This window comes from Vigna unguiculata, chromosome 3 (assembly GCF_004118075.2).
Source record: "Vigna unguiculata cultivar IT97K-499-35 chromosome 3, ASM411807v1, whole genome shotgun sequence".
In the NCBI taxonomy this organism is placed as follows: domain Eukaryota; kingdom Viridiplantae; phylum Streptophyta; class Magnoliopsida; order Fabales; family Fabaceae; genus Vigna; species Vigna unguiculata.
Genome location: NC_040281.1, coordinates 28,139,823 through 28,194,527, shown reverse-complemented (window position 1 = coordinate 28,194,527; position 54,705 = coordinate 28,139,823). Strand labels below are relative to the sequence as shown.

The following is a 54,705-nucleotide window of genomic DNA, read 5'->3' as shown; positions in this document are numbered from 1 at the left end:
TGTCATAGAATACCATTTATGATCACCATAAGCCACAACCCATCAACTAGATAAAAATTTGAGCAATTATAAATAATAAGTTTCCCTTACGATTTTTATAATTTTGTAGAAAATAATTACACATAAAGAAATTATCTACCAATTAAGATTTAAAAGAAATAACAGGAAAAAGTCTTTTCTTGTAAATTTTCTTGACAAATTTGCAAGAAAAATTTCATATAATATAATAAGTTTTAGTAGTGAATTTGTTGATAAATTATGTTTTATCGTTTTTTCGATAAAATCTATCACTAAATTCTATTTTACCGAAGAATTTGTTCCATTGATAAGTTACTCGATAATATGATATTTTTTTTAGTATGTAATTATTTTGAATCTCATGGAATGCTAACTTAAATAATCAACCAATGGTAAAATTTTGACCATTAGTAATATTTTTTCAAAGTAAAGTTCAACACATATTTAACAGACAAAAAACATATTATACCCCAAAGTAAAAGGAGTGATAAAAATAGACCTTCTAACATTTTTGTTTTAGCACTCTCTCTAATTGAAACTACAAAATCAAGAAAGATCAATGTTAAATATTGTAACAAAATTTTGTAATTTCAAATAAAAATTCAACTTGTGAGAGAGAATGCATTTAAAGGAGTGTGTAATTGATACATTGGATCTCACTTTGGTCTCATATAAAAACCTGGTTGATTACTAATTAAGCATAATTAAAATGCAATTATTGTAGTTTTTCAATGTTATCTTGATGAGTTGTGAAACATTAATCTTTTTTATTTTTATTTGGTGAAGTTTTAATAATTTTATTTGAAAAATTAATATTTCATAAATGTTTAGAAAATAATAATATTAATAGTCTCTATAGTAACTTCCAATTATCATTAATTGATGCTAGTCTGTCAAGTTAGGAATAATACGTTTTCTTTTAAATGAATAGCATTTTGTTTGATAGTACAATAAATATTTGTTTAAGTCTGCATTTTAATAGGGAGAGTTTGATGCCATCTTAATTGAGATGTATGTGAATTTATGAAATTTTAAGAGTCATATAATCACCATATGAAATATTAGGAGCCATACAATTGTAGTATGAAATATTGTGGGTGTTGAGAATTTTTAGAGATTATAAAACTATGAGATATATGACAGATCAAATTAGAGCTGTCAAAATGGGTTGGAACCCGCGAGCCAACCCAGCTCACCACGGGCTTGGGTCGGGTTGGGTTGAAATTTTTTTATAAATTTTAATACGGATTGATTTTTGACCCGGCTCATCCGGGTTGAACCCATTGTGAGCTGGGTTGGCTCACCAACCCGCAGATAGAAGGGTAACACAAGTGTTTTTTTATTAAATTGAGTTTTAAATTTGGATCATGTTAGGTTGTTTTTTTTAGCCAACACTAAATAATTTGTATTTTGTTGATTTTGGTTTGTATTTGGATTGTATTAAAGTTTATTTAGATTTTAATTAGAATTATAATTTAGTTTTGACTGAAAAATAATTAAAAAATTGTATTTTTTTTAATTAAGTGAACTCGTGAGTCAACCCGTAGTGGGTCGGACCGGGTTCGAATTTTTTTGGCTCGCTAAAAAGTGAGCCGTGATGGGTTGAGCTGGGTCGGATTACCCATTTTGACAGCTCTAGATAAAATAGATATGTTATATGAAGAAACTTATTATTTTATTTTATTCATATACTATATATATATATATATATATATATATATATATATATATATATATATATATATATATATATATATATATATATATATATATAATAAGATGTAACTGCATATAAAATATAAAATATTTTCTAAAATTGAAATATATTTCTAAAAACATAAATATTTCCTAAAAATAAGTTAAATAAAAAATATATTAAGTAAATATTTTCAATAATGAGTCATATAATAAATCCTATATTTTTTAAAAAAACAATTGAAAAAATAATTTCTCTTATTTCATAAGATGAGTTGTTTCAAGAAGATACGAAACGCAAATTCCAAGGTCTATGTCTGAATCATAGTCAATGCTTAAGGATCATTGTTTTGTCGTGGTCTATGTGAAATTGCTCATCGGATATCAGTTAGATCAAACTAAGAATGCGGTTTTCTCCCTTCGTTGCATCTTATAAAAATGATCAATCAACAATCACACTTGAAGAAATCGAAAATAGTCATTAAATGACTTTACATGATTTTTTTTTTGAAAATAAAGTTACAAAATTATTGATCCGATAATTTTCCCTTCCCAAATACAAATTTAGGTGGGATACTGATTTTAATGAATGCGGTCTTAAGCGAATGTTTATCGTACTATATTACTTATTTTAAATTTTAAAATCTAAAAAAAAAAACATCTTAAATACATAAATAATTAATGAGGGTAATATTTTTATTATTAAAGTAATAAATGATTATAGTTATAGAATATTTATTTATTTTTATAACAACTGATGATCTTTGAATATAAACACGATATACGTTAAAAAATTCATACTAATTATTGCAAAGACTTACAATTTTGTAATAATTCAATTCAAATATTTTAAAAAAAAAGTATATTACAAAGGAAGATAAATTTTTTCAAAGACAACTCTGTAAAAGTTTCAAGACAGAAAATGCATGCTGATTTTTTTCTTCACGTCTATTCTGATCTAAGATAAATTTCACTTTATTCTTATAGTAAGAGAGACATTGTCTTCATCCTAAAAAAATTATGTAACAAAAGAATTATTTTAATTACATTTTTCCATACTTTCTCCCTTTTATTGTTCAATGTAAAAGCCATAATATATATATATATATATATATATATATATATATATATATATATATATATATATATATATATATATATATATATATTTATTAAAATTATCTCATAATTTACCTTTTTATTCATTTTTCTTTGTACATCTAAATATAGGATGTATCCACTAAACAAGATTATAAACTAGCTAAACAAATGATTAGATATCAGTTAAGAAATGATTAAATCATTAAATTCATTATAGTTGTATTTTATTGTGTGTTTAAACTTTTTATTTATTTAAATTTTTACTTGAATCAAACAATATATCATGCAATACACAAAATAGTTTACAGTATTTTTAGAGAAAAAAAACTCATAAAAATTGCACGGGAAATAAAGAGGATATGGAGAAGAAATAAATAATATGTACTTTAGAATGAAGTCAAAACTAACTCATTTAATCGACTAAAACACTGCCATAATAATATATTATTACATAATAGTTTAACAAATATTTAAACCATAACCACTTATAAATATTTTTAACCATTTTTAAATAATAATTCATTGTGTTATTAGCACTATTATCAACAAATAATTATTTTATATTATCAGTGAAATATTCCATATTCAATAAAAACAGTACATTTTTACTATTAATATATTAAATATTTTTACCTTTTTAATTACGTTTTTTATTTCAATTAAAACTTCTTTAATTCTCATGAAAAATTGTGTTCATCGTCTACTAATTCAAACCAAAATTGGAATGAGAGATCAAAATCAGAATATATATACCGAGTGGGTCAATTAAAAGCAACTTACTATATTTTTTGTCAATTTTATTTTAAAAAATTTTTGATAGAAAATTATTATAAATTTTGTCATGAAAAATTTTCAGAATCTACTATTAATTTTTTTACAAAATATTTTTTATAAAAATATATTTTTCTAAAAATTATAAAAACTATTTGTGCATTTTATAATTTTATAAAAAATAATTATTTATAAAGAAATTATTTGTCAATTAAAATTTTTAAGAAAAATTACAGGAAAAATGTTTATTTTTTTATAAATTTTTTAATAAATTTGTAAAATTTTTCTAATAAAATATGAAAAATTCTAGTTGTTGTGTATTAAAAAAATTATTATGTGTTGGATATTATTGATAAAAGGCTTAAAAAAATTGAGATGATTTATTAAAGAAGGTCCACAATTTTTCTTCAATTAAATGCATGGTTCAATTTTATTATGTTTATTTATTTATATTTATTTATATTTCAGTTACATTAAAGTTCTTCATTCACTTGTCAAACCTAATTAATATATGTCTAACCTTTATGAGCTTTAAAAAGCTCATTTTTTTTTTTTCACATTCAAGTTATCACACTTCTTCTTTCTTCTTCTCTCTTTCTCTGTGTTTGTTTCATCACTGTGAATGGGTCCAATTTCCACAGATGAACTTCACCTATTTCACAGAACTCACCGTGAGGTTTTCTGTTTTCTGATCTTCAAACTGCGACGTGACTTGACACAATCCCTTCTGGTCATGGCATTGTGGATTTGGCTTGAACACAATGGATACCCCAATATCAGTCACAAAGTGATGGCTTTATCTCATGCTTCTGCAATCGATGATCTCGTTGATGAAGCTGCATCGTGTTTAAAATGCTTAGAGAGAGAAAACTGTGCCACCCCAAACAATGGTGGTTTGCCCTCAACACAAAACTTAACACAAAAGCGCATATCTCTTAAAATATTTAAGGAAAAAAGGTACACCATAATCGCTGGTATAAAAAGTGTACTAAAAAATATCTGTGCTCGAATTTTTGCTGATGTTTTGCAGATAATCATAAGAAGCAAGAACACAAGCAGAGCTCGGACATCACGAGGTAACAACACATCAGACAGTCCTGTCACCATCCCAGGTTTTCCACACCCTTTGTTTGGTTCCTTCAACATTAATCCACCAGACAGTTATACGAACATGGACTTGTTTGATTTGAGAATTTGGTTGAAGGGACCCTGTGATGATGTCACCGCTGATGATAAATCCATGTTTCTGACATTTTCTAGAGGCTTCCCTGTGTCAGAAGGTGAGGTGATCAAACTGTTTAAACGTTCGTTTGGAGACTGTGTGGAGAATTTGTCTATGGGAAACACTGGTGTGCAAGATCAATCTTTGTTTGCAATAATGATTTTGAAGAGTGTAAGAACAGTTGATCAAATTTTGAAAGGGAAACATGTCGCGAAGCTTCAAATAAACAGAAAACATATATGGGCTCGCAAGTATGAGCGTCGTGATTAAACCTATATATATATCATCTACTAAACCCTACTTGATAAATTTAGAAGACAAAGAGTATAACCAAGTAGACATCATGCGTTTTCTTGTTTTTGTTTTGGAAAATAATTTTTTGACTACTAAATTTTAACTACTTTTTTTTATAATATGATGTGATATTTTTTGAGTGGTTTTGAAATATTGAATGAAAAAATGGAGAACCACTCAAAATATGCCACCTAAAATTGTAAGAGAAAGTTGTTAAAATTTAATAGTCAAAATATCATTGTCCGTTGTGTTTTGCTTTTGTTTTTGTCCTAAACCTTATCTTTACCTGAGTGAAACCTTCTTCCAGATGCTCACGAGTAATAATGACAAATATTGTTTTTTCTTTCATCATTTTGTATTTTTTTATAAACTTCTTAATTTATATGATTTATGTTAATAATGGATGTGCCATAATATAATACTATGTTTATTATAGTGAAGCTTGGATTATAAATCCTAAGTGTGTACGTGTTTTATTTTTAATTTAAGTGGGTATATTATATATGCAACCCTTACTAAAACTTCAAAACATGACTTTGCCATTTAATAAAATTGGGTATAGTTGAAAAAAACTATTATTTATATTTGATAAGACTAAAAAAAGTCTAATTAACAACTAATCTGTGACTAAAAGTTGTTAATCACTACAATGACTAATTTAAATACCAATTTACAAAATAAAAAATTATTAGTTACTAAAATAGTCACTATTATAAATAAAAAATTATAATTGGTCGCTAAATTGATCACTAATTAATTGGATACTTATTTAGAAACCAATACTTTAGTAGCAAAAACTTTGGTAGTTAATGTTTAGTGACCAATTACCTTTGGTAGCTAAATTTTTAAAACTAATTTAGAGATCAATTATAATTTTCTATTCATAATAGTGACTATTTTAATAATTAATCATTTTTTTATTTTGTAATTTGGTATTTAAATTTCACTACAGAGACCACTAACTTTTGATTACTAAAATTGATTATTGATGAGACATTTTGTTGTAATGTAATCACCAATAAATGACATTTTCATAAGAAATTGGCTTATGATATATACATATACTTAGATTGGGAAATGAAGTATTTTAATTATAATATTAACGAGGGTTAATTAATTACTTTTGCAATGACATTAATACATCACTAATTTTATTAGTGATGACAAAATTAATTCAACCGTTTTTTTTTATAACAATTGTTTTCTTTGGCCACCGAGTTTTTAACTTACAAACACCAACCGCATTTTATCCTTATTATCATCTCTATTTGTTTAAAAACAATACTAGATAAACATTTTTATGAATCTTCTTGATATTTTATAAATCTTGAAATAAATAGAAAAATAATTGTGACCATAATGAATTAAGTTATATATGTAAATTTCTTCTAAAAATAAGTTGTATAGCACCATTACTTACAAATTATTAAATAGATGTGCCCATACAAATCATACAAATCATATTAGTGTGTATATTTTAAGAAATAAGTTTTTAAATCATTCTCACTACAAGAAATGCTTAATTAGTAACTAATTTTAGTCACCAAAAGTTGTTAGTTACTATAATTACTAATTTAGATACAAGTTTACAAAGTAAAAAAATTATTGGTTGCTAAAATAGTTACTATTATGAATAAAAAATTATAATTGGTCACTAAATTGGTTTTTAAAATTAGCTACCATAGTTTTGGCTACCAAAGAAAATTGGTCACTAAAAATTAGCTACCTAAGTTTTGGCTACCAAAATAACTTAGTTACTAAATTGGTCTCTAATTAATTAGTGACAAATTTAGTAACCAATTATAATTTTTTATTTATATAACTAACTATTTTAGTAACCAATAAATTTTAATTTTGTAAAATGGTATCTAAATTGGTCACTACAATGAGTAATAACTTTTAGTCACTAAAATTGGTGACTAATAAGACATTTTCTTGTAGTGTCTCTCAAATATTTATTTAAAATTAAATGTTTCACCACTTTTTATTTCTTGCTTTTTCATCTTTCAATTTTTAAAACAATATAATTAAATTTTGTAAATAGTTTATATTGCCGACAAGCAAAATATTCGTCAGTAAAATAGTTTATATTATCGATAAGTTGTTTTAGTTGCATCAAATATTTGTCTGTCATTATGTTGGTAATGTTATGTCATTTACTGATGGAAAAAAATCCTTCGATAATATTTTGTGATTTTATCGACTGAAGATTCATGGTAATGTCTTATAATGAGAGTTGATTGAAGTTCGTTATTATCAATGAAGATATCTTTTGATAATTACCACGAATATATTCATCAGTAATTATCGACAAATGTCATGTTTTATTGAAAAAAATTACCAATTGTGTTCATACCGACAAATTTTTGTCCGTTGAAATTTCGTTTGAAAAATCATTTATGAACGGATTTTTGAAGTTAATGGATAATGGATGTCGATAATACTTGTTTTTTGCAATATGTTTCGGTTTGTATTGTGCAAAATAAGTCTAAGACTTTATTTAACCCTTCTCTTCTAAATCCAATTGTAGCAACATTAATAACAAATCCAAAAGAAAAGAAAGAAAATAAATAATCATTAAAGTAAACAAACACCTACTTTGATTGAAAACTGATTAATTGAAAATAATTCTTAGTTCTCCGACTAAATGAATGATGATTATGAAAGAAATGAAGCTTAGAAGAATTATATTAGAGAGAAGTTAAAGCAAATCCAGCGAGGGAGAAGAAGAAATTTTCGCATAAGTGAAAAGAAAAAGTAAACAGAATTAAATAAAATTTTTACAATATACAACTTTCACAATAAATAAATAAACAAGACTACTAAAACTAACTAAATTATTATCTTTTAAATATAAAATTATAATTACAAGACAATAAAAAAACACAAATTTATTTTTGTAATAAAACTTATGTATGGTAACGTTTATTTCCATTACCAACCAGTTTTTATCAATTAATTATATTAAACAATTCTAATTGAATAAGTCCTTACTAACGGAATTTCCAAGTTTAAGTTAGAAACTTATAAACAAGCAATCAACTTTAGCCACTTAAACCTTACAAGGCAAAATATGAGTAATAAGCTACTTACGGATCTTTAATTAATATTTTGGGAGTGTCAAAATTTTGGTTGAATTATTTTTTGTCTTTGTTTTCATATAAAAATGTTAAGTTAGTCCTTCAATTTTTGTAGTCTTAATTGAGTCTCGAATTTTTAAAAATTGATGCAATTTAATCATTTTTGTTAAATTTTTTAGAGTGGATCAAGAATTTTTCATCATAATTGACATTATGATTATGTTAATTACACAAACAAAGCAAATCATTCTAATTCACAACTTCAATTTTAATGACAAAACATTGATCCATTTCAAGAAATTTAATAAAAATAAATAAATTGTATCAAATTTTAAAAAATCGGGACCAAATTAAAACTAAAAAACAAACTAGAGGACCAACTTGATATTTTTAAGAAAAAAAAAGTAATTAAACCCAAAATAATTTTTATATAAACAAGTAAAAATATTGTATTTAATTTATTTATGATAATAAAAATAGACAAGTATTATTATTGTCATTCTTATAATTATAAAATTAAATATAAATAATTTTTATAATTTGACTGTAATTAATTTTTTATTTATTATGTTTATGTGTAAAAAAAACTAGTCAAATTGAAAAAAAAAATAGTTAAATTAACAAATGATTACTTAAAAGATTAATAAAATAATTAGTTTAATTAAAAAAATTATTTAAAAGGTAAAAATAGAAAAATAAACGCAGACAAAAATAGAGAAACTGGTGTAGTATATTTTTTTTGTTGTCCGAGAAACTGGTGTAGTATATTTTTTTTGTTGTCCGACCTTATTGGGATAACTGCTTACAATAATGGAAGAAGATTCAGTTAGTAAACCCGTTAGTGAACTTGTTGGGAATGTCCATGACAAGGACAACAATTTTAAAGCTAATGATGTTGAAGATATGCTTGATAAGGAAAATGTTGAAGTGAATAAGAAAAAGGAAAAGACAACAACTTTTGACTGTTGGAAGTTTTTTACAAAGAGAGGGCATGGTGAGGATGGGAAAGACATGGCATAATGTAATGGTTGTAATAAAAAAAAATTAGTTGGGAGTAAAAAGTATGAGACCTCTCATTTAAAGTGTCATATTGAAAAATGTAGCAAAACCAAGTTTGAAGATATGAGTCAGATGATGATGATGGATGTGTAGGGAAAATTAAAATCCAAAAAAATAGATCAAATTGTGTCATGTGATTTGTGTGCTAATCTTACTATCTGATATGGTTTATCGTTCAAATTTGTTGAGTATGAAGAACTTAGGACTTGGATAACATATTTGAATCCCGATGCTACTTTGGTTTCTAGAAATACCATTAAGAGTGATGTTTTGAGAATATTTATGAGAGGAAAAAACTTGTTGAAGGAAGAGTTGACAAGCATTCCATCTAGGATTTGTTTAACTTCGAATTTATGGACATCTTGTACTATAGAGGGTTACATATGTTTGACAACCCATTATGTTGGTAGTAATTGGAAGTTGTGTAGAAAAATTCTAAACTTTTGCCGTTTGCCTCTACCTCACACTAGATTAGAATTGTGTAAAAAGATAAATGAGTTTTTACACGAGTGGGGCTTGAAAAAAAAATTCCATCACTTTGGATAATGCTTCTAGTAACAATGTTTTGGTCAAAACCTTGAATGAGAAGCTTGTTTTTACTTTGTGATGGTGTCTTCTCTCATGTGTGTTGTTGTGCACACATTTTAAACCTCACTGTGCAAGAAGGATTGAGGTGATTTGTGACGGTGTTGATCAAATAAGCGAGAACATCAAGTATATTAGGAGATCAGATAGTAGAATAATAAAATTTAAGCAATGCATTGAGCAAGTTGGGAACATTGATTGAAAAAGTGCTTTGTGTTTAAATGTTTCCAACAAGGTGGAATTCAACTTTCTTCATGCTTCAAAGTGCACCTAAATACCAATGAGTGTTTGCAAGTTTACACTTGCTTGATGAGAATTACAAGTTTTGTCCATCTCCAGAGAAATGGAAAAGAGCAGAAAAAAATTGTACTTTCTTGATGCCATTTTATGATATCACAAGTCTTATTTCTACCTCAAGTTATCCCACATTGATGAAGGATTATCTTGTTTTCTTTTAGATTTATGAATATGGTGAAGTTGTTTAAGAAAGCTTTTTGAAAATTCTCACTGGACATTAAGATAGCATGCTATCTAGATGTGAAGGTTCATTTCTCAAGCTTATGAAAGGAAGAAGAGAGTTGGATTCAAGCTTAAAAAACACAAGACAATAACAACACTTAAAGAGCAAAATGAAAGAAGAAACAATAAAAATGGAAAACATAGAAGATGAACAATGGAAGAAGCACGCCACTCATAGGGGGATCTAAGCCAACCAAACCCTAGAGATGAGTGATGTTGCAGCCACTTGCAAGCAAGATAAGGCAAATGTGAGTTCACTTCTAGGAAGGAGAGCTCACGGAAAATGGTGGTTGAATGCACAAAGTTTATAACAAAATGATCAACCCTTTTACAAGACAAGGAGCACCCTTTAAATAGGAGTTCATAGGGGTCCTTTAGCAAATACAAAAACATGAAAAGGATTAACTGGCAAACCCTAACCTAATGCTAGAGTGATTCTCGGCCAAGTGAAGGGATGTGATTGGTAAATGCATTCCCATGAGGATTCTAGGCCAAAATAGGAAGGAGACCAACTAGCCTTCTAAGGAATAAACCAAAAAGGCAAAATGAGACAAGGTACATGTTTACTTTTGCTTTTACTTTATGCTTTTTGCTTTCCTCTCTCTTCTACATCATCCATGTGCTCCAATCACAATGTGCCACCTAGCCATGCTCTACTTTCTCTTAATTACCTACAAAACAAGACAAATAAGGATTAGCATGTTGGTTTAAGTTAATATAATCTTGGTCAAAGGTCAACTTTGTGTCAAAGTCAACAAGTCAACCAAAATAAGTCAACTAGAAACCAACTTAGGGAATTCAAACTAAAGTGATGTAAAACAAAGATAAAGGTGATGGAATAGAAGACTCCCCTCTAGATATGCTTCTAGTGATCCTTCTTGAGGGAGCTTCTAAGGAGGTGGTATGGTTGGTCACGCCTTCATCATCCTCCCCTTCTTGGAGAGAATTCGACCACGAATTCTTAAACCCTACATCAAAAAGAGAAAGGTCACAAACATTGAATGAGTTACTTATGTTGTAGCTTGGGGATAAGTCTAACTCATAAGCATTGTTGTTAATCCTCCTAATGACTTGAAAGGGGTCATCCCCTCTAGGGAGAAGTTTAGACTTCCTTTAAGTAGGGAATCTCTCCTTTCTCAAGTGAAGCCATACCCAATCTCCCTCTTGGAAGATGAGTTCCTTTCTTCCCTTATTACCATCCTCTTGTTGTTTCTTAACTCTCCTCTCAATGGTTTTCTTGACTTGCGAATGCAAGTCTTGGATGTACTTGGCTTTAGCCTCACCATCTTGGCAAGTTCGTGCCTCATGAGTGGGTAGGGGAAGGAGGTCTAAAGGAGTTAGGGGATTGAACCCATACACAACCTCAAAAGGGGAATGAGAAGTAGTGGAATGCACAACCCTATTATAGGCAAACTCTATGTGGGGAAGAAGTTCCTCCCACTCTCTAATGTTTTGCATTATCATACACCTCAACATTTGCCCTAACGTTCTATTAACCACCTCGATTTGGCCATCATTTTGGGGATGACAAATGGTGGAAAAAAGAAGCTTGGTGCCAAGTTTACCCCACAAATATGTTTGATCATGTTGAGTGATAATATAATCATAGAATTATATTAAATATCACGAAACATGAATTGGCTTGATGGTTTATGATGAGATGCCTCGAGCCAAAGGACCTACAACAAGAGCCATGGCTTAGAGAATACAAGAGGAATTGGCTTTAAATGCGCATGCAAGGCCCAAAATGAACTTCACATGGGCCAAGGAAGATGTGAAGACCTAGCCTAGGACATTTTGCTTGTAAATACTAGATTAGGATTTTATTTTGGGCTTTGTATTTTGGACCCAATAGAATAGGGTTTTCTTTGGGTCATGTATTAGGCCTTAGAGGAAATTGGGTTTTAGAAGTAATTTTGGACCAAAAAGGGGAATTGGGCCAAATGGGCCAAGAGTAGTGTGTCTACTCTAGAAAAGCCTAGAAGCTTCTCAAACTTGCTCTCCAAGGATGAGAGTTAGCTTCCCATGGCAAGACAAGTGTTACTTGCTTAGGTGGCAAGTCACACCTCTCACATGCTCATTTTTGGCTTCAAAATTCAACTTTCTAGACTCCTTTTTCCCTCCACTGTTTGGAGACTCCTTGGTCTCATTTTAGCCTATAAATAGAAGGCTTAGGAGACGTATTTTGCAGCTTGAAATTGAGTAATGAATTGCTGCCCAAATTTGTGCACAAATATCTTTTGAGCTTACCTTAGAGTAAACTCTTCTCTAGTTTACTCTAGTCTTCTTCCTTAGGAGTTGGCCTCACCTCTCTGAAGAATCCTTTCACCTACACCAAACCAAACACCTTAAGCTTCTTTCCTTCATGCTTTCGCATCCAACACCATCCATGGAGCCTCCATTCTTCATGCAAGCTTCAATGGAGACAAGAAGAAGCCATCAGTTTAGCATTGACTTGGTATTGACATGGTTGTGGGTTCAAGTCTTGGAGAACCCAAATTAAACTTTATTTTTGCCAAACTTAGTTTTGGCTTGAATGTGAAGAGTTGAAGGAAAACCTAGATGCATGGGCAACTAAGGTTGGCTGAAAAACAGACCATAAAGGAGTAATGAATGATAATAAACATTACCATTAAAAACTTAAATTTCGTTTTTGGTAATTACCTATTGGTAAGGAACCTTTAAAAGGCAAGAAATTAGGTTAGGAGAAGGGTTTTGCAAAGCTAAAATTGCACTCAAAAAATAGGACACGAATTTTGTTAGAGTGGCGAGGTTTGAACGAGGTTTTTTGGAGTTGTATTGAGAAGAACCAAGGAAAGCTTTTAGTGATCAAGGGAAGAGCTTGCAATTTTCAAATTTGGCAAAGGAATTCAGTTTAGGGGAGCTTTACGCGTTAACTTTATTTTTAATTTGATTGGCATGCTAAATAGGGTAATTTCATGCGTCGATTAATTTAATTCTGATTGGTATGTTGAATTTGGTATGAACATGATTGATATTTTATTCCTTTTAATTTATTGTTATTGGGAATTTCCAAAAATTGTCTGGTTGGCAATGAATTGCCGCCAGACGATTCTTTCCTCTTTTAGGCAATTTAATGTTCCTATAGAGGAACCACTTGCCAGATATAATGTAAAATAGCCTGTTGGACCACTGTTGACCGCTCTTGCCCAGAGTTAACCAGTGTTGACTCTTTGATTATTCAGTGAGAGGTTGCCACGTGTCAGAGCAGTCTCTCCTAAATTAGTTTCCCTTCCGAAATTAGGGTTTCCCATGTGTGTTTCTTCCATGGTTGACGCCCGCTGAGAGAAGGACTGATCGGATTGTCGCAGACAATTCGCAATGACTGTGAATGCACTTCCGACATTGCGCACGACGACGAGGTGGTGGGGTTCAGTCTTGTTCGAACTGGTGCAGATCTGTGACGAATAGAACTCGCGTGCAGATGCGAGAATGACTTCGTCTCTTCGTATGCGTGATGGCAGCGTGAGAGGGAAGAGAGGTTTGTGTTGGTGAAGTACTGCCACTATGCTGGTGCGAACTCGTGGTGGCTTCCATGGCGAGCTCATGGTGGCTTCCATGGCTTCGATGGTGGCACAAAAACGACGCAGCGGAGCTCGCGTTGGCTGCTGCAGGTCTCGCTAGGGCCGCAACAATAGTGGTTTCTGGTGCACGCAATCCTGACGCGAGGCAGCGGGATGGTGGAGGAAGAAGGAGGCGCGAGTGCGACGTGGTGGCTGCCATGGAAGCGATGCACTTCGACGACAACGCGGGACTGGCTAGCGACGAGGCTGGTTCAAGCCCGAGTGGTGTTGGTGGCAGCAGGAGACGTTGGAGAAGATGGTGGCGGTGCAGATGGAGCGACGACGTTCGTCTTGGACAACGGAGGAATCACTGTTGCGCAGGAGTGGAAGGTCGAACGGATGGCAACGTGACGGGTGGTTGGGGTTTCCGACGAGGGCGCGACGGACGACGACTTTCCGACGTGTACAGTGGTGGCCGGACGTGGTCGTGGTGGCTGCGGAGTGTGGCGGCTACGAAGTGGATTGGTGCGAAAGAGAGAGAAGAAGGAAATTAGAGTTAGGGTTTTAGTTGTGTGAAGGAGAGAGAGAGAGTGATGAGGTGACATGTTTTGATTGGTGATTTGAGTTAGTGGAGGATTGATGATGTGACAGACTATGAGTGGTTATTTTAGTGAGTGGGGGATTGAGGACGTGGCAAGTTGTAATTGGTTAATTTTATAAGTGGAGGATTGCCACGTGGCGAAATTTGGAGGACGAGAGTTTAAGTGACATTAAGGGTGCAACTTAGTAAAAAAGAGGGGTGCAAAGCAGAAATTGAAAATTAAATTACAGAAGGGGGTGTAAACCTGAAAACAGGGGGTGCAGTTAGCTCCAGAAATGTTTTTTTTCAGAAATAGATAATCCAATTGGAAAAAGGGGGTGTAAACATGAGAATTGGGGGTACATTTAGTACCAGAACTATTTCTCTCCAAAATCCCTATTTTGGGACTTAATTTATGAATTAAAATATTCATTATTTACACTCTTAAGGACCTAAATTAAATTATAGTTGCATTATTAAACTCAATAATACCCAATAATATAGTATGCAACTAAATACAATTTTTAAGCACAAAAATAATATTAAATTCCCAAAATTTAAATATTGAATGTGAGCCAAGGTTCGACTCATCATATCTTTCAAGCGATTTTACTGTAGTAGTATTGGTGTGATTGTGTGATATATATATATATATATATATATATATATATATATATATATATATATATATATATATATATAACTTTGCAATATTTATATATATGTGTAATTTGTTAGCTCACCCTATCTGCTTGTGTTTGGCGATGGTCGTATACGCGGTACACGGAAGCAGATGTTATTGCAGGTGGATCTGGTGAGGCCTAGAGGCGGAGCGAGACTAGTTTTGGGAGAAGATTTTATCAGAACTTTTATGAAGTTTTTATGCTTTCAAATAATTTGTAATTATGAATATTCTGGACTTTTGGATAATTACAATCTTATTTATACTTATGAATTTTGGTTTATTGTGAAAGTAATAAAAGTTTTTAATTTTCCCACGTTTTGGGAATATCAGTTATAATAAATGAATTTTTATTATTTACTTCATTATTTTATTATTTAAATCCTCTGGTCGGGATGTTAGAACGCGTGCTGTTCAACCCAATTTTCTAGGTTTCTAGATGAAGGGCCTAGCGGTGATGAACACCCGCTAGGCGATGCGAGCCAATCTGGTTCGATTTTTATGTTTTGGGATTTCTGGGCGATTTTTGGTCGGTGGAAAGGGTGTTAAACTCATTAAATGATTAAATGGAAGGGAATTGTTGCGAAATTATGATGTAATGAAGGGAAATTGGATGATTATGGCACCATTCTCGTTTTAGGGTTGAACATTGGGGATCTTGGGTTTTGATTAAATTACGTGAGAAAATGTAAAATGAATTGGTGTAGCCAGAGTATGATGTATTAATAGTGCTCATAAGCGTATGAAAATAGTGTATTTGGGTGGAAAATTAGAGAGGCTGGTGGCAGGCTAGGTGCTGCCAAGCGCCAGTGCAGAGCAAGTGGTTGCGTGGCTCTTGGATACAATTCTGAGTCTAGGTCTCAGTTGGGGGCCGAATTAGTTAAGAAACCAATTATGGTTATTGGACTGAGGTGTAGAATAGTGATTGGGAGTTAGTAGCATGATTTAATTGGGTATAAATTATGAGTTTTGAGATGAAGGAATTAAGCGTAAGAACTGCACTAATTGTTGTAGTATTTGGAGGCATAAGAATGATGCAGTGAGAGTCTAGGTTCATTATGACAGTGTATGGTCGTTCTTAGTATAAATTCCTAAGTAAATGGTTTCATATCAATGTACGAATAAGTAAGTGGCATAGTAAGGGATGGTAGCGAGAAGGTGCATAGGTTGGGAACAAGAAGCATAATAAAGGCCATAACAGAATGTAATTAAGGACAATCGCATAAGTGTTGTATGTAGGCTATATTAAATCAGATTTATGGTATTGTCAAGGTTGATTGGGTGTAAATTTAGTGATAAGAAATTGAGGTGAGGTGCATGTGGAATGACCTTAAGCTTGCACATGATTCCAACATGTTGTGGTGCTTTGAATCAAGGAGAAGGATGCTTGGTATAGGACGAATCATGACTAGACCAGTTAACAACCATTACAACTCGTTGTATTGGTGTAGCGCCTAACAGAAGGTTTGGAGCTGTCAAACGATAGCTACAAAAACAGTGGCTACTAGAACGTGTGGCGCCTGGCGGTTAAGGTCTTCCCGTCAGGCAACACCTGCAGACAGTGGCACCAGAGGCATTTGGTGCCTAGTGGTACGTGTCCCCCGCTAGGCGATCTAGAAGCGTGGTGCGCCTGTCGACTCGTGAGCAGCGCCAGACGATTCTGCTGAGGCAAAGTGATGAAGGATCATCTCAGATTTGAGGATGGAAAGCGTCTTGGACATAAATGGGTACAAAAACCCTAGAATGAAAATCGACGAAGGTGAAGATGGAGGACGTCGAATCAATGTAGTTGCGGAACAGGAAGAATTCACACCACTTGGAGGAGATTCCAAGATAAGTGAGGAAGATCCGCCACTTTGAATCAGAAATTCAAAGATAAGGATCAGTGATTCTGAGGAGAACCTCGAGACTTGAGAGAAAACTCAAATTTTCAGATAACTCAAATCTAAATACAAATGTGTCTCACATGGGCTTATATACTATGGGCCGAAACATCGAAAGGCCTAACACAACTAAATGTTCGATAAAGCCCAAACAAAAACATTACAAAAATTATAAAAGAGTTCCTATTATACGATCTGAAGATAATCTGAGATCTCTTTGAATGGCTTGGGCATGATTCCATCAACTGCTCTGAAATCCCTGTGACAATCCCGAACCACGCCTACATCATTGCCTCGGGGTTGGAGAAAATTCGACCTCGAATTTTAACGCTTTATTACCTACAATCAAACATGCAAACATAAGTGCTGAAAGCACACAAAACCATAATAGTCTAAAGACAGAAATAAAATGCTATAAAAAAATGAGATTGGAATCATGGAAGAGGCCAATCTCTTATTATTAAGGTGCTTGGAGATTGTCCTCCAGGATCAAAGATAAACATGCAAAACACATCAAAGAGTTTCAACACAACTATACTATCCACATTGAAATAAGAAGGAAAACAACCCATAGTAATTATAACAGAAAAAGAGTGTCCTTGAAATCCCTTAGGATTTTCATGATAGGACAAACACACAAGCAGATGATTAAAGTCAGGTTCATGTTTTGCCCATTTTTTTGCTGCCTTTTCTATCATCTTTTCTTCACCCCACTACTTATGTCATTGCTCCTTAATATATAAGTCTTCCCTGGGCATTAAGACAAAAGGGGAAGGGTTAGTAAGTGTTCCTAATGAAAATTCAAAATCATGATGTGAATGGGAATAACAATTTAACGCATTATCATCCCCCTTTAAGGATTTCATCTCAACCATGCATGTTAAGGGTATGAGGAGAGACTCCTTCTCATGTTTCTCTCTTTGTTCTTCTTCCTCCTTTTCTCGTCGCTCTTTCTTCTTTTTCTCTCTTAGCTTGTTCACTTTTATTTCTATTAGCGCTTTCTTCCTTTGTTCCCTCTCCAAATTTTCCACTTGTCTTTCTTTTTCCAACATCTCAAATCGTTATAGTCTCATTTGTACTCTCACCTCTCTTTCTCTATCTCTTTTTTTGAGCTCTTCCTTTTGTTGTTCTATTTCTCTCATCTCTAGCTCTTTTCTCCCTTTTAACTCTCTCTCTTGTCTTTCCTTTTCCCACATTTCCTTTAGTGTTCTTTTCGCCTTTTCACGCTCCCTTTTTTCTTGTTGCTCGCGCCTGACTTCGAGCTTTTGCCTAACACTCCTCTTCACCTCTTTCAAGTATACAATGTAATCCTGGAGTTCTTGAAGAGTCATGTACTTTGTGTTCCAATTACGACATTGATAATTTTTGTTTCCATATCCTTCACACTTGGTGCACCTAATAGCACTTGTTTTGTCGCTTGGCAATGATCTTCTATCATGTTTGTGCTCCCTTCAAAGTTCCCCAAGTTTGCTATTAAGCTTGATAATTTTGGACACAAGGAAGTTGATATCCTTTATCAAGGTCGAACGTGTATGGAATATTATGGAGTGCTCAAAATTGCTAATTCCTGCAATGAAAAAGAGGAAACAAGAACTAATACAAAACACAATAAGTGGTTAACACAAGTAGTATGGATAAAATTATCAAATGGGTCTCACCACTCCTTACGTGTTTACACTCAATTTCACTTGTGTTTCACTCTTTAAGTGTATTCACTCGCTCTCAAGTTCATGTTCAGTTCTTCAAAGAACCTTCAATCAACCCATCAAGAATTCAACATCAAAGTGAAAGATGTAACGGATCTAAGCTCAACTCAGGAGGCCAAGGAAAGGAAAACTCCAAGACAAAACTAAGGAAATTTAAAGACAAACTAAAAAGCACCAAAAGCAAGAAAAGGTTAAACCAAAGAGAGTGAATATGTGACAAACTAAGACACTGACAACGAGAAAAGCACTTTAAAAGACAAGAGTAATCTAAACAAAGTATTTAGAATTACTACTGGAAATGTGAAACAAAATACTCAAGCTAAACTGTGATGATTAATTCAAACTCCCACAAGCAGTACTTCCAACAATTTAGCTCTAGGTACATTGTCCCACAACACAAGAATCCAAGGAAAATTAAACTCAAAGAGAAATGATGGACAAGAGACTCAAGCAAAGTAATAATGAACAATTAATGACTATAAATGGAAAGAACTAGACAAAGCAAAATGCAAAAAGTGCATCCAAAATTGACCTAGAGAAGTGACCGAAGCACCATAATTTGTAGCCCAAAAAAAAAAAAAAAAAATCACTCCAAGATAGCATCCATGGTGGTAAGTCAAAACAACAGTAAAAGACGAATAACACTACATTAAATGGCCACTGTTTCAAGCTTCAAATCAGCACCAAAAACAGTCAGGACAGCCACCTAACACAACAACGCAAACTGTTCCAGCCACTCAAGTCACACGGTCTAGCCAAAATAACGTGCCAAACCAAGGTCACTAAGTGAAATAAAGAAAGGGTTGTCGTTCAATCCAATTCTGCGTGGTTGCCACGTTCACTGCACCAAGTTATGATAAAAGAATGCTACCGTGAAAGGTCTGCATCAAGCACCAAATGGCTTGGGCAAGTTTCGGTCATGAACGCGTGGCTATAGGGGCTAGTTTTGGATTAGACTACACTTGGCAACGCCTAAACATGAATGAGTTGCTGCCACCCTTCCAAAACTTGCAGCAACATTTCAACTACACATGCACCGAATGAGGCTGTGATAATTTCACTTTGTGGCACCGCTTGAGGCAAAAATAGAATGTTGCAGCTTCTAACTCTCACCAAACACACAACTATCACCATGAAATGCAACACGTAAAAATATATTTGGTTGCTCCAAAAATGAGCCAACTGTTGCCAAAATGCTTAAATCAAATATGGCTGCCATCAATTACATAAATCCAATTGGTTGTAGTGAGAGTTACAAACACCGCTCCAAATATTTTTCTACACCAATTGAACATTCTATGATGGTTCCAACCTCAACCTCTTCCAACTCTGATTTCACGTTGCTTGTTGGCTACACATTCATGGCTGGATTTGTTGTTTCAACAATTGGACCAAAACAGACTTGGAATGATGGCTGCACATTCACTTTGCACTGCTTTACTACACCAAAGGGACAAATTAATTGCTGCCACAAAATTACCACTGAGAATACTAAAGAGACCTCGTGGTGAGGACACGTACTTGGCGATTGCCACTGCACCAAATCAAATTCCACTTCCCAATCTGCACACTGCTTGGATCTAATAAATATTGTGCACTAAATGTAGTCCAAGCTGCTTCACCAATTGATGACGTTGCTCGAATCAATTTACACTTGATTACGCACCAAAAATCTTACCTCCACCGCTTGAAAATCTGCTCGATTTAGTGTCCTGCACTGATTGGACCACATAAAGAAACGTTGTTGTAGCAGTCAAATTAGTTGCACCACATACGAATGAAGTTGTTGCACCAAATTAGAACTAAATGAACCCGTACAAGTCTTAGGTGGTCTACTATTGAATAAACCACATTGCTTCCAAGATTGCCATCACATGAACCCGCAAACAAAAATCAGCACGAACTGCACTTTCTCCAATTGCTCCAAACAAATTCTATTCACTACACCAAGGAATCTAGAAAGTGTTGGCACCGCTTGGATTAAAATTTATTGTTGTCATTTGCTAGAATTATCAAAAACTTGGTGCACCAAATTTTTTCGCTTAAGCGAGGGGCTGATGTCGTGCACCAAAGTGACTAGACCAGCTGTTGGTCAATTGCAGAAGTTAGATGAGCCACATCTGGAGTTTCTTGTGCAATAGATTTTCCTGAACTAGCTTAAATTTTCCCAAGTTGCACTGCTTGATCAAGAACACCCTCAAAGCACCAATTCAGAACAACCTCTCAGCACCTCCAAGGTGAAACTTATCTTGGCTTTGCACACCACAAACCCTTCTATTTAGGCTATTGGACAAATTTGTCTCATACATTAGGAGTCAAAGAATACACCAAACTAATGCATGCTTGGCCACTTTCAAACACCACTTCACCAAACTCTATTGCTTCAAGATGGGTCCAACAACCCCCAAGCACGAAGTTTCCACTTTGCACTAGTATCCACCACTTCAAACAACACAACACACAATACCGTGTTCACAAATTTAGTGCCAATCCAACCACATTAGCCAATCGTCTACAGCTTCACCAATTTAATACAAGAATTAAATCTTTAAAAATCTTCACCGAGTCATTTTCGTAAACACCTTATATGCATTCTTAACTCTGCTTTACTCAACTGCAATCAACACAGTCAAATCCTCTACTGCGGCGCGTCTACCAAAACCTCCAATCAAAGATGAAATTGCTTTAGCAACCTACTTTCGATTGGAGTTCCTTCACTTCCGAGGTTTAGAATCCCACAATTGAACCAAGAACAACTATTCGTGGCAATTCAAGACCAGCAAAGACCACAGAATGGCCGTTGGGACAAAGTAATTTTGAATACCGCAACATTGCGCCATTATGGATAAATAAACACTTCCAATCACCAATTCAAAAGCAAGCCAGACGAAGAGTTACGAATACAAGAATAAACGAAGAAAGACGATAGAACCCCAAAACATGAACAAGAACCGTGAACAAATGAATGCCCCACAAACAATTTTGGAACCACAAACAAGAAAATCTGAAACATATCTTAGAAGAACAACTAACTGAGCTCTGATTACCAGATGATGAAGGATCATCTCGGATTTGGGGATGGAAAACATCTTGGACAGAAATGGGTACAAAACCCCTAGAACGAAAATCGACGAAGGGGAAGATGGAGGAGGTCGAATGAATGGAGTTGCGAAACGGAAGGAATTCACGCCACTTGGAGGAGATTCCAAGATAAGTGAGGAAGACACGCCACTTTGAATTAGAAATTCAAAGATAAGGATTAGTGGTTTTGAGGAGAACCTTGAGACTTGAGAGAAAACTCAAATTTTCATATAACTTAAATCTAAATACAAATGTGTCTCACAGGGGCTTATATACTATGGGTCGAAACACCGAAAGGCCCAACACAACTAAATCTCCGATAAAGCCCAAACAAAAACATTACAAAAATTATAAAAGAGTTCCTATTATACGATCTGAAGATAATCTGAGATCTCTTTAAATGGCTTGGGCATGATTCCAAGATTTCTTTTGGTGTGATTGTGATATATATATATATATATATATATATATATATATATATATATATATATATATATATATATATATATGTTTGTATATGTCATTATTTTAATTGTTAGTTCACCCTATCTGCTTGTGTTTGGCGATGATCGTGTACGCGATACATGGGAGCAGATGATGTTATAGGTGGATCTGGTGAGACATAGAGCAGGAGTGGGGCTAGCTGGGAGAGGATTTTTCTCAGAGTTTTACTATTTTATGTATTTTAAGGATTATTTAAACATTTGGATTATTGAACATGGTTTTTGTATTTGAATTTTTAAATTATGAATTTGAGACATTTCACGATGAAATAAAGTTTTAAATTTCCCTCATTTTTGGGAAATGATGTTTTAATAGCTGATGTATTATTAATTTTCTATTTTATTTTAAATTCGTAATATCCGATTGGGATGTTACAAATAGCTGGGGTGTTACAGATTTTAGCACAAACCTTTAGTTCCCTTGATTTACTAAATCCCATGTTCTGATAGGAACAAAATTAATCCAATTCCAAAATCTCAAAAGCACCTAATAAACTATATCAATGTTTTGTCCTTGTTAAAACTTATTTTAGGGAGAAAAAAAATAATCATACCTTATCATATTTCTTGAGTATATTTCTAATTGTAGTGGCATTTATGAGTGCATAAGTGACAAAATCTTTGCTTTCTTGAATCAACGCAATATAGTTTCCTTGCAATTTTCATTTGATCCAAAAGATATAATTTCTGAAACCAAAAGGAAGATGCAACTTCAACAATTTTTGCACGTGTTGGTTAAAACACCCCACTACATTTGAAATTTCATTGAGAAGGAAAGGGAATGGAAGATGGTTCCATCGCACACTAAATACTTATATCAAGTTATCCATGGGTGGAAAATGAACCAAGATACCTTTGTAGGAGCCAATGATGAAGCACCACTGCGAGGTGATTTGGATGAAAAATCAGGCAAAACTAATGTGCATTTAGATATCTCAGATTTCATGCATCAACCTCAACCTTCTTAACCACAAGGTTGATAAACCTGCTGAAAAGAAGGCAAAGAAGAAAGATAAAGAAGCTTTCATAAGTGACCATCAATCTCACTTTTAATTCAAAGGAATATCTCACCAAACTAAATGACTTTCTTTTATATATAATATCTCACCTTTAATGATTTCATCATTGCCAATGCTATTTTAGGATAAAAAACACTCATGTACCAAAGTGATTTACCATACCCCTAATAAAGGCAACACATGCAATGATGTCTTCTAAAAAAAATGTAATAGAAAGATAATATTCAAATTCAGTCTCCATATTTATTTGTAACAAATGCCTTCAAAAAATACCACAATTGCATAAGAGAAAAGCAATTAAAACATAACAAAATAATAAGCAATTTAATAATAATGATAATTAAAGGAAGACACACATCTTAGATGGATTAAGATTCACAACATTAGTTGTTGTGAGATGATGAACCAATTTTGTTTCCACACCCAACTCCTTCTAGTCTTACTTCAACTCCTCCCATCATGTTACCATTAAATTCTAAAATTAATTGAAAAAAAATTATTAATATACAAAACAACATAATTACAAAAGAATTTCTAGAATAAAAATAAACCAAACCGTACTTGTGAAAATCTCCTCAAAAAGCTCAAACTCTTCATTGGCAGTGATACCATCAAATTGAGTAATAATGGTACTTAACCAATTTTGAGCACAAATAAGTGCCTCAACCATTGGTGGATAGTATTAAATGGACTCCCAGAGACAACTATGGAAATAGGGGTGGCTAACACGTCTCTAACCATTCTTTATAGAATGGAAAACCGTGAAGAATTTATTTTACACCAAACCAAAATATCAAGTTGGTCATCACCATCAACAACATATTCATTTATATACCTTTCTAACTTATTTTTTTTCTATCTATCTTTTTCTCTCAAACGCTTCTAAAAAGCAATAGCCATTGCCAAATATTCAGGAATTTCAACAATGGTTAATGCATCGAATTGATGTTTAGGTGGCTGCTCAGGTCCATGTTGTTCATCATTAAGTGATTTGTACCGATCGTACATTTGTTTCAAATTATCTTTAACACAGTTAGTTAATTCTACAACTTTATTTGAATCATGTTTATACACTTCTTGAAAATTCCAAATTACATACCCAAACTTGTAACGAGGATAAAGAATGATACCAAAATATAACAAGTGCATGATGTTATTAACATTATCCCAATACTTGTGATACTTTAGCCTCATGTCATAACTAGTAGGTGCTAATATACAATTCAAATTCATAGTTGTCTTGTTAAGTGCAAAATGAATAGTAGTCATTTAGTGAATGCAATGTGTATACTCACATGCAATGATGTAAAGAAGATTTAGTGGTCTCATAGAAAATTTTTAGAAACTTAACAAAATCTTAGGCATGTTTCCAATCACTAGCAAATGAGGGACCTTCATCACCAAAAAAACCCATATAGCTAGAGTCTTCATTGTCAAGTTTTTCAAAAGCAACTTGAAATTTTGTTCCTGCATTTAACATCATATATGTGGAATTCCACCTTGTGGGAACATCAAGAAACAATAGTTTTTTTGCATTCAACTTTTGAAAACTCTACGCTATCTAAACTTAGCCAATCTTTATGGTGAAAATCTTACAAATCTAACAACAATCTTAGTACTTGTGATTGAATTATGCAACATTTTTAAGCCATTACTCACAACTAAGTTTAGTATATGTTGTCAATTCATTACTAATCCACCCATATTTTTCATTTTTTTAAATATGTAACAACCACATCATTAAATGATGCATTATCAACTGTGAGTGTGGACACATTCCTAACTGAAAACAAACACATTCCATATATAATTGAAAATAATTTCTAGCTATTTTGAACCTTGATAGGACAACAAACAAAGGTTATAATTGTCTACACAAGTTCTTAAAACCCTCACTCTCCACCACCTTAAAATGGTTTTTCATCCACAATGACAAATATAACAATTGCCTTTCGATAAGCTTGAACATTATACTTTTGGGTGGTTGCAAGAAGACTATTATTGTCACCACTTTTAAAGGTGATACTTGTTTAGTTAGGGTCATTAATGGCAACAAATAGATATTTAGGACACAACCTTTTAAGGTGATTAAGAATGTTAGATGTTTCATGTGTCTTTGGATCACATCTATATCGCTTACCACAAGGATTATATGTTGCAATTGAATTTGTGGATTCAAAAGATTTTTGTGACGTGATCCCAATACAAAAGTTGTTTTCTTACCCCTAACATTGGTTTTCACTTTTTTTATATAACATTATGGTCTACTCCTGTATGTTCAGGTTTATTTGTAGGGTTGGGCTTAGCTTGTTGTGAAAATAGAGGCAACTATTACCTATGTATCTCCATTACAATTGTAATGAAGAATTCATAGTTAATAACTACAAATTGTATACATGTATATTAATACTAATACTTATTCCATTCATAATCCAAAGAAATTACAAGGTGCAAGAAATATGGGGAAATGACATACCAATGTCAAACTCAAATTAAGAATAATAGAAATTTCACTAGCCATTTGTAAAACAAGAGTTCTCTTACCACCAACCCGTCTCTTTCCTCCACAATATTTATGTGAATATCTAATCCACTTATGCTTTTTTCATATTAGGAACATTCTTTGTTATCTCTATGCTATGGTACTTTGAGATCTAACACAATAATTGAATGTCTATCACCAAAAGCCTACAAATCAACTCTAAAACAAAAACAAGAAAACAATTCAGAAGGAGAAAAAAGTAAAAATAAGAACTTTTCTGGGAGCGATTTGAGCTTGCTTGTTATGAACCTTCTAATGCAACTCTTTAGTGAGCTTCTCAAACACTTGACACCTTATGTACATAATGTCCTCCTTTCTAGCGACCCTAACCAATTTCTTGGAACAATGTAAGGGGAGGAGGATGAGATCATTGTGACCCAGATTCACACTACTTCTTCTCGTTTCCTGTCCCAACGGCTCCGATCTTAGAGAGGAGGAGCTTGATGCGGTTTTGGACACTTACATTTGTTTCTTTGTGAAAAGGTGTCAGGGAATGCAAAGAAGAGATGAGAGGCACTGGATAAGAGTGTATCAAAAGAAGAAGAATGAAAAAACAGGCATGGGCAACTAGGGTTTGTTCCCTAAGAGAGAGTGTTTTCAATCTTAAAATTTTTATAATAATTAAATAATACCCATAGGTCGGGTATTTGTGAATATTTTTTCCAAGATCCGTATCCAACCATTTAAATCTGTTTTGCTCATTTTAATTTATTTGTCATTATCTGAAATTGTGCAAAACCGACCCATCACTTATTTTTTTCATTCGGTTTGGTCATATGCGGTCGATTCTACACTTTTTGCTCATTCCTAGTTTAAGGCATCCAAAATTCAGGACTCATAGTGTGTCATATGTTCAATAAATCTCCCTTAAATTTCTTACTATTTGATATCTTAGTTTGTTATTTAGTCCATCAGTGAAATGATGGATCTCTTTCATAGGTTCCAATGTTTAATACACTATCTTAGACTACAATTCACATGTTGTACTAGATTCATGACTCTAATTCACACATTACACAAAGAATGCCATTCACATTTTCGTTCCTTGTACGTATGTATGTATTTATATATGTATGTATGTATGTATGTATGTATGTATGTATGTATGTATGAGTGTATGTGTGTGTGTATTACAATAATTCACCTAACTTAAATTAATAAATCATTAAAACATAAAATTCATATGAAACCACATAAATAGCGACACTAGAAGAGATCTCTGCATGAGTGAAGGCAATTCACTTGTGTGAGGGTGTTAAACCAAACACTTGTTGGAGTGACCCTCAATGAAACCTTCACTTAAGCTCAATTTCTTTTTCTAAGTAAGGGAATCAAATGAAACACTCATTGAAGTGACTCAAATGAAACAAATGAGGCACGTTTGCTATTACTAAGTGAGGGTGTTATATGATACCTTCAATTCATAAACAAAACCTCTTGCACCAACACATAAACACTTCTTTAAACAAAATTATCTCTCGTGAACTTTGAAACTATTATCCCTCTTTGTAAAACTACTATTTTCAGGAACAATAATGAGTTTACTTTACTTTTAAGACGAAAAGAAAATGAAGACTCCACATAGACAAATAAGTAAGAACCCTAACTCAATCGGCAAAGCAAAGACTCAAGAAAATGATGTGTCGTAAAGAATGTCGACCACACATGTCATCGATCAACTTGGGCCCCACATATAATGGGAAAGCCTCTAAATTTCATGCAACACATGAGCTTCAAATTCTATATGCAATGGAAGAACGTTTGATACACAAGCATTGTAAGTTTTTAGTTTCTACATGCAATTGAAGAATAATGGACATACATACATACACACATACACGCATAAAGTGCTTCAAATTCTACATGTAACTAAAGAATGTGGGAGACACATGCATAAGAAATTCTTCTTGAATTGGTTAAAGGACTTCAATTAAAAGTTCACACCTATGATTATCTAAAATGACTTCACTTCCCTGAAACTTTCTGCTCTCAAGAAACTCCTAATCAATAGGAAAAACATCTGTAAGTTATGAGAAAAGTTGTTTTGTTGAGACAATCCTTTGTACTTGAGTTATTATGAAATATAACCAAATTATAAACAAGATGAGATTCGAAGGGAAGAAGATAGAGAGAAGATAAAGCACAACTTAAAAAAGAAAGAATGAAAGAAAAATATGCATTTACACATAAAAGGTGAAAATTAGGTCTTACAAATTACAAGCCAATAAACCTAAAGTTTTATTGGTTGAACCAAACCTATTGACACAAAAATCTTATGTACATGTCTATCCATCTCTACCCATATTTTGTGAGTTAAATGGGGAGAAGCCAAAGTCAACCTTTATTACCACTTCTAACTTTGATCTCCTAGAATTGATTACTTTGAAGTATCTTTATCAAATATTTCTATGATAACTAAATTAATTTATAAGTCAGTAAATAACGCGTTTCCACTAATGAACTATTTTTTTTCAAAGAAACTTTGTACCTCTAAACAAATTTTCAAATATTTTTAGAATTTAAATTAACTCTAAAATCTAAAAAAAAAGAAAGTGATACGATTTAAAAAGATTAGAATAAGAAAAATGTTTTAATAACCAAAACCGAAATTTACTAATTGTAAAAAGACAAAAATGAATGATTAAACTTTTAGAAAAATGAGACACAAAGTAAGTTTATTGAATTTGAAATGAAAAAACGTATTCATTTATAAAGATTAATATGTTTAAAATAATTAATTTTTTAATCTACTAACTATTTACAAATCAAATAATGATTTTTGGGGAGAAATGAAAACTTTCTTTTAAATTTCACAAACTTAAAAAAATAATTTTAATTTTAATTATATGTAAAAAACAAACCTAGCTTAAATTTAAGATTAAACATATTTTGAAAAATAACACAAAATAAAGAATACTAATATTTTCCAACTAAAGAGACACCGTCTCTTTTCAATTTCCATCATTTTTGTTTTCGAAATGCCCCTTCTTAGGTGAAGATTGAGCAAAAGGGGCAACTGTGTCTGTGTGAGACAGAGAGATGGAGAGTAGCGAGGAAGAAGATGACTTCCCTTCCATCGAGAGCATTATCCCCCAATCAAAGGTTGACTCTCTCTATCAGTCCCACACCGAAAAGGTTCGCTCTCTCTTCATTTCGCACTCAACAAACAATGCATACTCTGAAACCTTCTATTTGTTCACTTACATGTTTCTTCTGCGCGTGTGCGTGCTTTTTTGGATTCAGGCGAACTCATTTTGTCTGTTTTTCAGGGGATCAGGAAGCTTTGCTGCGAGCTTCTAGATTTGAAGGATGCCGTGGAGAACTTGTGCGGCAATATGCACTCCAAGTTCTTGGCTTTTTTGAGGTAACATATGTTATTACGCAGCTCGCATTAGTGTATTGTTGTATCGCCAATTGCTTGAAGTTACTCATCAAGGAATTTCAATAACTTTTTATATTTTTTTGTGCATTTAGTCTATATTTTCTGTTAAAAGGTCAAGTAGCAGCACACATACACATGGGTATGGGTACACAATTTTAACTTAAATGCGGTATTGTGTTGGTCATTATCCATGAACGTCTAACCAATGTGTTTTTCCTTTTCATTTCTTCAATGAATATAAAATGTTTTGAGGTATATTTGCTTGTTGATTCTGTTGGACACAGAAACTAGTGATCTTATTTCCTTGAATTGTAATTTCTTGTTAAGAATTCGTCTGTTAATTTTCAAATTGGAATAGTAAGAATGGGGGAAACTTGTTAATTAGATCTGCAGCCTTAGATAAACGGGAAAAATGGTTGACATCTCAATAGGAATAAAATGGGAGTAAAAAAATTCATAGTTACGCTTTAGTGAAGTTGTATTTACTATTGAAAGTTTACTCATGAATTTATCATCTCCATTCCCATCCCCATATCGGACGGTCCTAAAAGAGTTCATTTTCTTGAGTGATAAGTGATAATTATGGGTAGCATTCTGGTTTATTTTGCATCTTTCTTCACTGTGTTATTCTCTAGAATTGGTGATACTTGTAAGAATCCTATTTAATGAACAAAGTAACCAGTGTGATGCTCCATTCCTGTTGCAAAGCATAGCTTGTTCTTAGAGGTTTCTATTGTTTTATTTATTTTTATTTCTGTCGGGAAAAAGCTGAAGCTGTTTACATTTTGCCCTGTTGGTTATACTTTTAGTATGTCCAACACGCCCTGATACACAGTTATTTTGTGCTTGAACATTAAATGTGAACAAAGCACTAGCACTTTGTGCTGAAATTGAATTTAATCTGGGGAATACAGGTAAAATGTGCTGAACACTTAACATTGGTTGAAAGACAAAGCTTCCTCAAAGCTTAAACTGTTGGTGGAAAGACTATGAATGGCTCCTATTTTAATGTTTCTAACAAGTATCCAACATGAACAACAAAACAACAGACTTTTTTTTTAACTATTTCAATCACTTTCCTCAACTATATCATATGCATATACAATCTGATGTGTGCTCTTGATATTGTAGGATATCTGAAGAGGCAGTGGAAGTCAAGCATGAATTGATTGAGCTGCAAAAGCATATTTCAGCACAAGGTATTCTTGTTCAGGATTTGATGACAGGTGTCTGCAGTGAATTGGAAGAGTGGAATCAGTCGAGCAATAATGTTACTGAAATTCAGCATGAACCTGAATTGCCTGAATTACTTGAGCCATTACCAAATGAGCGTGATGACCAGAAAATATTATTCTTGGAAAACATAGATGTACTTGTGGCTGAGCACAAGTTTGAAGAAGCATTGGAAGCATTAGAAGCCGAGGAAAAAAATTCTGGTGAGTTGAAAGGCTCAGGGAATAACTCTTCAGATGATGTTTCCTCATATAAGTCTGCTTTGTCAGAAAGAAAGGCAATGCTTGAACACCAGTTAGTTGAAATAGCTGAACAACCGTCTATTAGTTTCCCTGAGCTGAAGAAAGCCTTAAATGGTTTAATAAAACTTGGAAAAGGTCCTCGTGCACATCACGTAATGCTGAAATTTTACAAGTCTCACCTCCAGAAGAGAATTGAGGCTTTTCTTCCCTCAAGTTCTCTCTGTCCTGAAACATTTCCTTCTACATTATCTAAGATTGTGTTTTCTGTAATATCACTAACAATAAAGCAATCTGCTTTGATTTTTGGAGATAATCCTGTTTACACCAACAGAATTGTTCAGTGGGCAGAGTGGGAAATTGAATATTTTGTTCGAGTGGTGAAAGAGAATGCTCCCTCATCTGAGACTGTTTCTGCCTTACGTGCTGCATGCATCTGCACTCAGGCTAGTCTGAACTACTGTTCAATTTTGGAAACACAAGGATTGAAAATGTCTAAATTATTGCTGGTGCTTCTCCGTCCTTCTGTTGAAGAAGTTTTAGAATCAAATTTTAGACGTGCTAGAAGAGTAGTTCTTGACATTGCTGAATCTGCTGAATGTTGCCCATTGTTACCACAGTTTGCATCTTCACTTTCTGCAATTGCTACTTCATCTAGTAGTATGCTTGTTGAGAGTGGAATGCGATTCATGCACATAGTTGAAGTAAGTAACTTTGTCATATGATATGGCCTACACATTCTTGTGTGATGAAATCATGTTAAGTTTGTTGGCTGGATAAGAATTTGTTTATATGAAAAGCATTTCCTTTAATTTTTCTTCCTTTCCTTTTCCATTTTATCCTTGCTAGCTGTTATTAAAACATTTATGCTCTTGATATATGCAACATGCTGGTGACCCTCATCTCAGTAATTTAAAATGAAAAATATGCAATAGATTTGTCTGTTTGATAAGAAACTATTGATTAAGGTCCTCATGACAAATTTTAGGCTTTAGGTCTTTAGTAAATGTTCCCTGATATCCATGATTTTCAGTGCATGAGGAATTAACTAAAGTATTTCTAGTTGATGTGTAACAAGTGCTAATGACAGTGCAACACATATGCATAATTTTTGCAATGATGTTAATGTGTTGATTTTTATGTGTTTGTCTGCTTTCTTGAGTACTACTTTTACTTGATTATCTTTTTTTGAGGGTAGGGGAATTATAGAAAAGTAATTCATGGTGGAAGTATTTGTGTTAGTAACAACAATACTCTTAGAAGTTGGGTTTGGGCTAACTCAAACTCTATAAAACCCTGAAACCAGCTAATGAGGTGAGGCTTGCCCCCCACAAATATACACTACTATGATCATATCACTAATCAATATAAGATCTCCAATTCCCCTCACCCCTCCATCATCACCTTTAGGATTGGATGTTTCAAGCATGAGGTTTGCAAGATTGGGTATTTGTAGGTGGTTCAATAATGGTCCATAACATGTGTCTTGGTATTCCAAAATAATTGTTAGAATAGATTTTAGTTTGGGGATAATTTAATCCAACAAATTTGGCTTGTGAGGTGAAGATAACCCCCAATTGTGTGCACTACTTCGGTCATCACCCATTGATGTGTGATCTCAAACATATACAACTTTTGGTTGACTATGTTCTGTAGAGTTATTACCCATATCTTTCCTAAACTACAAATAATTTTACCTAGAGTTCTCTTCATAAGTTTCCATTTTGTAATTATAGAAATATTATTATAAAAGGAATGGCTTAGTGTCGGTAACAGGTGGGACATGTGGACAAGAGCAGAAGATAAAAGAAAAGTTTGAATGCAAAAGCTGTCAAAAACTAAAATTCCTCTACATCTTTGATATGTTCTTCTAAAGAAGCAATGATAAAAGCCTCTAAGGGAAGCCATATATGAGATCTCATAACAGTGGTTGAGAGTAATTATATGTCAAACACTCTGGAACAATGTTCTGCTCCAATCAAATAGTCTAAAAATCTGCAAAAGTAGTGCTTCAGAATGATGTTTTACCTTGATCATTGTAAAGTCCTATTAATAAACACAATCTTATGTCCCAACAAGAAGCTTGACCTTACGAGTGACTTTGGGTATTTGAAAGGTTCAGTAATGAGTGGTGTGGATAGTGTGGTGTCCTCCTGAAATTAATAATCGGTGTTGATGGTCATAGTGTTATTGCTCCACCCTTGTTTGTGTTTTCATTTGTTTTGTTTATATCTTATTATGTATGTTTTAAGAGATTGTCTTCACATGATTGCGAATGAGCAACCTTGCTTGGAATTTTTCTTTGTTTTTCAATAACATAGTGTACTTTTGGAACAAATTTCAGGAGATATTGGAACAGTTAACGCCATTGGCTAGGTTGCATTTTGGGGGAAATGTACTGAATAGAATCTCACAACTGTTTGATAAATACATGGATGCTCTTATTAGAGCACTACCCGGTCCTTCTGATGATGATAATCTTCCAGAACTAAAAGAGGCCGTGCTTTTCAGAGCTGAGACTGACTCTGAACAACTTGCAATATTGGGAATAGCATTTACGATATTGGATGAACTGTTACCAAATGCTGTGTTATCAAGGTGGATGCTGCAAAGTGAAGGCAAGGAACCAAATAGTGGATCAACAGAGAATGTAACCTTCAATACAAATGCTAGTGTAGAATTGAAGGAGTGGAGGAAGCATCTTCAACATTCTTTTGACAAACTTCGGGATCACTTCTGTCGGCAATATATTTTAACTTTCATCTACTCGAGAGAGGGAAAAACACGGTTGAATGCACATATTTACTTGGGTGATAACAGAGAGGATCTTTTCTGGGATTCTGACCCACTGCCTTCGCTTCCATTTCAGGTCATTATTCTTACTTTTCTGCTTTTTCTGTTACTCATGCTTTTGCTATTAATTTCTTTGTTTGATCATCCCTTTGTGTTTTCATGTTTTGTTTTTGGCAATGTTAGCTGTTGATTGCATGTTTGTTCAATCATTATTAGAAATTGATTTCCTGAATGAAGCTGTGGCAGTTATTTGTTCACTATTCCTTGCATTATGCCATTTTACTGAGGTGTGTGACTGTGCATCTGTTGGCCCGTGTCTATATATTTGTTTATATGTATGTATTGAATTCTGGTGTTTTGTTATAGTGCTGACAAGTATAGCTATCTTTGCAGGCATTGTTTGCAAAGCTGCAGCAATTAGCAATTGTGGCCGGGGATGTATTAATTGGGAAAGACAAAATACATAAAATTTTGCTTGCTAGGTTAACAGAGACTGTTGTGATGTGGTTGTCCGATGAGCAGGAGTTTTGGGGCGTATTAGAGGATATTTCAGCTCCTCTACAGCCACTTGGTTTGCAGCAGGTACTTGTTTATATATTATACTTGATAATGGAAAATGAGAAAAAAAGCCTCTAAGAAATTGATCTATCCGTCAGCTCATGCATGTGTGTGTGTGTATATAGAAGTTCTTACTTTATATTAGAGATACAAAGAAGTCAATATGAAAAAAAAGGCTGTGCCTAGGTGAAAGACAAATACAATAGAAAGCAAATTTTTATCAAATATGTATATGTATGGACAAGTTAACCTATTTTAACAAGGTAACCTATTATAACAACTCTAACACTCTCCCTGGAATTGGATTGTATTGCATGTACCAAGTTTGGAACATACAAACTGAAATTGAGTTCCTCTTAGGAATTAGTCATAATATTTGCAAGTTGATCATTGAGCTGACAAATTTTGCATAAATTTCCTTGGACAATAACTTCTCGTCTGTAGGAATTTTATCCACACAAGTTCACAAGTGAGTGATGCCATTGCTCTATAATCAACTTCAACACTAGATCAAACAACCAAGTTTTGTTTCTTGCCTTTCCAAGAAATAATATTGCCTCATATGAAAACTCAATATCTAGTAGTGCAATGCTTGTGTATAGAAGATCTTGCTCAATCAACATCACAATAGCCAAATATTTTAACATTCCCCTTATCTCCATATAACAATCCTTGTCCTGGAGCCTTTTTTTTGTATCTGAGAATGCAAATGGCAGTATTCCAATGACCAAGATGAGAAGCCTGAATGAGTTAACTAACCACTTTAATTACGAAGGACAAGTCAGGTCTAGTAGCAGTGTGATAAATAAGTTTCCCAACTAACCTTCTATATCTCTGTTTTTTAGAAAGATTCACCTTGTTCTACTATTAATTTTGATTTGTATCAATAGGACTATCCATAGGTTTATAATAAATCTACTTGTTTCTTTTAGTATATTTAAGGTATATTTCCTTAGAGAAATTACAATACCTTCTAGAATGGTCAAGTGCTTCATGTGCAGTTTTAGGGATAATAGTAGAGGACACAGAGTTAAGATAAAAAGGAAGGAGATAGCTGATGATAACATAGAAAAAATTGTAAATAATATGAGGATTAAGGATAGAGCAAGTGCCATTTTGAAGAGTGATGGGTTAGTTGGGATCTTCATCATCGCAAGCCATTGTATGTGTAGATGATGGTGAAAGGCTTAAAGAAGAGGACTCACTGTGGAACACTGAACCAATCTATTGGGTTTTGCAGTGGTAAGTGAGCAATTCTGGTGAACATGGAGTAGGAGAGGAGCTTCGAGGAGTGGTTTGATTTGAAGTGTCATGAGGTGGATTCAACTAATGGTGGTAAGATTTGTAGGATAGAACTAGCATCATGGAGGGAAGAAGGGAAGAAAGGAGTTTCTCTAAAACAGGTTACACTCAAAAGCATTTTGTATTTTTAGTTTTTGGACAATAATATTGATGCCCCTTTTGGAAACAAGAATATTCCAAGAAAACACATTTGATAGCTCATGCATATAGTTTGTCCAACCCTGGGTCCATATCATGGACAAAACTACACAATCAAATACACGAGTAGAAACATGAAATAAAAGGTCATCTAGAAATTAGAAAGTATTGGGAATGTGATTTACAAGGAAGAAAGATGGCATTCAGTTTCTGAGGAGCACACAATAAGAATAGTATCATCCTAGTGATGAATTGGGACATTAACACAAGCAATAAGGTTCAAGTAGTTTCAACTCAATGTTTATTTTTCTTTCTATTTTGACATTTTTGCTGGTATGTATGAGGATATGTGAACTGATGTTAAATGCCATGTCAGCTTAAAATAATAGAAAAAGCAAAAGAAAAATATTCCTTGGTGTTGTCACTTCTCAAGATTTTAATAATTTGGCCAAACTGAATTTTGATTCCATTAAGCAGACACACAAAGATTGACAACAGTTTAGATTGATCTTCCGGTACATAAACCCAAGTACCTCAGATTATTCATCAATAAATGTAACAAAAAATGAGGTGGTCCAACTTGTAGAACCGAGGACATATGCTATCACTGAGGACACCTTGTAGAACTCATCCAACTTCTTACTTCCTTCCAATGAATCATCCTCCTAGAACATCTTCCACTGCTAATTGGGCCTCAACAATGAAGCAAGTCATTTTGTGATTTGTTTGTTAAAGAGATGCCAATTTATGGGCAGAGTCATCAAACTAATGAATATAATTTGCACAAATACTCTTAGATTTTTTTTCAAAAAGAGTTGTAAGTTTTGAATGCACTAAGAGTTCCCAATATAGTATGTTCCACAGATTGTCATAACAAAGACAGCTGAAAATCCCATCTTCTGCTGTTCTGCTTTTTCTGACGGTATCTTACTACCATCTTTTCCCAAGTGATCATGAAACCTTGACTAGAAACCAATGCTCAACAAATGCAGACCGGGCTGGCATTAAGTTTTTTTGAAGTAATTGAGGGAATCCTAGAAAAAGAGGTGGTAGTTCCTGAAGACATTTTGAAGACGTTGGAAGGTGAAACAGAGACTACCAGTGGTTGGAAGAGAAAGAAGGAGAAATTGAGAGGGATAAGAGCTGCTCCTTGTGTACTGAGAAGACTAGTGGAAAACAGGAACTGAGGGCTAAAAGGAGGACAAGGAAGGCTTGCGAACACTATACAAACCACACAATGTTGCACTGGTGAGCAGAGGGAAGCGTGTGCTGTCACTTGCCTCATTGAAGCACACAAGGAAGCTGTGCATGGCGATGTTTCAACCTTCGTGTGGGTTTACTGTCTCTTGGTGAATCATGCCAGATCTGGTGTTTGCTGAAGAGAAAGATGGTGGCTGCTGGCAAGGGTGCACCCTGGGTCGGCTGTCACTTGCTGAGATAAGAAAGACCTGGTGTTTGTCAGCAGAAAATAACGGTGGTGGGAGACAGTAATTTCACCATGGAGGTGACAGTACTTTCACTGGACAATGGTAACACAAAACACGATCAATCTGCTTTGACACTAACTTGAAAATGATAAATGAGAAGAAAAAATTTAAGAGATTGAACCAACCCTCAGCTCATTCTGTGTGTGTGTGTATAGGAGTTCTTACATAAGATTTGAGATACAATGAAGTTAATCTCAAAGCAACGGCTATGCCTAGTTGACAGACATATGCAATAGAAAATAGCATTTTATCAGATATGCCTAGTTAACAAGTTAAGATTTTTTAACAGTTATAAATACTTTTATGCCCATATTCTATCATCCAAAATTCTAAATGCAACCTGAGTTTTAAATTTTTCTTGCTGCTAAAAATGCATTTGTGAACATTGAACAATCAAGATGGCATTAGGTCTTAAGCTTTATGAAGCACAGTCTTGATGCATCATTTTTTTAGAATTCGTTGTTAAATTCACATTTCCTCGCAATAGATAACATCAAATTTTTTTGTTTGTCTGACAAAAGTTGTGATGGGAGTCATAGATTGCATCTCAATAGTATGCATCAATTACAGGTAGCCAAGAACACAGCATTTCATCCTTTGATATTATGTTTGTAGCATCTTGATGTAGCCAAGCCTATGTTTTATGAGAAATTACTTAAATATGATGCAGCTATTTCCCTCGTCCCAGTAGATAAATTGTTATTAGTATTCTCTTTCATTTTAGTTTGGTAATAATACTTTTGTGGATAGGGTTTCTTCTCTGCACTCCTCACCCATAACTATCTTTTTGTGACAGTTAATTCTTGATATGCACTTTACTGTTGAAATTGCACGCTATGCGGGGTATCCATCTCGTCACATCCATCAGATAGCATCAGCTATCACTGCTCGTGCCATCCGGACCTTCTCTGCTAGGGGCATAAACCCTCAAAGGTACTCTTCATTTTTTCCTTTACCTGCCATTTCTTGTCCTCATCTGTATTGTGTTCTTGGATTTTAACACCCACTATTCATGATAAATTATTAAGTGCACTTCCCGAGGATGAATGGTTTGTGGAAACTGCCAAGTCAGCAATACACAAGTTCCTGCTTGGGGCCTCAGGGTCGGAGGCATCAGACACTGATGAAGATCATATCATTGTTCATGATGAAGTTGTCTCAGACTCTGATACTGTTTCATCCCTATCTTCTCAGGATTCAACTGAGTCTTTTGCTTCTGCTAGCATGGCCGAACTTGACAGCCCTTCCAACTTGTCTGATCCAGATAATTGATTTTTTCTAGACTATTATTTAAAATATAGAGTAGTTTTGTATTTTTAGAAAATGTACCTGCCTTCAGTTACCAAATTTGCAAGATGACGGCTTATGAAGATTTTAGCATCAAATGTGTTGTAGGACATGTTCATAAACCTTGCTTAGGGGATGTAGGCAAATGCCTTGGATTTAGCTTAAGACGAATTGAGTTGGAGAGTAATCGTGATTGATATCTGTGTATATTTGAAAGCATGGGTTTCTATTCCCATTTTTTTATTAGTTGATAATTTTTGGTAAACCATATTTTGATGACTCTTTCTTTTTGCATTTTTGTTTTTTCTTAACACCTTTTGGTTTTTTTTTTTTTTTTATGTATTCTAAAAATTAACTCTTCACTCTCTTATGTGAAAAAAATCTAATTCTAGAAATATTGTTATATCCGAAGGGGTGAACAGAAACACTGAATAGGAACACGGAAACTAAGTGAAGGTATTGAGAATTGTATTGAATATTGATCAAGAATTACAAGGAATTAGGATTGTCAAAAGACGAACTCCCACTAGCAATTTGATGGTCATTATATCCAACTTTTACTGACATAATTAACTACTCAAAACAACTAACTCCAGCTCTCCTTATTACACGACATTATTTTATATCAATGCTCTGCTCTTGTCTACATCCTTGTCCTCAAAGATGGAATGCAGGATATATTGCTTCTCCTAGTCTGATATGAAAAAGACTAGTGCTAGGAATATGATACTGGAAGAACTAAAGGAAACAGGGAACCCATGGGAATGGGGTTCCGAGAATGTGTATTAGAGAAGAGATTACAAGAATGTTCGAGAATACATGTATGACTGAATGCTTGGCCAAGTCTGTTTTTGCCCTAATTCAGCTTAGCAGTTGTGTCTAACTTTATTATAACAAAGCCCTCCTCTAAAACAATCTTTGTCCTCAAGGATTTAACATAGGATGTTTTTTCCTGAGGTCATAGTAGAACTCACATGTAGGATCTTCTGGTTCCATTTGACAAGAACTTTAGTCATTGGTGTCCCACTAGAAGAATATGCAATGTAACTTACACACACTAGAAGAATATGCAATGTAACTCATTGTGGTGTTTTTCATTGATGGAGAATGGGCTATTATATAGTCAATTACAAACCAAATATTAACAAACCAAACTAAATCTTAATCTAATCTTATCTTATCTAATAACCTATATTATCAAACTAAATCTTATATACTCCAACTAACTAAAATAACAATTAACTTAAATCTAATTCACCAAATATAAAATACCCTATCACTTTGCTAAATAAAAACAACCCTATAATCTAAAATATAATCTAAATAGTATCTAACAAAATTAAAGATTATCCAACAGCATGTAGCATCTTCTAGTTCCATTTGACAAGAACTTTAGTCACTGGTGCTCCTTTCCTCTTGATAGTCATATCAAGGATATGTTCTGGTTCTTTTTCTTCCAAAGCATCTTCAGCCTGGTATGTTAGGTGTGTAGAAGTCAAAACATCTTCGATATGTTTTTTAAGCAAGGAAATATGAAATACATTATGAACCTTAGACTGCACACACCAAGGTCCAGTTTATAAGCCACGACTCCAATACAGTCAATGATTTTATATGGTCCAAAGTACTTGGGACTTAGCTTTGAATTTTTTTCTGTAGGCTACTGAAACTTGCCTATAAGATGCAATTGAACATATATCCAGTCCCCAATATGATATTTCTTGTTAGTTCTATTTTTATCTGCCAATTGTTTCACCCTTTCTTGAGCCCTCTTCAAATGGAACTTGATTAGCTTTAACATTTCTTCTCTCTCCCTCAAATTCCTATTCACTAACGCTACCTTGGATTCTCCTAGATGGTATAGGGGTGGTTAGGGATGGCAAGGGGTCGAGTCGGGCACAGATGGTGCCTACCCGCTACCCGACCCGTAAGAAAAAATCGTACCCGTTACCCGCCCTGTTACCTGTTGGATACCCGCGGATATTTTTCAACCCGCGGGTAACCGTTGGATACCCGCGGATATTTAAAAAAAAATTATTAATTTTTAAATGAGGTCCAAATTAAATTGCAAAAATAAATAAATTAAGCATACATCCAAATAGAAGTTAATGAACAACTAAACAAAAGTTAAAACATAAATTCAAATTAATAGTACCTAAAACATACATCCCAAATATAAGAAATTTAAAAAATAATTCTTCTAAAAATAACAGTCTAAGATGTATGTTTCCTCTCCAATATCTTCATGTTGACCACTTGATTCTTGAAACAAATAAAACACAAATAAAATCATCAATAAATGACATAGTGACACTATTAGTAAAATTATAATAAAATATTAAAAATAAAACTACTAACATAATCATCAATTATTTCCTCTAGTATTGTATTAAGCTTCATCTTGTCCACTTTCAATTTTGAAGAACCTGAAAAGGAAAATCAATTCATTTGTCATAGTCAATCATTTGAATGAATATAAATATGTTATTTGAAGTGCTAATTTAATTACCTTCTATATCAGTCCATAGCCAATCTTGAACACACATCAATGCCTCTAAAGTGTCTGGCTGTAATCTACTACGATGTGGAGTAAGAAATCGACCACCAGTACTAAAAGAAGACTCAGATGCAACTGTTGAGATAGGAATGGCTAATCATAAACAATATCCCATACTGGTAATCATGCTGTAAAAAGTAAACGGAAGCGTACCTGAATTGGCCATAATGATAATATTAGAGAGCACTAATGATACAGTGATCTTCCTTTTGAGAGCACACACAGAGTCATAACGTACTTTTCCTGATCCTTTCTCCTTATCCCCATAAAGAGAGAAAACCCAAAGGGAAATAAAGGTGCTTTCCACCAAACTAAAATGTCAAATTCTTCATCTGAATCAGGTAGTGTCGGTTCCTCGAAGTAATAGTCAAGTTCCAACTTATAATTTGATGGTTCACTTTTCTTTTCAATCTGATGTTTTGCAAAATCTCTCCTCCAAGCATCTTTTCTTCCATCAACACTTTGGCATATATTTATGTTTGGATTTTGACATGAAGAAACTAACTTTTTACCTTTCATGTTTATTTCATACTCTCTTACCAAGTCCTTAAAAAGAATCTTCACCTTTTCAATTTCACAATCAGATTGATCACCATATATTTGAGGGAAAAAATAATCCAACAAATCAATTTTATACCTGGGGTCTAACACAATACCTATAGCCATCACTCTACTGATCACACCCCAATACTTATCAAACTTTAAAACCATAGATGCAGCCATTTGATGAATAATAGAATTGGAAGAGTTAAGCCATTCCGTCAAAGCCAACTTAATTTGACATACCTTTGAAAAAAAAATGTTGGCAGTTGGATAAGAAGTACCAGAAAACAAGAGTGTCACATCATAAAATATTTCCAACTTTTGACAAATTTCATTTGCCATTAGCCAATCATGTGCATTAGGCAAAACTTTATATTGACTCTCTCGTTGTGATAAACGATCAAATACTTCCTTGTATTGTATGGCTACTTGAAGCATTAAAAATGTAGAATTCCACCTAGTTCTGCAATCAACAACTAATTTTCTTTTGAATTGAATATTCAATTGAGCACATGTCTATAAATTTCTCTTCTCTTTTAGGTGTAGCTGTCCAAAAATTAGCACTGTCTCTAACCTTTTCAATGACATTAGCAATTATGGACAAATCATCCTTCACAATCAAATTCAATATATGTGCACAACATCGCATGTGAAACAGTTGGCCACCCAAAATAAGAGACCTACTTGAGATCTTATCTAAAATGCGATCAATCATAGCATCATTCGTAGTGCAATTATCGACTGTCAAAGTAGAAACTTTTCTATCTAGATTGCAATCCATTAAACATTCTACCAACAATTCAGCAAGAACTTGACTAGTATGAGGAGCAGGCACATACATAAACCTATATTTGAAAGACAAATTTAATTAATCTAGTCAAGAAGAACAAAGTTAATATGAAAATTACAATCAAAATAGAGTAAAATGTTATTACCTCACAAGTCGACTTTGTAGCCTCCATAAATCATCAATAAAATGAGCTGTTATAGTCATGTAGCCTCTATTTTGATTAGTAGTAGTCCACATATCAGTGGTAATTGCAACTCGACTTTGAAACTTTGACAACATTAATTTCATCTTCTCTTTTTCTACATTGTAATCCTTCATAATATCTTTTTTTAAGGTGTTTCGAGAAATCACCTTGAATAGAGGTTAAACAACATCACAAAATTCTTTAAAGCCTATATGATCAACCATTGACATTGGATACTCATGTAGAATTATCATCTTACGGAGTACATCTCTAGCTGTTTGTTGATTAAAAACATAGTTGCAACAACTACGGTTTCACCACCTTTTTTATGAGTTTTTAAAAAGGATTGTCTGATGTCTCGTTTTGTTCGAAGCTTGCAACTCTTGAAATGGCTTCTCAAATGTGATGTACCTTGCTTTGCGTCACTCAAAAGACTTTTGGCGCAATAATTGCATATCGCTTTCCATTTTCCATCTACCTTTTGTTTCTTAAAGTGATTCCAAACATCTGACAATAATCTTTTTGAATTAACAGTTGGAGTTGAACTTTCAGTTTCTCCTAAAATATAATCAATAGGAACATCATTTTGATTTGAATCTCGTACATTTGCATTTGGTTCTACAAATGTTCCTTGTTGGCCATCATCCATAACATGTATCTTGATTAGACATTTTATAAATATTAAAAAACAAAAAAAAAATTAAATTTTGAATATAAAAAAGGACTAAATCATGTTTAATATAATCATTCATGTGACATGATTATGGCAAAATTTAATAATAACTTGTATAAAAATACAAAGAGCATGTAAAATAAAATATGCATGAGTAATAAAGTATGAATTTCCACTTTACATGTCTTAAGTGTGATCGAAAATGTGATTTGACATTTATTTCTAATTGAAAAAATCATTCATGCATAAAAGATGAATGAACTTGAATTGAAATAGTAAAAAAACTAGGTTCACGTGAATTCATAAGTTTTCTTAATCATGCATATATATTTCTTATTCAATTTTTTAATCATGCCCTTTCTCTGTCATTATATATTATATATTGATATTGATTTAAGTATCATATTCTTTGGTGTGGTGTTTTAATATCTTTAGAAAGAAAGAAAATTATGTGTTAAAATTTCATTTGAAGACAAATTTTCAAGTTTTAATGGCCTTGTTTTTGATGGTTAATAAGTGTCAATTTTTAGCCCTTATCCCAACTTCCAATTTTAAAAAATGTATCTCTCAATTTTCTAGATCCAGAAACGACCTTAATCGGATAGGAAAAAATAATTGGATACTTGAGTTTATTCAATAAGAAATTGTTCCTGCAGAGAACAAACAAGATAAGTTAGGCACAAGCGTCACCTTACCCATGTAGTCCGCTATCTCCTCAGTTGGTCTCTTTCCGGTTGGCATATGTCGGCTTGGACCTAGGAGGGGTTACCTGTAGAAGGAACTCTGAAGCTCAAGTAAGTCAAAGCTCTCAGAAGGTCAAATCAGTGATTAATGGAGTAATGAATGCGTACCTTTAATTACTGGGGGTTCACGTCTATTTATAGAGCATTAATTATGTTTAGTTATTCTATGGGCCGGACCTTGGTTTGGGCTTTGGCTGTAAGTGGGCCTGGGCTAGGACCTATTGAACGCTGGGGGGTTTTCATTATACTAAGTTTATTGGAGTAGTCGGCCTAGGCTTTAATCTTACCGGGTCTGCTGGAGTAGTCGGTCTAGGCCGGCTACTTACCTTGACGACTTATGTTGGTTATATGAGGTGCAGGTCGTTCCTCTAGATATTTAGGTTAGAACTGGTAAAATTTAGGCTAACTCGGCCTAGGCTGAATACTTGACTGCCTTGGTATATATATATTGTTTACTTATTTGGTCGAGTTTGGCTAGGTGTGGTACACCAGTCCCCTAGCCTTGTCTGATATGAGTTGTCGGTCAAGGGTACTATGTGTTGGTGTGGTAGCGGAACTGGTTAGGTGTGATACACCAGTCCCCCAGCCTTTAAGTGTGATGAACAGTGTTAAGGATAAAAAGTGGTAATCGTCTGAAGGTAGGTGAAGGGGTGTCAGGGGTCAAATCAGGAAGTTTTGGCGCCGTCGTTTTTAAGAGTCATGTCTCTCGCAATGATGGTGTCGACTGGTATGGGTTGTTGTTTTGGCGGGAAGGGGTTTTCGTCGTTTGGGATTCTGGCCTATAAATATAGATTTCAAAACGAGTGAGGGGTTACTTGGTTCATTTGCGAGAGTTTTGTATTCAGAGGTCTTGTGTGCATTTTACTGTCCGACTAGTTCCCAATTTCAGTCGACATCTTCCCGTAAACACGAAAACAGGTATGTCTAGTAGCGATAGTATATCGTTGTCCACCTCTAGTAGCGAGAGTACGGAGTCAGAGAGAAGTAGGGGTAGGCGGTTTGATGAAGAGGGTACAAGTTCTAGAGGCATGGTAACTGGGATACATATGGAGACGGTAAGGGAGGTTCGAGAAGATCCCCTTGAGGAGTTGGCCGAGAGTAACTGGCCGGCTAAAGGCGGTTATGGGTGGGCGACTGCCGACGTCCGCAATCAATCATCTTTGTTTCAGTGGTCTCGCCTATTGAACTCCTGGTTAAACTGTACGCCTGTCATCTCAAAGGGTGTAAGTGGGGACATCGTTTCCCTAGATAGAGTTAGCGCTATTGACCGAGTATGTCATGGGCAGGAGGGGGCTACGGAGAAGTTCTTCTACATGTACATGTGTCATTTTTCTCAACTACACGTGCAGCTACCGTTAGACGGTTTTACTATGGATGTATTGCGCGCACTGAATGTGGCACCTACACAGTTGCATCCGAATAGTTGGGCCTATTTGCAAGCCTTTCGCATCTTGTGCCAATCTCTATACTTGGAGCCTTCTCCTTACGCTTTCTTGTACATCTACGACACCAGACCCCGCCGACCGACCACTTGGCTGTCTTTGATAAGTGGTCCTAGTATCAGTAGACTGGACGCGTTTTCCCATTCTTTCAAGCATGTCAAGGACGGGTACTTCAAGGTTATTGTGAAAGAAGAAGGCAAACCTTATTTCTTGGACGCAGATGGAGTACAAAATTTCCATTTAGTTGGACGAGTAGCCCTTCTCGGTACAAGGATATGGGGGTGGATGAGTTATCGGCAGGGGATAAGGAGGTGGTGGAAATCTTGATGAAGTTTGTCGATAAGTTGCCCACTAAGGGCTTAGTTAGAGTTTATAATTCGGTGCATCCGATTATAGATATTGAAGGTATTTATTTGTTACTTAAACTGTGTTAATGATTCTAAGTTGTTTTAATTGGGGTTATAATATATTATTGTAGGGCATATGGCGAAGTCAGGGAAGAAAAACTTGGCGCTCTTCCAGTCGTTGAGGAAGGAGATGGCCGCCAAGGCTAAGGCAGTTGGGAAGACTGATGTTCCCAACCTGCAGGAGTCTGTGGTGGAAGTACATGTACACGGTGGGAAGAAGAGGAAGGCTGAGTTGCCGCCTCGACCTGGCAAGGGGAAGGACGTGAAGAGAGCGAGGGCAGTCTTGCTCAGGACGGGGTCGGCTAGCGGCGCAGGGTCGGCCAGTGGGGATAAAGGACCGGAGTCTGGTTTAATTGAATTGCCAGAAATATCCGTGAGAAAGGATATCGCGATCAACCTCCCGGATACCATTATAAATTCCATTGATAATATGGAGGCGGACCATATTGTGAGGACTATGGTGAAGTTCAGGAGCAAAGCCTTGATATTAAGTCGCCGTGTGGGGTCTTTATACCGAAGGGAGGTGAAGGAGGGTGTAAGACCCGTGCAATTTAATTAATTAAATAAATAATTAGTTAATAAATGCGGGTCGTGGAAGCCTTTATGACATTTAATAATGGTTGATGTGATGTGGAAAAGTACTAGCTCAAATGGTTGAGAGTACTTTGGTTATGTGGGAGGACTTGGGTTCGAGTCCTATGTATGTCAATTATGTGTTATTTAATTATTATTGTTTTAATAATATGAATGTGTGTGTTAGGTAAGAATATAATATTTGAGTTATGTTAGTTGGCAAGAAACATGAATTGGCTTGATTGTTTAGCATTGACTTAATATTTGCAAAGTTGGGGGTTTAAACCTTGGTGAGAATGTTTGGTCTCTAAAATTGATTGTTATTTATTGATTTATTGTAATACAACTACCATATTCTCTTGACTCATATGGTATTCAATTGAGAAATCAAACTTCATAAGTTTGACTAACCATTTCTGTTGAAAATCAATATTCAATCTTTGGTATAAATCACATCTAGCAATTCCTTGTCATAAGTGGATACAAATTGTTGTTGTAAGTTAAAACTTCTGTTGATTTAAGGAATTAGATGATGATCTTGCATGAGTACAACTACAATTCCTCCTCCTAAAGCATTAACTTCTACTACAAAGATTTTAGAAAAATTTGGAAGTGCAAAAAGAGGAGTATTGCTTAACAATTTCTCGATCTTTTGAAAGGATAATTTGGCCTCATCCCTCCACTTATAATTGTCCTCTTCTTCAGAATATTTGTTAATGGCTTAGCTACCACTCCATTCGGATCTTCTAGCAAATAAGTAATTATCCCTCAAAGTTAGAAGTACCAGTTTAAGGTTATTCAAATGTTCTTATAAATTCTTGCTATAAATGAGAATTACACAAAGAAAAGGCTAGAAAATTTTCTCAAAAATTGTTGAAACAAATGATCCATTAATTCTCATCATATTCATTTTTCTTCCATGGGTTCAAAAGGCTATCTTGTACCTGGTCGTATCCAAACCACAAGTAAATATTTTATGATTGTAGAACCTTGTAATTCATCCAATAAATCAACTACCAACTACCAAGGGAATCATAAATTTGTTCTTCACCGTATTTTTGTTTAATTCCTTATAATCCACACACATTCTCTAGGATCCATTTTTTTCTAACCTAAACTATAAGAATAACATATGGACTACTATTTTGAATAGCCCAAGACTTCAAATATTTTTGTACAAGTTTAGCAATGGCATCCTTTTGTATTTTATCATACTTATACAATCTTGTATTCATGGGATCCACACCTTCTAATGGAGGAATTTTTGGATCATGACCAGGCCTAAATGGAGTCAACTGAGTGGGTTCCTAAAATATATCACCAATTCTATTAATAATTGATTCACTTCCTCGATTATTGAAGTTGTTATTATAATTTAAAATATAAAGTAGCTATAATGATTCTTGAGTTTTCCTAAGTAAAATATGCAAAATCTAGAAAGTTTCTGATAAGAAAGGTGTGGAAATTTCTATAGTAGAGTTTTAATTAGAGAAACTCCTAGAAGAGAATCTAGATCTCTCCATGAAACAATGTTATAAGATTGACAAGTGTACCCAATCAAGTAATACAGTGAAAAGTCCAAGTATCATTGCCCAAAAGACTTGTGCAACACTTGACAACTCTTGTGATAAAGGATTGATCACTACCAAGGATGATGGCCCATGGCACATGCTTAGAAGAAAGGGAGTTCCTTGATCCCTTCCTTTGCTTTTATTTTCTTTAGTTTAAAATTCCTTTAAGTTGGCTTGGTTGACTATTTTTGAGTTGACTTGTTGACCTTGACTTTGGGTTGACTTGTTGACTCAAAAGATTAGCTTAACCTTAAACCAACATGCTAATCCTTAAATTGCTTTTGTAGGAATAAGAAAGGAGGAGGACCACATAGGAGACACTTGGCGTCCTAAGGAAGAGAGAGAAGGAATAAGACTTTCTAGAAGCATCTAGAAAGAGGAGGCCCACATGCCTTGGACACCAAGTCTTCTAGAATGTTCTAGAACCTTCCTTTGGGAGCCTTGGCCATGAAGACTTGCCACCTAGATGGCTTGGACGAAAATTCACCCATGTGCACCCTAGGATGACCTACTTTCTAGAACATGCTAGGTTTCTTTTGTAATCCTTTAACTTAGTTGTTTTGCTAAGGGGCCCCTAGACTTGTCTATTTAAGGGGACCTCTAACACTTGTACAAGGGTTGAACATTTTGGAGAAATTATACACTTTGTGTTTCAACCTTTTGTGAGAGCATTCCTCCTTAGGGAGTGGAGTTCTTTCAAGCCTTATCTTGCCTTGGCAAGTGGCGGCATACACCACTCATCTTCAAGGTTGCCATGGCTTCTTCTAGCCTAGCCTTGTAGTGGCGTGAATCCTCCATTCCTCCCATTTCCCTTGCTTTTCATTTTATGTTTCTTTACTCTTCTTGGTTTATATTGTTTCTATTATATGTTTTTCCTTTTGATTTCTTACTCCCCATCAATCCATTCTCCTCCTCTCTAGAACCTTGGAAAGGAACCTTCACATCTAGATAGCTTGCTATCTTAATGTCCAGTGGGGATTTCCTTGGTTTTCTTAATCAACTCACACCATATTCAATAATCTTAAAAAGGAACAAGATAATCCTTCATCATTTGGTATCTAGAGCTTTGGTTGTCCTTGAATATGGTGTTTTTCATGTTCTAACCTTGTCTTGTTGTAGCTATCTTGGTATGGTTCAAATCCACTTCCATGACACACAAAAACAGTGCTGGCAGAAAACTTGACGATTTTAAAACATTAAACTGCACCAGCTCAGCGGCCCAAAAATTATGTTTTTGGTGTCAAAAGAAAGCTCTATGAGTCTAGTTTCTAGAAAAAAAAGAACCAACGCATTTGGAGTTATGTGGAGAAAGTTATGATCAAATTAGTGAGCAAAGGTCAGATCTGCCAAGAATACGTGAATCAACGTTTTCAGGTTTTGTTGTGGCAGTTTGGCTACGGTTTTTGCACCTCTTTAAGCTCCTAAATGTGGTTGGATAACATGTCTTTGGATGCTTAGTCTTTGAGCCTCAAATCCATGAGTTTAAATGCATGATAGCTACATGTTTGAGTCTTTAAATGTGCCTAACTTTTGCTTGAGTCATATGTCATATGTTAGCTTGAAGTTTTCTTGTTCTTGTTATTCTAAGTATTTGATTATTGCATTCACCTTATGTCTTGTTTGATGTATGCTCCTTGAACTTGATTTTTGGCCTAAAAATTTGGGAACTAAGTGTCCAAGCCACCCAAAACACCTTTCTCATCATTTTGTGAAACTAGTTTTTGAAAGAAGAAAAATTTTGGTACACTTTTACAATCTTACCGAGAGAAATATGGCTCTTTGATGAACCAAAACTGTGTTTCTACTAAGTGTTATGGTACTAGTTTTCATATTTGGGTGTTGGGTGATATTGGCTAATTAGTTTCATGCTTAAAACTTGGTTATGATCTTTCTTGGTGTATGCACGATTTGAGACTTGGTGATGCATAGTTCAAGTATTTTTCCAATAGAGTCTTTTCATGTGCTTTTCTTGCTTGTTTTGATTTAAAGTTTTGTCACCTTGATATCCTTTCCTTAGAGTTTAGCTTTCTTGGCTTAAGTACTTTTATTGCTTGTCTTTAGGTTCTTTGTTTTGTCTTAGTAGTTTTCTTCCTTTGCTTTCTTTTGAGTGTAGTGGCCAAGCCACTTGAACTTGTCTTGAAAAGGTTTCCAAAAACTTTGAAAGCATTTCACTCCTTGGAGGAGCTTTGAGTGTAGCCTTGCCTTGTTACTTTGGGAGAGTGATGTAAACACTTGGGTCACATTTTGGGTTGGAATTGGTCTCGGTTTTCATGTTGTCTAACCCCTAATTCATTTATTTTGTCTCGGATTTGAGTGTTTTTGTTGTAGGAATCATGGCAAGTTCATCAAATGCACCTACACCAAACAAAAACAATACATTGATGAGATTGCTTCGGGATTTGGAGTTGTCTAGGAAGGAGGCCTTTGAACAATTGAGAAAAGACAAGGAGCAAAGTGACCTAAGAATCCAAGAGCACATTCAAAGGCTTGAAGCTAAAGAGCAAGAAAGAGGGGCTAGGAAAAGAGGGCATTTTAGGCGCAACCCATCACAAGAGAAGCAAACTCCAAAGATTCCTAAGTTCTATGGAGGAAGTGATCCCAAAATCTTCCTTGATTGGGAAGCTAAAGTTGATCAAATTTTTAATGAAAATCATGTAAAGGATCAAACACAAGTTGATCTAGTAGTGTTAGGATTTTTTGAGTATGCCAAAACTTGGTGGCATAAAGTTTGTAAAAATTATGACCAAGGGCCACCCGCGGCTTCTTGGATGGACATTAAAACTCTTATGCGCGCTAGATTTGTTCCTCCCTCCTATAGGAAGGAACTTCTTTTGAAGCTCCAAAGGCTTCACCAAGGTTCTATGTGTGTGAGTGAGTACTTTAAAGAATTAGAGTCTCAAATGTTTAGGGTTGGAATAAGAGAAACTAACAAAGAAAAAATGAAAAGGTTTGTGAATGGTCTTAGGAGAGACATACAAGACCAAGTAGAGTTGTATGAGTACTCCACTCTTCAAAATGTTTTCACACTTGCTCTTAGGATTGAAACTCATTTGAAAAGAAAGAATAGGGCAAGGAAGAGTTACTCACCCAACCACTACTATAGTCACTCATGGAAGGGAAAAGCTAAAGAGAAACATGATAAATTTCCTTCTAAGTCTCACCAAGCACCATCAAGTAAAAATAAGTTACCAAGTGGTCACACTCACCATTCCACTTCTCAAAGATCAAGTTCCATTAAATGTTTTAAATGTTTGGGGTATAAACACATTGCTTTGAATTGCCCAATCAAGAAGACAATGATCTTAAAGAAGAGTGATGATGAGAGTGAACATTTTTCTTCCCCTTTTCCCCAAAATACTTCTTCCCACACTTCTTCAATTGAAAGGACTAAACCCTTTGAAAGTGGATTGTTAATGGTAAGGCGCCAACTAGGGCAAGTTCCCAAAGAACTTGATCCTTCTCAAAGACAAAACCTTTTTCATGGAGGGTGCCTTATCAATGACAAGATATGTCACTTCATCATAGATAGTGGAAGTTGTGTAAATATGGCTAGCCCAAGGGTGGTGGACAAGTTTGGCTTGAAAACAATTCCTCATGTCAAACCCTACAACCTATCATGGCTTAAGGAAGAAGAAATAAAAGTAACTAAACAAGTCCTCATTAACTTTTCAATTGGCAATTTTAAGGATGAGGTATTATGTGACATTGTGCCTATGGAAGCCAACCATATTTTGCTAGGTAGGCCATGGCAATTTGATAGAAAAGTTGTTTATGATGGCCATGCAAACACTTATGTTTTCTCCTCCCTAGGAAAGAAGTTCACAATCCTACCTCTCCCACCTCCACAAGAAAATGAGGACAAAAATAAAATAAAAGATGAAAAAGAAAAAGAAAAGGGGCAAGCTTTCACCAAGGAGTTACTTGCCTACAAAAAGAGTTTTTCAAAGCAAGAGGTGCAACACCACTCTTCATTCTCTTCCCAAACAAAGAGAGATGAACAAAAACACAAGCAAGAAAAGGAGAGTGGCATTAAAAAGAAAGAGGGCATCTCCAAGACTAGGGATCAAATCATTAAAGATGAAGAAAGTTCTCATAAACTCAAGTCAAGCTCCATCAACAAAGACTTCAAGAATTTGAGGTCAAATTCTCTCCAACAAGGGGAGAATGATAAAGGATTGATCACTACCAAGGATGATGGCCCATGGCACATGCTTAGAAGAAAGGGAGTTCCTTGATCCCTTCCTTTGCTTTTATTTTCTTTAGTTTAAAATTCCTTTAAGTTGGCTTGGTTGACTATTTTTGAGTTGACTTGTTGACCTTGACTTTGGGTTGACTTGTTGACTCAAAAGATTAGCTTAACCTTAAAACCCTAATGTCTTAGCAATTTTCATTATAAATTCGCATTAATGATCAAAATTTTGATGTTATGAATGACCAATGATGTAGTCTATGTCTAGATGCACTATCAATTAGTTGTCTACTCTAGTCTATGTTCTAATATCATGTCCAATAATTAGAGATCCACAAATATACAATCAATAATTATCATACAGTTAAAATAATAATAGAACACAAGAGTGATAGAAAAATATTATATTGAATTGTGAAATTCACAAAGTGTTAAGAATACATTACACTCAACCCTCATTAAAAAGGGAGTTGATACATTCTGTTAATATTCAATAACATCCACTAACTCTATTGATAATCTTCTTAAATCTTTGAGATTTTCACTTATCTACAAAATATAAACCAAATATTTATCTTTTCTAAATTTATTAAATAAAACCTAAAATATTTGAAAAGATAATAATAAAATAATAATAAAAGATAAAAATAAACAAAAAGTAAAACATGATAATGTCAATTATCAAACATATACATATATAAATACCTCATTGTATTTGACATTTTCAAGCAAGGAAATTTGAGTTCTCTCTTCTACTTCTCACCTAATTCCTCTAATGAAGTGGTATCAATAGCTAAGTTTGATCTAGAGAGTTTGAGAGAGAGAAAAAAGATAGAGTTAAAATGACAAGCAATGGGTATACTACCTTCCAATTTCCTTGACTTACAAAAGAAAAACATAAAAATGGTGTCTTTGTATGAAAATGTTGCTTGACTTTCAATGTGCTTGGGATATTATACAAAAATATTATGAGGAGCCACAAGATGAAGGTATATTATCTCCAACTGAGATGAGGACTTTGTTAAAAAAAAAGGCAAAAGATCAACAACCCCTTACTCTCATCCATCAAGGTTTAGATGACCACATGTTTGAGAATGTTGCCCACATTACTACGTCAAAGAAAGCTTGGGAAATCTTGGAAAAACCCCTCCAAGTTGTCGACAAAGTGAAAAAGATAAATGCCATCATCATCATCATCATATTGTTTTACATACACACATTTATCATTATTATTAACATGAAAATCATATGATAGAATAACTTGATCAAATTTTTCATGCCATTGTTTTGGTACTAGTTTTAAACCATATAAAGACTTAACAAGTTTACATACTTTATTTTCTTTATCTGACTTATTAAAGCCCTCAGGTTGTTTCATAAATATTTCCTCTTCTAAATCACCATTTAAAAAAGGAAATTTTAACATCCATTTGATGAATTTGTAAATTAAAAATGCAAGCAAGAGCAATCAAACTCTAATGGTAATGACTTTTGAAATAGGTGAATATGTATCAAAGAAATCTACTTCTTCTACTTGTTGACAACCAATAACAACAAGTCTTGCCTTAAATTTATCCATAGACCCATCTGTCCTTAAATTTTTTCCAAAAAATCCATTTAGTTTCAATACTTTTACAACCAGGAGGAATATCAGTTAAGTTTTACTTTCTTTAAAAGAATTCATTCATTATTAATAGCTTCTTTCCAAAAAGGAGCATCAATAGATTTCATTGCTTCACCATAAGTTTTAAAATCATCTTCAAGCATAAAATAATAAAAGTCAGGACCAAAATCTTTAGCTTTTCATTTTCTTTTATTGTTTCTAGGTTCATTCTGAACAAATATATTAGCATGTTCATTTGAAGGAAAAAAGAAGAAGTAGAAGCATCACAAATAACATCACCACTAGAAGGCAAACCAAAATTAAGGGTATCACAAACAATTTTAGTAAATTTATTTTTTTAAAGGAAATTTTTTTTGAATTTATAAATATTATCTGATAAAGCACTTAAAATATGTCAAAGACATAAAATATCTTTATCAAAAGCATCATGTGTAGTAGAAGAAGATGTTGGTGTATCACTCAATACAATAGAAGAATGAGTAGCTTTAGAAATTATAAAAAATAATCTTATTTTATTGAGTCAAACCTTTATCTCTATTCTTTCCAACAGAAAAAATGTTCACCAATAAATTTTTCAGGTTTACTTGAGAATGGCTTAATCATATCCATGGCAAACATAGTATTATCTTTGATATTCTTTTAATAAATGGAAAATGAAATTATAGAAGAAAACTTTTCTCTCTAAGAATGTTAGAAACAAATGATAAAAAATAAAACAAGATAGAGAGATGTGGATAAAAAGATTCTTATATCAAACAACAACAATATAAGATAAAGTAATTGAGGAAAGGATAAAAAAAGTCTGGGTTGAGGCATATAGAGCGTTGTCCTTAGAGAGAAAACGCCCTTATTCCACAGGGCAAGACACAATATTATGTGCTCCTCTCCCAAGATACAACAACCCATCAAATCGATCGAGTGTAGCGAAGGATCTTTGAACCTTTTGACCACCATTGTTTTAAAAGATAGTATAGAGAAGAAAAGAAGACAAAACACTTTTGTATGAGCTCTAGTATTTGTTGTGTTTATCCTTATGCAAATAGGGGGTATTTGTAGGTTTAAGAGGGAGACATATACTACTAAACAAACTCATATTTCATGCCAATTTTTTTCGTAGGAAATACTT

The 54,705-nt window shown here is 34.0% G+C and overlaps 2 protein-coding genes across 3 annotated transcripts; both read left to right on the top strand.

Annotated features, from left to right (window-relative positions):
- The first annotated feature begins 4,164 nt into the window (after nt 1-4,164).
- On the top strand, nt 4,165-5,182 carry LOC114174989. Its single transcript, XM_028059733.1, has one exon. The coding sequence runs from the start codon at nt 4,208-4,210 to the stop codon at nt 5,075-5,077; it is 870 nt and encodes a 289-aa protein (XP_027915534.1). The 5' UTR covers nt 4,165-4,207; the 3' UTR covers nt 5,078-5,182.
- Nucleotides 5,183-28,814: 23,632 nt separating this feature from the next.
- On the top strand, nt 28,815-38,551 carry LOC114178234 (exocyst complex component EXO84C). 2 transcript variants are annotated; one of them, XR_003603309.1, is made up of 7 exons: nt 28,815-28,999; nt 29,134-29,228; nt 30,378-31,422; nt 33,063-33,587; nt 33,905-34,093; nt 36,502-37,038; nt 37,793-37,913. XR_003603309.1 is itself a non-coding variant. In XM_028064031.1 (7 exons), exons 1-7 carry the CDS (start codon nt 28,904-28,906, stop codon nt 38,266-38,268), a joined length of 2,331 nt encoding a protein of 776 aa, XP_027919832.1. In that variant the 5' UTR covers nt 28,815-28,903; the 3' UTR covers nt 38,269-38,551. The 2 variants fall into 2 exon arrangements, 1 of the variants encoding a protein (XP_027919832.1); XM_028064031.1 differs by lacking the exon at nt 36,502-37,038 and adding an exon at nt 38,025-38,551 and having other exon boundaries at nt 37,793-37,929.
- The last annotated feature ends 16,154 nt before the right edge of the window (nt 38,552-54,705 follow it).

Coding starts and splice junctions, on each gene's coding strand:
- LOC114174989 (XM_028059733.1), top strand. CDS start 4,208: ATGGGTCCAATTTCCACAGATGAACTTCACCTATTTCACAGAACTCAC.
- LOC114178234 (XM_028064031.1), top strand. CDS start 28,904: ATGGAGAGTAGCGAGGAAGAAGATGACTTCCCTTCCATCGAGAGCATT. Junction 31,423..33,062: donor GATTCATGCACATAGTTGAA/GTAAGTAACTTT, acceptor AACAAATTTCAG/GAGATATTGGAACAGTTAAC. Junction 33,588..33,904: donor TGCCTTCGCTTCCATTTCAG/GTCATTATTCTT, acceptor CTATCTTTGCAG/GCATTGTTTGCAAAGCTGCA.